Here is a 72089-nt window from a genome sequence, read left to right as displayed (position 1 = left end):
CATACACGCAAGTCATAACACATAATACGAAACTGCTCGAGACCCTAAGCCGCCGAACGAGACGTTAATTCTCAAAACGACCGGCTGGGTTGTTTCAATATTTTTCGATAGTACGATTCCTATGTTAGTTATTTTCACAACATGATGTCATTCTTATTTTACTTCTCAGCAACTACTTTATGTTGTCTAGTGTGTTCAAAGGAGCTCCTGCAAAACAGTGACTGCAGCTTTGTGCATAGCTCTTCATTGTGAAATCATAAGAGAGAGAATAGAATATCATCATTCAACGAAAAGGAAATAGGAGTGTCTGGAATGAAGACTGATCCAAGATCCTTCCATTTTCTTTCGGTGTCTTTTTTCTTCCTCCTTTTTCTGTTTCTTTTTTCTTCTATTATGTGTTGATTCAATAATATTTTGTAATTTTCCTTTTGTTTTTGTTCTTCAACATATTTTCTACTTTACATATCTGTTCTGTATTTTCGAAGTTGGTTTTGGTTAAAAGTGATCAAATTTAATTTCTAAGACATTATGGAGTGATTTCGGACCAGGCTTCATTCCTTACACCCATTTCCTATAGCTCCTGAAGCTCAATTTGCCTCCGATCCTTGAAGAAAATAGTGAAGTGGTGTGTAGTTCCAGTGATCAAGTAAGTATCAGTTCTTTTACTTCTACTTTTATTTTATATTTTATATTTCTAATTTCTAATTTTAAAGTTTCTTAATTAAGTAGATCGTAAAGGATCGGTCTAACTAGATTACCTTTTTTGTTTTGGATTCATGTTTATCTTTTTTAGGATCTTATATTCTTTGATGTATATTTCAGAAACATGCTTTCATCTAAAATTTTATATTCTTTAAGTTTGCTTTTAGGGTTCCATTTTAGCCGTTTTTAGGGGTTCAAGGTAGTAGTATTCTTCATATTCAAGGATATTTCTTAAGCGAAATTCAAAATCTTGAAATTGATAAGGGAAAAAAATAAAAAGGTTGAAGATGCTTCTTTCTTTTTCCTTTTTTCCTTTAAGTAAAATAATACTAACAAACATAAACGTATACTCCATGTATACATAATAATATTCGTTTGTATTCTCCTCATTTATATTAAACCCAATTCATTGTACTTTTTTCCCTTCTGGATTTAGCGACAGGGATCTATTAAGGTATCATTCGAAATTAATGGTCCAATGTTTTCGGACTTCTTTATTGCAGAACCATCCAGGTTAGGCAAATATCAGATTCAAAGATTTGTAAAAAAGAGCCATTGAAAGTTAAGGTTAAATCACGGAATAAGGAAATGACTTGGCTCTAAATCCATAAAATTCTCATTATATTGACATGATTAATGTAACGATCCGACCGGTCGTTTTGAGCTCTAGCGCGTTGCCCGACAGTTTGATGCCTTGAATAGCTTCACTTTATGCATTATGACTTGTACGTGTGGTCGGAATTGAATTTTTGGGAAGTTCGGAGTTGTTTCGGAAGGAAAATTCTCAATTCGGAAGATTTAAGTGGAAGAGTTGACTAAGGTTTGACTCTTAAGTAAACGACCTCGGAATCGGAATTTGAAGGTTCCAATATATTTGTATGGTGATTTCAGACTTGTACATATGTTTGGGTTGAGTATTGGGTGGTCCGGGAGCATTTCGTCGCCTATTATGGAAAGTTGGCATTTTGAAGGTTTTAGAATTTTCTATGTTTGGTTTGAAATAGAGTTTGGTGTTATCAATATCTATTTGGGGTTCCGAGCCTTGGAATAGATTCGTATCGTGATTTGTGATGTGTGCGTAAAGTTTGGCGTCATTCCGGGATGTTTAAGTATGAATCAGACGCGTTCGTCGAAGTTTGAATATTTGAAAGTTTGGAATTTTTCCTAAGTTTGACCATGGTTTGACTTTAAGGTTATCGAGTTCAGATTTTGGGTTCGTGACTTGGAATAGGTCTGTTTTGTCATTTGAAACTTGCCTGCAAAATTTGGTATCATTCGGAGTTGATTTGATATGGTTCGGACGACTGGTTGCAATTCTAGAAGTTCATTGTGATTTTTATGCGTTTTGGCGTCCGATTCGTGATTCTAGAGGTTATTTTGGTGTTTTGATTTGTAACGATCCGACCGGTCGTTTTGAGTATTTGCATTCCGTTCAGCTGCTTGAGGTCTTGAGTAGTTTCATATGACGTATTATGACCTGTTTGAATCGTTGGTTTTGGTTTTCAGATGATTCGGGATCGATTCGGAAGATGGATTCTTATGTTAGAAGCTTTGAGTTATAAGAGTTGATCGAGTTTTTCTTTTTTGCATATTTGACCTTGGATCGGAGTTTTGATGGTTCTGTTAGGTCCGGATGGTGATTTTAGACTTAGGCGTGTGCCCGAATTTGGATTTGGATAATTCTAGAAGGTTTCGGCACGAATTGACGAACATTGAAAATTTGAAGGCTTGGAATATTCATAAGTTTGACCAAGAGTTGACTTTGATGATGTCGGGTTCGGATTGTGGTTCCGGGAATTGGAATAGCTTCGTTATGTCATTTGGGACTTGTGTGCAAAATTTGAGTTCATTCCGAGTTGAATTGATATAGTTCGGCATGTGTTTTGGAAGTTGAAAGTTCAAAAGTTTATTAAGTTCGATTCGAGGTGCAATTTGTAGTTTTGATGTTGTTATGTGTGATTTGAGGTCTCGAGTAGGTCTGTGTTATGTTATAGAACTTGTTGGCATGTTCGAAGGGGGTCCCAAGGAGTTCGGGTGTGTTTCTGATTGACTTCGGACCATTTCGGAGTTGTATGAGACTGCTGGTTTTCTGGTGTTTCCATTGTGCTTCGCGATCGCAAGAGACGGAACGCGATCGCAATGGGTATTTTTGTTAGTAGAGCTGTTTGTTCTTCGCATTCGCACTTCAGAGATTGCGTTCGCACTTGGTTGAAGTTTTTAGTCTTCGCGTTCGCGTCCATGGCTATGCGTTCACGTAGTGTTGAGCGGGGCTGGTCAGTCTTGATGGGTTCTTCATCGCGTTCGCGATGGTTTCTCTGTGATCGCGGAGGTCTGGCAGTGTGTTTCATCGCATTCACGAGGTTGTTGCCGCAAACGCATAGAGTAAAGTGTGGCATTATGAGTTTGTGCTTCACGAACGAGAGGTTGCTACCGCGTTCGCGAAGGGTATTGATGGAGCAGTGATATAAAGTACTCTATTTCGAAGGTTTCAGACATTTGAGCATATTTTGAGCTATGGAGCTCGGATTTTGGAGGCTATTTTCATCACATGGATTGGAGTAAGTGTCTTCTACTCAGTTCTAATTATATTCCGTGATTTCATCTTCATTTTTGGCATTTGATTCATGATTTCTAAAGGAGAAATTGAGGGGTTTTGTCTAAACGTTCCTAAAGTGAATTTTTGAGTTTTGAACATCGATTTAGAGTCGTAATTGAGTGAAATTAGTATGGTTGGACTGGTAAATGAATGAGTTGTCGGATTTGTGAGTGTTGTCGGGTTCCGAGGTGCGGGCCCGAGTTTGACTTTTTGGTTGACCTTGAGTAAATGCTTAAAGATTAGACTTTTATCGATCGGATTTACTTCCTATGGCATTATTTGATGATTTTGAATTGCTTTTGGCAAGTTTCGAGCCGTTCGGATGATGATTTGAGCGGGATGGCACTTCTAGTGTATCGATTTGGCTTGTTCGAGGTAAGTGTCTTGCCTAACTTTGTTGGAAGAATATTTCCTACTAATTGCTATTGTTTGATACATGCAGGGGTGATGCATATATGAGGTTACGAGCGTGTATGCATGTGCTAGGGTTAATTATGCTCGGGGGTAAATTATACGATTAATTGTGCGTATTAGAAATTACGTGACCTTCTTGTTTCATGTTTTACTTGACTTCTAGATGATTAAGAATATGAAATTAAATGCTAGAAACCACGATTTAGGTTATTATAACTTGATTAAAATTTGACGGATTTTTGTGAAACTATTGATGTGTTTAATTCGGTCACACTATGCTTAATCACCAATACATCGTTACGACCGTTATTCTTGAGATATTGGATTTTATACTTGAGTTGAAGATCATTTTGAGACTTTTTGAAATATTTGAACAATAAAGTAATTGAGGTTTATTGAATTGTTATTGGCTTGAAAGCTGTGATTGATGTTCATTTGGAATATTCGCTTAAACACTCTCCTTGATGTTATTCATGCTTCCTACCTTGCTTGTCATGATATACATATGTTTGGTGAGGAAGAGTGTAAAACACGAAGGGTGATGTCGTGCCATTGTATATACATTATCATGTGAGGAAGAGTGTAAAGCACGAAGGGTGATGCTGTGCCATTTTATTTACATTATCATGTGGGGATGAAAGTAAAAGCACAAAGGGTGATGTCGTGCCATTTTATTTACATTATCGTGTTCTCACTTACATTATCATGTGAGGAGGAGTGTAAAAGTACGAAGGGTGATGCCGTGCCATTTCATTTATATTATTATGCGTTCATGGCACGAAGGGTGTTTCCGTGCAGGCGAGGACGAGGGACATGCATTATGTTGTGATATATTTTCCTTGTGTATACATTCATGCCTTTACCTTGAATTGTTAATGTTGCCCCTATGCTTTCTATGTGAATTGTCGTTGTTGTTCTGTCTTTGTCCTCTATCTCAATTGTTGTGTTATCCGTGCCTGCTAGCTGTTTAACTTGCAAATATCATATTTTTCCTTCTTGTTGTTGTATCTACATCCATGTCGTTCCTCATTTATTGCACTATCGTATAAGCCTTCTACCATGTTAGTTATTCATGCCTTCTATTAGCTCATGAAGATCATGCTTTCTCTCTTATTTGTTATATCTACATCCAGGCCTTCTACCATGCTAGTTGGTGAAATTTTTATTCTTCTTTCCTAATAGCTGTCATTACTTTTATGCCTTTTACCTAGTCTGTTACCATTGTCCATACGTACTGCCTTGTTCGTTATAGCTACCTGTGTACTTCCCACTTTGTCATTACTATTACTAGCATTCTTTCATCTCGTTGGTATTGTTATTGTCACGACCTAATTTCACCTATAGGTTATGATGGTGCCCAACATCACCGCTAGGCAAGCCAACTAGTGAATTAGACAAATTATTCCTCTTTTGATAAGTTTTCGAGCAATTAAACTTTCCTTATTTGCAAGATTCAAGAAAATAAAAGGGTCAGTGGGCCTTGAAAGGATTTTTTATACAATTGGCCTCCCTTGAAGCTATATTGCACTACTTTGGCGTGTAACTGATAAGTAGGAATTTTGACTACTTATTTGCACTCTTTTACTTTTGTTCTAGCTCAAAATTGCTTAAAGTTATTCCCGAAAACTGACGAAATGTGCTTTCTTGCAGGAGTGTTAAAATATGAGTCGAAGAGATGAAAATCAACTCAAGAAGGAGTAATTTTGGACAAGGACCAAAACAAAGCTAAAGGGGCAAAATGCGGACCGCACAATATTGAGTGCGGCCACAGAACATGAGGAAGCCTCTAACAAAATTTCAATGCAAAGTGCGGACCACACAATTATTGTACGGCCGCAGAAGATGAGGTTCAGAGAGATGGATTCTGGGGTCATGAAGAAATGCGGACCGCACCATTATTGTGCGGCCGCAGAATCAAAAGTGCGGCCGCACTCAAAAATGTGCGGTCCGCAGAAGTCTTGCATGTCCAAGCTAAAACTCGATAGTGCGTCCGCATTCAGAAATGTGAGGACCACGAAATTTGAAGAAGTGTGGCCGCAACCCAGAATTGTGCGGCCATAGAAGTCCATCCTGCCAGCTAGTGTCAAAATGCGAACCGCACACATAATTGTGCGGCCGCAGAATCTCCGTAGGAGAAATTTTGTCCGATAAGTTTAGCTGGGTAAAAATATATATTTTTGTCATTTTTAGGTTAAGTTTGAACTCCAGAAAATAGATAGCCATTTTTCTTTACTGTTTTGGGCAACTTTGTAATAGTTTATCATTTTAACATTAGATTTTATTCCCTTAATCATCTATTATGAGTTTTATCTTAGTTTCTTCTTTAATTTCTTCATTTTCTATGAGTAGCTAAACCCTTAGCTAGGGTTGTGACCCAACCCTAGTATGGGTACTTAATGGGTGATTGAATTAGGGATTATTTATGATTGGGTATATGATATTTATCCTAATTCTTGCTTGAATTTGAGAATTTATGGTTGCAAACATTGATTCATGCCTAATTGACTTAGTCTCTACTTGAGAAAGAGAGACTAATTCTAGTAAAACTTGGCTAACAAGAAATTGGAGTGAACCCCGAAAATTGTCCTTAGATCTTGAGAACCGAAGACTCCTCCAACAAAGCCCTCAATCGAGGAGCCTCCCACTTTGGAGTTAAAGCCATTGCCTTCACATCTCAGGTATGAGTTTCTTGGCCCATGTTCTACTTTACCTGTTATTCTTTCCTCTTGCTTGACTAACGTGCAAGTAGATTCTACTTAGGCGGTGCTTCAAAAGAGAAAGAAAGCTATCGGATGGACACTGGCGGATATTCGGGGTATAAGCCTCGCCTTTTGCATGCACAAGATTATTTTGGAGGAGGATGCCAAACCCTCCATTGAACATCAAAGAAGATTAAATAAAGCAATGCAAGAGGTGGTGAAGAAGGAGATCATAAAGTGGTTGGATGTCGGGGTAGTTTACCCCATTTCCGATAGCTCGTGGACCTCTCCGGTGCAATGTGTCCCAAAGAAAGGGGGCATGACTGTGGTCATCAATGATAAGAATGAATTGATTCCTACAAGAACGGTGACCGGGTGGAGAGTGTGCATGGACTATCGAAAGCTCAACAAAGCCACTCGGAAAGATCATTTTCCGCTTCTATTTCTTGATCAAATGCTTGATAGGTTAGCCGGGCGAGCTTTTTATTGTTTCCTTGATGGATATTCCGGCTACAATCAAATTCTCATTACTCCTGAGGACCAAGAGAGGACTACTTTCACTTGTCCCTATGGTACTTTTGAATTCTCGCGGATGCCATTTGGGTTATGCAATGCACCGACGACTTTTCAACGGCGTATGATGGCCATCTTCACCAACATGGTGGAGGATTTTCTTGAGGTCTTTATGGATGATTTCTCTGTGGTTGGGAATTCCTTCAATGATTGCTTGAACAACTTGGATAAGGTCTTGGCAAGATGTGAGGAGACAAACTTGGTTTTGAATTGGGAGAAACGTCACTTCATGGTCGAAGAAGGCATAGTCCTCGGCCACAAAATTTCAAAGCATGGTATTGAGGTTGACAAGGCCAAAATTGAGGTGATCTCCAAACTCCCTCCCCCTACATTCGTGAAGGGAGTGAGGAGATTCTTGGGTCATGCGGGGTTCTATCGCCGATTCATCAAGGACTTTTCTAAGGTGGTGAACCCCTGATGTAAACTTTTGGAGAAGGATGCCAAGTTCCATTTCAACGAGGATTGTATGAAGACATTCAAATTGCTCCAATTCAAGTTGACTACTACTCCTATTATCACCGCACCGGATTGGAGCTTGCCTTTTAAGCTCATGTGTGACTCAAGTGATGTGGCGGTCGGAGCAGTTTTGGGCAACGTATCAACAAAATCTTTCATCCGGTCTATTATGCTAGTAGGACCATGAATGATGCCCAAGTCAACTACACAGTGACCGAAAAAGATCTCCTGGCTATTGTCTTTGCTATGGAGAAGTTCCGCCCATACTTGATGGGTACCAAGGTGATTGTACACACCGACCATGCGGTGCTTCGATATTTGATGAGCAAGAAAGATTATAAAGCAAGATTAATACGGTGGGTGCTTCTATTGCAAGAGTTTGATCTAGAGATTCAAGACCGCAAGGGTAGTGAAAACCAAGTGGCGGACCACTTATCTAGTTTGGAGGAGGAGGAGAGGCCACATGATGGCCTTGAGATAAATGATTCCTTCCCCGGCGAGCAGCTTCTAGCCATTTCAATGACCGGGATGCCATGGTTCGCCGATTTAGCCAATTATCTTGTGAGTGGTATTGTACCGAATGAGTTCTCTTCAAACCAAAAGAAGAAGCTCAAACGGGATTGCCTTGACTATTATTGGGATGAGCCATATCTCTTCTGGATTTGTACCAATGGTGTGATTCGACGATGTGTGACGGGGGAGGAACAAAGGGAAATTCTTGAGGCTTGCCACTCTTCACCATATGGTGGTCACCATGGTGGAGCTAGAATGGCAACATAAGTGTAGAGTTGTGGATTCTCTTGGCCTACTCTTTACAAGGACGCTAGCGATCTCGTCAAGCTTTGTGATGAATGTCAAAAGGCCAGTGGGATTTCTAAGAAGAATGAGATGCCCCTCACCACCATCTTGGAGATTGACATTTTTGATGTGTGGGGCATTGATTTCATGGGTCCGTTCGTAAGCTCTTGTGGGAACACTTACATATTGGTAGCTGTGGATTATGTGTCAAAATGGGTTGAATCCGTGGCTTTACCCAACAATGAAGCTTGAAGTGTGGCGTCCTTTTTGAAAAAGAACATCTTCACGAGATTTGGTACTCCAAAGGCCATTATTAGTGATAGGGGTTCGCACTTTTGTAACAAAGCTTTTGATACCTTACTCACAAAGTATAGTGTCACTCACAAAGTGTCGACTCCCTATCATCCTTAAGCAAGTGGGCAAGTCGAAGTCTCCAACCGGGAGATCAAGAGTATTTTGTCGAAGACTGTGAATGCCAACTGGACGGATTGGTCAAAGAAACTTGATGATGCTCTTTGGGCTTATAGGACGGATTACAAAACACCGATTGGTATGTCTCTATATCGGTTAGTGTTCAGGAAAGCTTGTCACCTACCGGTAGAACTTGAGCACAAGGCTATGTGGGCATTGAAGAAGCTTAATCTTGAATGGGATGTCGCCGCCAACTTAAGGGTGGCACAATTGAATGAGCTTGATGAATTCTAGTACTATGCATATTCAAGTTCATCCTTATACAAGTACAAGATGAAGTACTTCCATGACAAGTACATCCGAAATAAGGAGTTCAAAGAAGGTGATATTGTGTTATTATTCAATTCTCGGTTGCGGATGTTTCCGGGAAAGTTGAAGTCCAAGTGGAGTGGTCCATTTGAGGTTGTGCATGTGATACCCTTTGGTGCATTAGACTTGAAGGAATAAAAATGATGAAATGTTTAGAGTCAATGGTCATCGGGTGAAACATTATCTTGGAAAAGTTGATGATGGCCATGTTGTGGCGTTAATTCATTTCAAGTGATTGATGGTAACCTCGCGACGTTAAATCAGGTGCTTCTTAGGAGGCAACCCATGTGTCTTTTTCTTTTTTATTAGATAGGCTTTGTTTTATGCTAACTAGTTTTGAAGTATATGCAGGAATGGATGTGCATTGCAGGGACTGTGTCATAAAAAAATAACAAAAAATTGGCTAAGTGTTGAAAATGTGTGGACCGCACATTAATTGTGCGAACCGCACAATTCTGAAGGTAGCAGTATAAATCACTCTGTGGCCACACAATTCTATGTGCAGTCGCACAACTGGAAGACCAAAATTGCAAGTTCTCTGAAGTTGGCCTGTCAAAATTCATAGCCAATCAGCGGCCGCACAAATTCTGCGGCCGCACGCACTTTTGTGCGGACCGTAGAGTTGCATCAAGGTCCAGGTAAAGAGTGCGGTTCGCACTCAAAATTGTGTGGCCGCACTCAACTTAGGTTTGGGGTGACTTGGTCAACCTATAAATAAACCCTCAATGCACTATTCACAACTTTACCACTCTGAGTTCTTGAACCCTAAGCAAACACAGTGCACGTTCAATTAGTTCACAATCTTCCTTCATTTCATCAGTGTAGATTCTTACATGCATCCTTCATAACTGGTATGTTCATTACATCTTTAGATTTTGCAATTTCTTTTAGTTTTTGTTCTTTTGTGGTAGAGTTATTGTTAGACCTAAAATGTCAATTGTTAGTCATGTGTGCTTAAAACCATGTGGGTAATATCATATATATTCATTGGGGCCTGGGTAGATCATTAATACTGTTTAATTGCAAATACCATGTCTAAATTGTGCAAAACTTGCAAAACACAGAGTCAGTGCTGCGTAATCTCAAATTGTGCGGCTGCACACAAATTTGTGTGGTCCACAGATCTTAAACTTAGGGCTAAAATGTTGCATGACAAGTGCGGACCGCACTCAAAATTGTGCGGTCCGCAAAAACATTGTGCGGTCCACAGAAAAATGTGTGCGACCGCACATTGGAACTTCAAAGAACCATGTTCTGGAATTAGGATTGTGTGGTCCGCATTTCAAGATGTGCGACCGCACTTCAAAATTGTGCGGTCCGCACATGGCAGTCTACGGCCGCACTAAAAATTGTGCGGTCCGCACTGCCTCTTGTTTGTTTTCCTGCAACTATTATACATCTGTGTACACTACTTTGAGCTCTAACTGAATTATGTGCCGCATATTGCAGACAATGGTTCGTTCATGAGGTAGAGGAAATATATCTAAAGGGAGAGGTAAACCCTCCCGAGGCCGGGGAAAAGGCACTCAACCTTTGGGGGTGCAAACTAAAACTTTGAAAAAAAAGTAAACCCCGGGGAGAGGCAGAGCCACAAAACATTCTGAAGTAAGCTCATATGTCTCATCTAGGGAAGTCTCCGAAGGTCACTCAATGGGAGAACAGCCTGAGGCCCAATCCCAACCATCACACTTTCTAGGGAGATACCAACTCCGTAACGTACCCTCTACCTCAGCAAGTTCTTCTGAGGGTTCAGATGCCGACAGCCAGGGTTTAGAGCCCTCCTCTACACACACTCCTCCTGCACCAATTGATATAGATGATGATGATGATGGTAGAGGAGGTGGCACTCGAGTGGGCGGCCTAGAGAGGTCGAAGAAGAAGGAAGCATGGGAGGATCAGTTTGTGAGTTTGACAGCCTTCAATAGGTTCAGAGAGTGGTGGCTCCAGAGATCGCTCACACTTGAGCGGCAAATCTTACTGAAGGATTTGGATAAATACAATCCAAATATCCTTAGGTAGTTCAGGGAGTGCCAGGGGTGGATGTGGTTCACCCAGAGTGTCAAGGATGCCAAGGAGCACTTGGTACGAGAATTCTATGCCAGTGTGGCACGCATCAAGAAAGGTACCAAAGTTACCAAAGTGCGGAATTTAAAAGTTAGATTCGATCAGGGCACTCTAAACCAGTACTTGGGATTCGAGGAGTTAGAACCAGTCCAGTACTTGGAAAAGCTATCTAAGGGTGATGCAATTCGCCCTTGGCTAGCAGAGATATTGGCAGCCCCAGGACCACCACCACCGTGGGTCACAGTAGGGGTTCTCATTGATCGGGCCACCCTCAATTTTGAAGCAAAAGGGTGGAAAACCTTTGTGTGCAGCCGCTTAGACCCAAGCAGGAATGAAAACAATATTCCCCTCCCCCGGGCAGTTTTGGTAGCATCCATAATGGCCGGGTACCCAATAAATATGGGTGCCATCATGTCAGCCAATATGTCGTTGGTGGTCTAAAGAGGTGAAAGTTCCTATCCATATCCCAACACACTCACATCATACCTCACAGATGCAAATGTGGAGCCGAGTAGTTTTGATCAAAAGGTGCGGGCTAAACATCCCTTCTCATGGTACTCTTTACAAGGTCCAGGAAACCCAAAGTTCATGGGTAAAGCAACTACCGCCGGTGGCCAGTCTGATGAGCCAACGGTGGTGGTTATAGATTCAGATGCTGAGCCTTCTACAGTTGCCATGCCTTCCACGGCAGCCATCCCTTCCATCGAGACAGCTGACATGCCACCACCTCTACCTTCTAGACCATCTACATCAGTGCCAGTGCCTGTCTCTTCCACATATCCACTCACTGCGCTGCGAGTCTCCCAGACATTGGCGAGTCTCAACAACTGGATGCAGACAGCTACTTCAAAGCTGTCTAATATATCCAGTGTTGTTGCAGCATAGTCCTCTACCCCAGCAGCACCTCAGGTATCTCCGTCAATGGAGGAAACTTTGAAGAAGATCATGGAAAATTAGAAGACTATCATGGGTATAGTGGTGGCTCACGGGAGAGCTATTGAGGAGTTGGGCAAACAGGTGAAGAAGATGCAGAAATCTCAGGCATCAAAGAAATCAGTGGAAAGATTACGCACTGAGGTGGCCAAGCTTACATCAGCTGGGGATATTCCCTTTGACCTTCTAATGGAGACAGCACCAGCAGCACCAGTAGTTCCACCAGTACCTGAGGCATCAGAGACAGCAGATGGCCAGTCTGAGGAGCCGGACCTTGCTGCCCACACCGCTGAGGAGATGCTCCAGATGTTCAGCCACCACATTATTCCCCGACCGGAGGACTTTAAAATCCAGTTGGAGGATCCAGAGGTTTCTGATGATGCCATGAACACTGAGACCACATAGGGAGTTCTCTTCACTCTCTATCCTTATTTTTGTTAAGCATTGAGGACAATGCTTTTTTTCAGGGGGGTGGTCTATTTTGGATAGTTTATTATGACATTGACATTGGCCTGTAATAACTTTAATACTCTTTTTCATTTATCTTTATTCTCTCTTTCGTTATGTATATATTCCTCCCTTTCCCTTGATGTATATATTCATTTCCCCTCGGTTTGTATATTTATTTGTCTTACTTTCAGTAGTTTATTTTATAGCTTCTGTAGTTTATTTTTCTTAGTAGTATAACTTCTTAGTAGTTTGTTTTTCAATAGCTTAGTAGTTGATTTGGTAGCTTCTTGTTATGTTTAAGTGAGCAATAAGCCTTTGGTTTTCTTAATGCCACGGTTCTTTCCAAAGGTAGGTTTTGTGTGAACCGGGTGGCTCTTCCCAATGATGGATGGCGTGACAACCTTCTTAAGGGATTGAGTCCATTTTTATGATTATATAAAAACAGTAGTAATGAATAAAAGGGTCTCAAGCATGATTCACTTGGTACCAACACATTTACCTATGGCCTTATGGTTAAAAATAAGTTTTTGGCAGAAAATAGCTCTAGTTGTGACCTTTTGACTCTTGTGTTGACTTAAGCATTCATCGAGTGGTTCAGTCGAGCCATTTGTGATTTTGAATCTTAAATAGGGTTGTTGTGGGCCCTCGATTCTGTTTCCCTTAGCAATCCAGCAGCGTGAGAGGTGAGATATTTAGTTGCAAGTTCAAGTAATCGTGCTAATAGTCTAGAACTTGCCCCGAATGTTTTGCTAGGCAAAATTCAAAGTTTGGCTTGGCTTGAGAAATGATTGTAGGCTCTCTTTGATCCAATTTGAAATTTTTCATAGCCCACCAATGTGATATCCCTAGTCAACCCATTTGATCCTAAGCCCTTTTTCATTTAATAACCACGTTACAAGCCTGTACTCGTCTGTAATGACCCTCTCTTGGAACCCGATCTTTCCTTGGCATTCTTGAGAAACAATTGGCTAAAACATAAGTTTGGGGGAGAGACGAGGAGTTTGAAAGTGATATAAAGGTACAAAGAAGAGTACAGAAATGAAGAAAAGGGAAGGCAAAGAAAAGAAAGAAAGAACAAAAAGAAAAATGCCAAAAAACGTGAATAAAGTAAAGAGTTGAAAGGATTCAAAGAAAAACAAGGATGAAAGGCATGGAATAAACAAAGAAGGAGAAAATGAATATCATGACCAAGAAAGAGTGACGTTAAGTCTCTCTAGTTCCCCCGAGGAAAAAGAACATGACTCAAAGAGTCGACAAAGTATGAGCCAAAAAGAGAAAATGGAGTGCTTAAGGAAAGATGATATTCCAACAAACCCTACCTTAGTCCAAAAGCCTTCATTACATCCCGAAAAAGCCCTACATGATTTCAAGTCGAGTGAGCTTGCATTAGTGGTGATTTACATGAAGGGCAAGCATATGGTACTTCGAGCCGTACTTGCGACATTCTTTTGAGAAAGATGAGCGAACTTTTCACAATCCTTGTATTGAGTGTTACATTCTAAAGTGAGATATGCTAACGGAGAGTAGATGATGATGAGTTTGGGATTCACAATGACCTACATGAAAGAGCGAGCTTCCTTGATGAATAAAGTCAACTCTTGATGCTCTAGTGTCACATTAGAACTATTGTACTTAAAACGTCAAATCACTGCATTGTTGATAATTCATAAGTATTGTGGGTTATTGTTGGTCCCAATTGATGTGTGTTTGATTCACCTTAGGCCAGCTGAAATAGCTCTTTTCTTGTGGAGTTAGGAATTACCTTATTTGCTTGAGGACAAGTAAAAGCTTAAGTTTGGGGGAGTTGATAAGTAGGGATTTTGACTACTTATTTGCACTTTTTCACTTTCGTTCTAGCTCAAAATTGCTTAAAGGTATTCCCTATAACTGACGAAATGTGCTTTCTTGCAGGAGTGTTGGAATATGAGTCAAAGAGATAAAAATCAACTCAAGAAGGAGTAATTTTGGACAAGGACCAAAACAAAGCTAAAAAGGCAAAATGTGGACCGCACAATATTGAGTGTGGCCACAGAACATGAGGAAGCCTCTAACAAAATTTCCATGCAAAGTGCGGACCGCACAATTATTGTGCGGCCGCAGAAGATGAGGTTCAGAGAGATGGATTCTGGGGTCATAAAGAAGTGCGGACCGCACCATTATTGTGCGACCGCCAAATCAAAAGTGCGGCCGCACTCAGTAATGTGCAGTCCGCAGAAGTCTTGCATGTCCAAGCTAAAACTCGAGAGTGCGGCCGCACTCAGAAATATGCGGACTGCGGAATTTGAAGAAGTGCGACCGCAACCCAGAATTGTGTGGCCGCAGAAGTCCATCCTGTCAAGCTAGTGTCAAAGTGCGGACCACACACATAATTGTGAGGCCGCAGAATCTCCGCAGGGGCAATTTGTCCGATAATTTTAGCTGGGTATAAATATATCTTTTTGTCATTTTTAGGTTAAGTTTGAACTCCAGAAAATAGATAGCCGTTTTTCTTTACTGTTTTGGGAAACTTTGTAATAGTTTATCATTTTAACGGTAGATTTTCTTCCCTTAATCATCTATTATGAGTTTTATCTTAGTTTCTTCTTTAATGTTTTCATTTTCTATGAGTAGCTAAACCCTTATCTAGGGTTCTGACCCAACCTTAGTATGGATACTTAATGGGTGATTGAATTAGGGCTTATTTATGATTGGGTATATGATATTTAGCATAGTTCTTGCTTGAATTTGAGAATTGATGGTTGCAAACATTGATTCATGCCTAATTGAGTTAGTCTCTACTTGAGAAAGAGAGACTAAGTCTAGGAAAACTTGGCTAACAGGAAATTAGGGTGAACTCGAGAAATTGATAGCCCTAATTAAAGGGTCGAATCTAGAGATAGTAAGACCCGACTTGAGCACCTATCACTTGTTTCGTGAGATACCCATTTGGACTTAAGAAAGTCAAATTGGGCAAAATCACTCAAACTACCGAGAGGTATAGAGTGAGTAATCGCGTGTGATTGCTATATTGTATCCCGACCAACCAAACATGCCCTAAAGCTCTCAATCCGTTAGGTAACCAACAAGGAGGAAGTTACAAACCTAGATCTTTTATAACCTTAAAAATAAAAATACCAAAAATATCATCCTTTAGCTTTACAATTACAACATTAGCATAAGATTTAGAAGTAGAAAAGAAACAACCGAATATGTGGAAGTGTAATCTTGGGCACATCATATAATTAGACTGGGTATATACCTAATCCAGCATAAAGCTCTTTGTGGAATCGACCCTGACTCGTGTTGGGTATTTATAATTGCATCGACCGCCTCACAATCCCAATTAGTGGTATGAGTTTGGGCAACATCAGCAACGCCCGGGATATTTTAGGGTCTTCAGGTAGCTTCCCATTTTCGAGATAATCGATAATTTCATTCCTCCAGTCCCAGACCAGATTAGTTGAATTTACATCGTAGTAACCATCTGTATCCAGGACTGAGTTCATCGGTTGTACTACCGTCCTGGACTCCGATCCTTTTATTTCTGTTGATGATCCTAGGTTTGCCAATGCGTATGCTTCTACGTTTTCTTCCCTTGGGATATGAGTAATTGACCACTCTCGGAATCGTGCCAACAGAGCCTGAACCTTTTACCACGTATTGTTGTATGCGCTCCTCTTTGGTCTCGAAGATCCCATAAACCTGATTTACCACCAGCTGTGAGCCGCATTTGATTTCGATGACCTCGGAGTCAAGTCCTTAAGCTAATTCGAGCCCTGCATTCAAAGCTTCATACTCTTCTTCATTGTTAGTTAAATGGACTGTCCTGATGGCTTGCCTTAGGGTTTCCCCCGAAGGCGTGATTAAGAGTATACTGAGCCCGGACCCTTTTATGTTGGAATTTCAGTCCGTAAATAAGGTCCAAACCCCTGATGTCGATTCCGACACCATTACTGCTTCCTTGGTTGCTAGAGGCAATAATCCCGGACTGAAATTAGCCAGGAAGTCAACCAAGATTTGTGACTTAATTGCAGTCCTTGGTTTATACTCTATGTCAAATTCACTCATTTCGACGGCCCATTTGGCCAATCAACCCTAGAGATCGGGTTTATGGAGGATATTTTGCAAAGGGAAAGTAGACACCACGGCTATCAGGTGGCATTGAAAATGGGGCCTCATCTTCCAAGCGGCGACTACAAGAGCTAAGGCCAGTTTTTCCAAATGTGGGTAACGAGTTTCTACTCCCGTTAAAATTTTACTAACATAATAAATGGAAGATTTCATACCTTCATCCTCTCGGACTAAAACCGCACTTATCGTAACTTCCGAGACCGTGAGATAAACCAGCAACATTTCACCTTCTTTTGGTTTTGAAAGCAATGGAAGGCTTGACAAGTACTTCTTTAAATCCCTCAAAGCGTGCTGGCACTTCGGGGTCCATTCGAAATTATTTTTCTTTTTGAGCAGTGTGAAGGAACGATGACACTTTTCTGATGATCGGGAAATGAACATGCTCAAAGCTGCCAATCTCCCCGTAAGCCTTTGGACTTCCTTCACATTTGATAGTTGGTCCGGGATAACTTCTATGGCCTTGATCTTATCGGTGTTTACCTCAATTCCCCTCTGTGATACCAGAAATCCTAAAAACTTACCAGAGCTAACCCCGAACATGCATTTCTCGGGATTAAGTTTCATATTGAGCTTCCTTAGGATGTCGAAAGTTTCTTGCATATGTTTAAGATGATCACCTCTTCTTTGACGAATTTATTCCTGGCTTCGGCTATCGGGCGCTTCTTTTGTCTTACTGAAGGTATGTTGGGATCCAAGCTTAATTTGTATACGGCTACCTCTACCGGGATGCCTGTCATATCTTTATACGACCATGCAAAACAATTGGCGTTAGATTTTAGTAATGTAATGAAGTCGGACCTGAGTTCTGGGTAAAGTCTTGTCCCCAAGTGGAATTTCCTTTCTAGGAATTCTTCGAACAATGCCACTTGCTCCAGCTCTTCCGCTGTGGACTTTGTTGCATCGGTCTCTTTTGGAACTTGGAAATATCTCGGCACCTGATAATATTCCAACGCCTGGCTAACTTCATCTAGTTCAGGAGTAGGTGTCGGTCCCTATAATTGCTATGCCACGAGTTCCTTTCCTTTGCTACTAGAGACCGAAATTATATTCATCTCCCTTGCCACAGGTTGGTCACCCCTGCTTAATTCCTTCGGGCGTTGGAAACTTCAGCAATTAATGATATGTTGATGGTACAGATTTAATCTCGTGCAACCATGGCCTTCCCAGAGTGATGTCGTATCCCATATCACCATTTACCACTTCGAAAAGAGTTGTTTTCATTACTCCTTCAGCGTTCATGAGTAATAAAATTTTTCCCCGAGTTGTCACACTTGCGAGGTTGAATTCGGCGAGGAGCTTTGTGGCCGGAATAATGCTTCCGGTGAGTTTAGCTTGCTCCAATACACTCTATTGTATGATATTAGCCGAACTCCCTGGATCCACTAGAACACGTTTAATCTTAAAATCTAGCACATTTAAAGAAACTACCAGTGCATCTTGTGTGGTATCAGCAATCCATCTGCGTCCTCCTCTGTAAAAATGAAATCGTTGTCCCGAAGACTTTTGCTATGCGTTATTGATAATTTCCTTTTCTTTGCTGATGAAAAGGTGACCCCATTAATCTCATTCCCTTTGAAGATCATGTTGATTGTTTGACGTGGGGGATCTTCTCCTGCTTTCGAGGGTTCCGCGTTGTCTCGGTTACGACCATAATTGTTCTTAGCTCAGTCACTCAAGAATTCTCTGATCATTCTTCAATATTGCCACTTCTTCTTGGAGGTGTCGACAATCCCCTATCCGGTGGCCATTCATCTTGTGGTATTCACACCACAAGTTGGGATCCCTCTGGCTGGAATCAGATATTATCGGTTTTGGGAACCGTGATTCTTTGATGTTTCTCATGGCCGATACCAACTCCACTATACTGACGTTGAAGTTATATTCTGATAACTTGGGGTAAGTAGGATCCCGCAATCCTGACACTTCTTTATCTTGCAGTGATCGATTATTCTGACCGCGGTCAGTCCTCCTATTAACGGCGAACCTGTCCGTTGTCTGAAAACCTCTACTGCGGCCTTCGGTCCGTTCATAGGGCAAAAACCGGCCCCTTGAAATCCGTCTATCCGCGTCATAATAATCCTTTGATTTTTCCCTATTATTTTCTCGTCCTTTGATCGACGATGGAAAACTAACCCGATCATCCTCGATCCTTATTTTTGATTCGTACCGGTTGTGGACATCTGAAAAACGATTAGGCTTTCCTTCAATTTTTGGGAATTGCCTGAACTCCTCGGATTCAATCCCTTGGTGAACACTTCAGCTGCCCATTCATCCGGGACAGCCGGGAGCAACATTCTCTCCTTATGAAATCGGGTAACGAACTCTCGTAGTAGCTCGGACTCTCCTTGCACAATCCAGAATATGTGGGCCTTTCGGGTCTGTACTTTTCTAGCCTCGGCATGAGCCTTGGCGAAAGAATACGCAAGCATTTCAAAGGAGTCTATGGAATGCTAGGGTAACAACGAGTACCACGTCAAGGCTCCCCTCGTGAGGGTTTCTCCAAATTTCATCAGCAGCACAGATTCAATTTCTTGAGGAGCTAAATCATTTCCCTTTATCACCGTTGTGTAGGTGGTACTATGCTCCTTAGGGTCTAAAGTTCCGTCATACTTTGTCACTTCAAGCATTTTGAACCGCTTCGGGATTAACTCCGGACCTTTCAGCACTGGTGGCGCGCTCGGGATCTGGTCCATGCGGGCGTTCACTTCCCTAATGAACCATAAAAGTTCATTCTTGAAAGGATCATTCTCGTTGTTGAGGCCGGATCTGTTCCCCCCGCCTCATCGGAGCCAATTTCATCCCTGGGAGTGTTGTTGTCGACCCTCCGTGTCATTTGATTCGTGGGAACCCTGGGAGGAATCGGATCTCGTCTGTTTGCATTATTTAAAGCTCCCGGCAGTGCCTACTTCAACTTTGTCATAACTTTATCCTGTCACATGAGGTGGCCTATAATGATCACTTGTTGCTCTTGCAAGTACCGCGTCAACGACATGTTCCTCATTAGAGTCATCGGGAGTGGTCTCACGAACATGTCGAGGATATTGCATGTCACGCACCGGTGTAGCATCATTCCCCTCATTATGGGTGTTACTGATTGAGTCCTCGGAATGAGGCTGATCGCCTCGAATCTCAGGGTTGTACATGTCATTAACAGTGTTATCTGTCATTTCTTATGATCTTTTCTAAGACAAAATAATCAAAACACGTTAGTAAAAAAGGCAAGGATCAATTTAATTACATGGCTATCTAGGCCCCACGGTGGGCGCCAAACTGTTTACCTGTAAAATGGTACAGTTGAATTTATACATGGTTTCTAGACAAGTGAATTAATTTGATCCTGAAATAATAAAATAATCAAAGAATTATGCAATACTTAGCCTTAGGATATAGACGAAATAGCAGAAGCAACAATTCTGGGAACAGGGTTTCCGAGCACAACAACAACGAAATCAAAAAGTAATAAGATAAGATTGTATTGAGTTTTGTATAGAATATAACGTAAGTTTGCCAGAAAATTCGTGTCCTTTACAATGACAACTGAGCTCACTATTTATAGCTATGAAGAAGGTCCTAAGATTATGCCCTTCTTTAATGTCAATTATGAGGGGTATTGATGAAGATATAACGGTGAACATAAATGCCAAATTCTCTTTAACGGGTAATTGCTCTTAATGCCATGGAATATTCTCTATTGAATGCTACCGGGCAAAGAGCATTTATCACATCTTTATGAGCGTTATTCTTTTCGATGACAAACAAAACAGTTACATTCGTTCTTTGGCCATCCCCCTGTCTTGGGTTCCACGTATCCCTTTTTGTACGGCCACGTGTCATAGCATATTTTACCCTATACAACTATAGGTGTTGTATTCTCTTCTTGAATCAACTTTTGGTGTTCAAGTTAGTGTGTAAACACTTGTAGTTCGCCTTGAAACTGTAATATATATGAATGAGGGACTGATTCTTACCTTAATCAACAAGAAAAACTCGAAACCTGGGGTTACTTCACTTTGAAAAATCCTCCAAAATAGCCACAAGATGAAGAACTACGATCTAGAAAGTACCACGGGATTTCTAGTATTGGATTCATGTTTTTATCTTTGGTATTCACTCTAGACCCATGGATATAGATGAAACAGCAGAAGCAACAATTCTGGGAATAGGATTTCCGGGCACAACAACAACGAAATCAAAAAGTAATAATATAAAATTGTATTGAATTTTGTATAGAATATAACATAAGTTTGTCAGAAAATTTGTGTCCTTTACAATAACAACTGAGCTCACTATTTATAGCTATGAAGAAGGTTCTAGGATCGTGCCCTTCTTTAATGTCAATTATGAGGGGCATTGATGAAGATATAACGGTGAACATAAATGCCAAATTCTCTTTAACGGGTAATTGCTTTTAATGCCATGGAATATTCTCTATTAAATGCTATCGGGCGAAGAGCATTTATCACATCTTTATGAGCATTATTCTTTTCGATGACAAACGAAACAGTTGCATTCGGTCATTGGTCATCCCTCTGTCTTGGGTTCCACGTATCCCTTTTTTGTACGGCCACGTGTCATAGCATATTTTACCCTATACAACTATAGGTGTTGTATTCTCTTCTTGAATCAACTTTTGGTGTTCAAGTTAGTGTGTAAACACTTGTAGTTCGCCTTGAAACTGTAATATATATGAATGAGGGACTGATTCGTACCTTAATCAACAAGAAAAACTCGAAACTTGGGGTTACTTCACTTTGAAAAATCCTCCAAAATAGCCACAAGATGAAGAACTACGATCTAGAAAGTACCACGGGATTTCTAGTATTGGATTCATGTTTTTATCTTTGGTATTCACTCTAGACCCATGGATATAGATGAAACAACAGAAGCAACAATTCTAGGAATAGGATTTCCGGGCACAACAACAACGAAATCAAAAAGTAATAATATAAGATTGTATTGAATTTTGTATAGAATATAACATAAGTTTGTCAGAAAATTTGTGTCCTTTACAATGACAACTGAGCTCACTATTTATAGCTATGAAGAAGGTTCTAGGATCGTGCCCTTCTTTAATGTCAATTATGAGGGGCAGTGATGAAGATATAACGGTGAACATAAATGCCAAATTCTCTTTAACGGGTAATTGCTCTTAATGCCATGGAAAATTCCCTATTAAATGCTATCGGGCGAAGAGCATTTATCACATCTTTATGAGCGTTATTCTTTCCGATGACAAAAGAAACAGTTGTATTCGGTCTTTGTCCATCCCCCTGTCTTGGGTTCCACGTATCCCTTTTTTGTACGGCCACGTGTCATAGCATATTTTACCCTATACAACTATAGGTGTTGTATTCTCTTCTTGAATCAACCTTTGGTGTTTAAGTTAGTATGTAAACACTTATAGTTCGCCTTGAAACACCAATATATATGAAGGAGGGACTGATTATTACCTTAATCAACAAGAAAAACTTGAAACCTGAGGTTACTTCACTTTAAAAAATCTTCCAAAATAGCCACATGATGAAGAACTACGATCTAGCAAGCACCACGGGATTTCTAGCATTGGATTCATGTTTTTATCTTTGGTATTCACTCTAGAACCATGGAGGAACTCTTGGAGAGCATCTAGGAGGGTTTAGGAACTATTTTTGGTCTAGAAAATTGAGTTAAAATTAGTTAAAATTGACTTATATAGGAGCTAGACTTTTCCACCGACTTTGTGGACTCCAAGGGAGCTACTTGCGCAGTCTCACGAAAATGAGAATATTTCTTTACTCTGATGTTGTATCGACAAACGGTTTAATGCGTTAGAAACTAGACTCGTATATCTTCAATTTGATAGGTGGATAATTCCATAATTCTAAGTACATTGGGAGAAAACTCAGATATATTTGACCTAATTTTCAGCGCATTTATGAATATAACTTGTGATGACCTTTGCTAACTTTTGTTCCACAACTCGCTTGACTTCAAAACATAACACAAGACTATCATATGACTAAAATAACTCATAACATAACCTCCTTATAATGTTTATCACCCTAGTCTCACCTCAAAAAATATATGTTATAATATTTCTAACTTGTCGACTTCCGACGAAATTTATTTTGTTCAATTCGTTTAGCTTCTAAGCCTTCCAACACCCTTGATACTTGCAGTTCATGATCTTATGTATTTATAACCTCCAAGTTAACATGATTAACTTACTTTATGTACTTTCAAAGATGATCTCATTTCTGAGCTTAAATCAATTGACTTGCAACATACTTTTACGTACGAAAATATGGGGCGTAATAACTCACTTCATGAGCTAGCTTTTATGGTTGTGTTAGGCCCAAAGTTCATTATTTAATTAGATGTAGGGTCCAACGGTTGGAAGAACACCGTACTTTTGGTGGTGTCTGGTGCGTGCCCGACAACCCTAGAAAATTCGAAGGACCGATTGTCATTCACGTCCGGTCGTACTCATAACTACATCAGGTCTCCAAGGTGAACGGCCGCTGGATGATGGAATAATGTAGGCAAGAGAAGTCACCAAAATAGATCCATAACTTTCGGAAAAGGATTGACTCTGAAGACTGGACACGAAGGTCCTAGTCCCCAATCCGTCAGTTGTCGGTAGATTGCTTGCGCTGCTCCCGAAGCGAGAGTGGGTCGCCACATGTCATCCGGGGGAGCCGACTAGGAACGGTTTCTTCAAGGATCTTTCCCAGGCAACGAACCGCCAATACAGAAGAAAAATCCGACTGTTTAATTAAAATAAAGCATTGCGATGGTTCCTGTGGATGTTTACTCAATGTTAATTATACTTAATGCTCTAATACCATTATAAACAAATAGATTTTGGGCCTAACTCAGCCCAAAAGCTAGCTCATGCGGTGAGGATTTTCCAAGATCATGTAAAGAGTTTAATTCTCATCCCCACAACCGATGTGGGAACTCAACATAATCAAAAATCAAAAAGTCAAAATGAGCCCCTTCATCACTAGCAACCATCATTTCCAATCACTTCCATCTCGTAACCACCATTTGTTGAACACCTCCACCGCGGCCATTACCATCGGTCACTACCTCCGCCACAAACTCATTATTACAAACCAACTTATGCAACAACCTCCAACAACTATATCAACAACTAACCCCACCATCAACCACATCTACTGCCAGCAACTACGGTATAACTATATCTCTGGTCATCACCGCACAATCACAATCATATAGTCCCTACACGATCACGACCTCAAAACCATCACTCACTCCCCTTACCACCACTGTCGGTTGCTATTGCCACTTGATTTTAGAGCTGATTAATCAAAGAATTCATTTGTACATCATAATGCAAATAAAGATTTTCTATAACATTTTATATACCATATTTAATTGTTAATATATATTTGTTAGTTTTAAAATAAAAAAAAGTTATACTCATTCTGTTGCTTTGGAAATAAATGGTTTTAGTTATTCAATCAACAAATTTAGAGATAATATCTTAATATTTGAATATTTAGTCGTCTTATTGTTTAATAAGAAAATAAGAGTTGGCACTTTCTAAGTTTGATAAGTACCATAAAATAATTAAGCTTTGATGGCCAAATATTCATAATTTTGAATGATAAAATTAACTTATCAGATAATTAATTTTGTATAGGAGTGAAGGTTTCAAAATTCTCCCAAGAGACCACGTCAAAATTCAATGGAAAGGTGTGTATCTTGAACAGGTCTTGACATGTTCTTTTAAAAATACCCAAAAGTCTCCATTATGACAAAATTATGATACAAAAATGATAATAACGAAGAAAAATGGAGTTGACTTTCTTGAGGCCCAAGTTCCTTCTTTATATTTAAGCGGTAGTATAATTAATTTTCTTCAAAGAACCATTCATCATTTTTCTCCACATAAACCTTCTTAATATTTTATCTACACCTTCAAGAAATTGGGTTTAGAATATTCAGAAAAAATCCATGGCATCAAGCAATGAAGCTTCCAGAACCCCTGAAATCAACTGGAGAATTGAAAGGGCTTTAAATTTGATACACAAGGAAAATCAAACTCGAGCTAAGATTTTTGAAAAGTTACAAGAGAGAAAGGTAACTAGACTTTTCATCCCCTGTTTTTATTTCTGTTTCATTTTTTCCACTTGTTTCTTGAATCTTGACTATGATAAGCTTAAATTTTACCACAGATTTCCAGATGTAAAACTTATCGTTACTTATAATATATACGTAATTATAACTTTACGAAGTTACAAGTATATCTTCAGAAGCCCCATTCACCTCTTTGTTATTTCACAAATAGTTGTTATTCCCAGAATCCGACGCGTTGGATGCAATTTAGACTTTACCATAACACATTGGGTGTGACATAATGGTTTATGGAGAAGATAAGAAACCTGAAGATAGAAACTTGAGGTCTTAGGTTCAAATTTCAGCGAGGCAAATAATATTAGGTAATTTTTCCACATCTATCTAAATCTTTGTGGATAGAGTTACATAATACCTGTTATTGGTGGGAAGTGGTAGGTATCTCACGAAACTAATTAAGGTGCGCAATCTAGGCCGGACACCACGGTTATAAAAATAATATCTTGGTAGTTTCTTATACATAAATTATTTAGAAAACTTATTAGTATCCCTTTTCTCGGAAAGTACCTTTATGAGCAAAATTGAAGAAAGTTAGTTGACCTTAAGGTAATAAAGAAAAATTGCGATTATGGGCAATTTCCTTTGGTGAAGCAAAGAACTTTGTATTTGACTTGTTGAATTTATTTTGAATAAATTACGCAGATCGTTATCCCATAAAACTAATCAAGGTACGCGCAATCTAGGCCGGACACCATGGTTATAAAAATAATAATATCTTGATAGTTTCTTATACATAAATTATTTATAAAACTTATTAGTATCCCTTTTCTCGAGTAAGTACTAAAGAAAAATTGTGATTAGGGGCAATTTCCATTGTGGTGAAGCAAAGAACATTTTATATGAATTGTTGAATTTATTTTGAATATATTACGCAGATCGTTATCCTTGCAATGTTGCATCACAATTTAACAAAAAAGAAAATTGTCGTTACTACTAGTTTTCATAGCTGCTAAGCCATACTATGAAAGTTTGGGAAAAGGTGGTTGAAGTGAGGGTGAGAAAAAGTGTGGCCATTTCTGATAACCAGTTCGGTTTCATGCCGAGGAGTTCGACTGTGGAAGTCATTCACATTATAAGGAGATTGGTGGAGCGGTATAGGGAGATGAAGAAGAACTTGCACATGGTGTTCATTGACCTAGAGAAAGTATATGACAAAGTCCCGAGAGAGGTGCTCTGGCGATGCTTGGAGGCTAAAGGGATCCCAGTAGCCTATATTAGGATGATTAAGGATATATATGATGAAGCTAAGACTCGGGTTAGGGCAACGGGAGGAGAATCGGAACACTTTCCGGTTAAGGAGTTGCACCAGGGATCAGTTCTTAGTCCATTCCTATTTTCTTTGGCGATGGACGCATTGACAAGACACATTCAAGGTGAGGTACCATAGTGTATGGTATTTGCTGATGATATTATTTTAATTGACGAGATACGGGGTGGTGTTAACGAGAGGCTGGAGGTTTGGAAGCAGACCCTAGAGTTTAAGGGTTTCAAGTTCATCAGGACCAAGACGGAATACATGGAGTGCAAGTTCAGCAACGATACCCAGGAAAGGGATATAGAGGTGAGGCTTGGTACGCAAGTCATCCCCAAGAGAGGTAGTTTTAAGTATCTTGGATTTATAATACAAGGTAACGGGGAGAATGATGAAGATGTCACGCATCGTATCGGAGCAAGATGGATAAAATGGAGGCTCGCTTCCGGTGTCTTGTGCGATAAGAATGTGCCGCTGAGACTTAAAAGGTAAGTTCTACAAGGTTGTAGTTAGACTGACTATGTTGTATGGAGCAGAGTATTGGCCGGTCAAGAACTCTCATGCCCAGAAGCTAAAAGTAGCTGAGATGAGGATGTTGAGGTGGATATGTGGGCATACCTGATTGGATAAGATTAGGAATGAAGTTATTCGGGAAAAGGTGGGAGTGACCCCTGTGGAGGATAAGATGTGGGAGGCGAGGTTGAGATGGTTCGGGCATGTTAAGAGGAGAAGTATAGAAGTCCCAATTAGAAGGTGTGAGCGATTAGCCTCAGTGGGCAGCAGGATGGGTAGAGGTAGGCCTAAGAAGTCTTTGGGAGAGGTTATTAGGCGAGACATGGCGCAATTGGAGCTGACTGAGGACATGGCCGTAGACAGGAGGGTGTGGAGGTCCAAGATTAGGGTAGAAGGTTAGTAGGTAGTTGAGCGTTTCTCTTTGTCTTACTCAGTTCGCTAGTATTAGTGTTATTATGTTATCTTTTATTCATAGATGGCTATTACTACCTAGAGTTTGACTGCATTCTTGGATTCGATCTTATTTTATCTTGCTGTTATTCCTACTTGTTGCAATTACCTTTTCTTTTTTAGTCGTTCTTTAGCCGAGGGTCTATTGAAAATAGCCTCTCTGCCTTTCCAGGGGTAGGGGTAAGGTTGTGTACATCTTACCCTCCCCATACCCCACTCGTGGGAAACTACTGAATTTGTTGTTGTTGTTGTTGTTGTTGTTGGGAGGTATGTTTAGGGAAATTGGACCTTGCGAGAATAGTGATATATCTCTTTCTTGTTTCTTAAAGGGTGAATGATATAATTACCCACAAAAATAAAACTATTTACCCCTACCTACCCATTTACTTTTATACCCATCAAACTAATTATATTTCCTACCCACGGTAGCTTTTGTAGATAATTTCCTCTTTTTTCTCCTTTCCTTTTTTATTTCTCTGCTTCTTTTCTTTTTTCTTTCTTTTCTCCTTTTCTTTTTTCTCGTTTTCTTCTTACTTTTTTTCTTTCTTCTTCTTTTTTGTTCATTTATTATTTGCCCAAATCATAATAATAATAATAATATTATTATTATTATTATTATTATTATTATTATTATTATTATTATTATTATTATTTAATTTCACACTCAATTTTAGCTCCTTCTTTATTTTTTATATTTAATTTTTTCTTTATTTGTTGTTCCTTTTCTAATTTCATTTAACTCATTTTTTCTTTTTTTTTTTCCTTTTCTCTCCATAATCTAATTTCATTGACTTTTTTTTTTGCTCTTTTTTTTATACAATAAGAAAAGATAACTGATAAAATAAATATTTTTTCACTTTTATTTTAATATAACTGGTATAATATCGATTTTGTGTTTTTTCTTATTTTCTTATTTTTAAATTCAATTATTAGAATAACTTATACATTATAACTATTTTCTCTTCTCTTTTTTGATTTTATTTTTTTTCTTTTTGAATTATTATTATCATTATATTAAGTCATTTTTTATTTCCTTTTTTTCATAATCTAATTTTGCACATATTTTTGGCTCCTTTATTTTTTTCTTTGTATTTATTTGTATTTTCTATATATTAATTATTAAAAAATAACTTACTTTAGCATATAGTATACCAAAAATAATATATTAGTTACAGTTGAAGTATATTATTGCAGTATACCGTGATACCCACATGATATATATCATATACTGACTGGGTATATGATATCGAGAACTCTGTTAGAAAATTGAATACAGACACATTGAATTTTTGTAAAAAAAAATACCAAATTTAACTTTATTGTTACTTTATATCACATACTATAATACAATTGCAATAAATTATACACTATTGAATTAAATATTATATACCAAAGTGGTATATAAAATAATATTTTGGTATATAGTACAAATTAGTCTTCTTCGCTAGTTCAACTCAATTTCAACCTAAATTTCAAAAATCTACTCTAGAATGTTTACCAAATTGACTCAAACTTTGACCACAACCTCCAATCAAATATTTCAAACTAAATATTTTGGTTTAAGAAAAAAAATTTAAAAAAACAAACATGAGAACTCCATTGAAAATTTGAAAAAGAACTCAATGAAAATTTTAAAAAATTCTAAAAGGACCAAATTTTAATAGTATACCGTTACATTATATAGTATACTGTAACAGTATACCGTTGGAATGCATTATATACCAAAATGGTATATGATATACCATTTTGGTATATAGTACAAATTCTTCTTTTCCAGTTCAACGCAGTAAAATATACACTAATGAAGTAAATATAATATACCAAAAAGGTATATAATATTTTATTTTTGTTTATATATTATAAATTAGTCTTTTTCGCTAGTTCAACTCAATTTCTAAAATCTACTCTAGAATTTTTACCAAATTAACTCAACCTGTAGCTAGAGCCTCCAATAAAATATTTCAAACTAAATATTTTAGTTTAAGAAAAAACAAAAAAAAACATGAGAACTCCGTTGAAAATGTTGAAAAAGAACTCAAAAGAAATTTCAAAAAATTCAAAAATGACCAAATTGTAATAGTATACTAGGTGTGTCAATGGTTCGATTCGGCCGGTTATTTTATAAAATTTATACCATACTAATTTTTTAGTTATTTTATTTTGTATAACCAAAATTAGAATTTTCAAAATCGTCTCAATCATGTCGGTTTCTCTTCGGTATCGGTACGGTTCGGTTAATTTTCAGTATTTTTTTAAAATGTCATGTAAAAGACACTAGTAGAAGTTGAATGCAATAACATACGTACTAGTAGAATATAAGAACAAGTGTGGTGAAATAATTACTCAAAAACCATCAAATGTCTACTAGCATAATTCCAAGACATGGTGTCACAAGTGTATGAGCTACTAGTAGAATATACAAAACACTAAACTACTGTCTGAAATATAGTAGACAGAAAGTAAATGCAAAAGAGAGACTCGGTTACTGCAGAACGAACTCGAAAAGCAGCTCACCAATAAGCCTCGGAGTATCAGGGGTGCGCGTCGGGATGACTGCCAGATGCACCTGCCTCAGATCCTGCACGATTAGTGCAGAAGTGTAGCGTGAGTACATAAACAACATTTACCCAGTGAGTATCCAGTCTAACCTCGAAGAAGTAGTGACGAGGGGTCGACATCGACACTTACTATGGGCCAACAACAAAATACAGAAATTCTAAACAGGTATGGGACATGGAAATAATAATAATAATAATAACATAATGTCAAGCAATGAAATATGACTCATTAACTGATAATAAATTCCAAAATTTCTAGCCAACATCTACTAACCCCAAATCAATTTCTGTCATTAAATAAATTATAACCTCTCGAGCCATAAAGTAATTCATTCCACGTGGAAAATCGTCTGATGAAGAGTTATCAAGTGTAATCAGGCTCCGAGTATTATCACGCACGATTTATGTCGAGGTCGTACGGCCCGATCCAAAAATATACTATGTGCACTACCGAGGGTCGAACGGTACGAACCATAGATGCATCTATTATATTGCTGAGGCGAACGGCACGCTCCCATGAGAATAGGAAAGTTTACCTCGCTCGCGAAAGTACTTGCAACGTGAGAGGGCATGGATTTCTCAGAGATATTAAATATTCATCAATGACCCCAAAATAAGAATTCTAAATTGGAAGTTTTCAACTTTAAAATCTCTAGTCTCAGCTCTATTCAAGATAATTAATATGCATAACAAATATGACAGTACAATTAAAGCATGATGTAAATCTAAGACTACCCGGACATCTCATGAAATATAGCTACGCACGAACTCTCGTCACCTAGTGCGTATGTAGCTTCCCACACAAATAACACATAACAAGATACACCTAAGGGGATGAGTTCCCTCTTACAAGGTTAGGCAAGAGACTTACCTCGTTCACAAGCTCACTTCCGGTCCACAAATACGATCTATAAATAAATCAATAAATACTCAAAAGTTCATAATTTAACTATTAGAGTAATTACCCAACCCAATTTGGAAGATTCCTAAAATTTACCCACGGGCCCGCGTGCCCGGATTTCGAAAATTTTTAAAGATAATTATTACCCATAACCTCACGAACTCAAATATATAATTTTTACCCAATTTCATAACTATTTTCGTGGTTAAATCCCATTTTTATCAAAACCTAGATTTTTCAACTAAACCTATAATTTTTACTATTTTAGATCTTAATCTATGTATTTAAGGAATTTATGTAAACCTATGTATTTTTCAACTAAACATAATCTATGTATTTAACTTACATTGGATAGGAATTACTTACCTTCAATAGCTAGGAAGAAATCCCTGTCTAAGAAGCTCCAAAAATCGCCCAAGAAGTAAAATAAATGAACCAAAATGGCCTAAGTCCCGTCTTAAATGGACCTCACTGCCTCCTAGCGGTTTCCGCTTCTGCGGAGATTTGGCCTCTTCTGCGGCTCCGCATCTGCGTAAATGCATCGCAGATGCGGCCCTCTCCCAGCTGGCCTACTTCCACTTCTGCGGACAAAGGCTCGCTTATGCGAGCCCGCTTCTGTAGCGTACGTGCCGCGCCAGCGACCTTGCCCGCTTCTGCGGTCATCTGCCTCGCACCTGCGCTTTCGCAAGTGCGCCTCTTTCCTCGCTTCTGCGACTACACACCCAGGCTACCCAAGCCTCTTCTGTGAGCTTCACCCTGCTTCTGCGAGGTCGCTTCTGCGACCAAACTTCCGCAGAAGCGGTCGCACCAGCAACAGAAAATTCCCAGCTCTTCAACATGGCCCAAATCGATCTGAACCCCGTCTGAAACTCGCCCGAGCCACTCGGGGACTTAACCAAATATACCAATAAGTTTGTAAACATAAGGCGGACTCGCTCAAACCCTCGGAACGTGTAAAACAACATCAAATTAAGAATCGCACTCCAAACTAAATCGAATCAACTTATGAACTTCAAGTTCTTCCAACTTGCTCCGAATGCGCCGAATCATACTTAAACTACTCGGAATGACACCAAATTTTGCGTGCAAGTATTAAATTATCATACAGAGCTATTCCCAGGCTCGGAATCCCAAACGGACCTCGATAACACCAAAACCTACTTCAACCCAAATTTAAAGCACTTTAAAACCTTCAATGTGCCAACTTTCAACTTTAGACGTTGAAACGCTCCTGGGTCATCCAAAACCGAATCCGAACACACGCCCAAGTTCAAAATCATCATACGAACCTATTGGGACCATCAAATCTCGGTTTCGGAGTCGTTTACTATAAATGTTGACCCAAGTCAAACTTAACCCCTTTTAAGCCAATAATAAGGAACTAAGTGTTCCGATTTCAACCCGAACCCTTCCAAACCCGAACTAACCATCCTCGCAAATCATAAAATAGTAAATGCACATACGGAGGTCTTATTTAGGGGAACGGGGATCTAGAAAGCAAAATGACCGGTAAGGTCGTTATATTCTCCACCTCTTAAACAAATATTCATCCTCGAACGGGTCTAGAATCGTACCTGGAGTGCCGAATTAGTGTGGATAGCTGCTCCGCAGGTCCTCGTCGGTCTCCCAAGTCGCCTCCTCGACTGGTTGACCCCTCCACTAAACTTTTACCGCAAAAATCTTCTTGGACCTTAACTGCAAACCTCCCTGTCAACAATGGCAACTGGCTCCTCCTCATAACCCAGGCTCTTATCTAACTGAACCGTGTTGTAGTCTAACACATGCGACCTGTCGGCATGATACTTCCGGAGCATAGACACGTGGAAGACTGGATGAACTCCCGATAGACTGGGAGGCAAAGAAAGCTCATTAGCAACCTCCCCAACTCGTCTCAACACCACAAATGGACCTATAAACCTTGGGCTCATCTTGCCCTTCTTCCAGAACCTCATGATTCCCTTCATCGGAGAGACCTTCAAGAGAACCTTCTCGCCCACCATAAATGATAAATCATGCGCCTTCTGATCCACGTAACTCTTTTGTTTGGACTGTGCTGTGCAAAGTTTCTCCTGAATCAACTTTACCTTTTCCAAGGCATCCTTCACCAAGTCAGTACCATATAACTTAGCCTCGCCGGGCTCAAACCATTCGATGGGCGAACGACATCGCCGACCATATAAAGCCTAAAATGGAGCCATCTCGATGTTGGATTGATAATTGTTGTTGTAAGCAAACTCGGCCAAAGGCAAGAATCGATCCCACTGCCCTCCGAAGTTAATCACACATGCTCTGAGCATATCCTCCAAGATCTGAACCGTCCGCTCCGACTGCCCGTCAGTCTGCGGATGAAAAGTTGTGCTGAGCTCTACCCGGGTCCCCAACTCACTCTGTACTACCCTCTAGAAATGTGAAGTAAACTGAGGGCCTCTATCTGATATGATGGAAACAGGCACACCATGCAACTGAATAATCTCCTGAATGTAAATCTAGGCCAATCTCTCTGAAGAATACGTGGTCACGACCGGAATGAAGTGTGTTGACTTAGTTAGCCTGTCAACAATGACCCAAACTGCACCAAACTTCTTCAAGGTCCGCGACAACCCAACTACGAAGTCCATAGTGATGCGCTTCCATTTCCACTCAGGTATAACCATCTGCTGGAGTAGGCCACCTGGCCTCTGATGCTCATATTTAATATGCTGGAAATTTAGTCACCTCGCTACATACTCGACTATGTCCTTCTTTATCCGCCGCCACCAATAATGCTACCTCAGGTCACGATACAACTTCGTATTACCTAGATGAATGGAATACCAAGAACTGTGTGCCTCCTCTAAAATATTCTCCCTCAATCCATCAACATTAGGGACATACAGATGACCCTGGAGTCGCAAAACACCATCTTCACTGATAATAACCTCCTTGGCACCTCTACGTAGTATCGTCTCTCTGAGAACCAATAAGTGCGGATCGTCGTACTAGCGAGCCTTGATCTGCTCGAATAGTGAAGACTGGGCGACAACACATGCAAGAACTCGGATGGGCTCTGAAATATCCAACCTCACAAGTCTGTTAGCCAAGGACTAAATGTCCAAAGCTAATGGCCTCTCCTCTGCTGAAATGAATGCCAAACTACCCATGCTCTCTGCCATTCTGCTCAAGGCATCCGCAACTACGTTTGCCTTACCCTGATGATAAAGGATGGTAATATCATAATCTTTTAGTAACTCAAGCCACATGCGCTGTCTCAAATTAAGATCTCTCTGCTTGAACAAATGCTGCAAGCTGTGATGATCGGTGTAAACCTCACAGGACACCCCATAAAGATAATGCCTTCAGATCTTAAGAGCATGAACTATCGCGGCCAACTCCAAATCGTGCACAGGTTAATTCTTCTCGTGGAGCTTCAACTGACGTGAAGCATATACAATAACTCGCCCCTCCTGCATCAATACACAACCCAGGCCAACGCGTGAAACGTCGCAATACACAGTATACATCCCTGAACTAGAAAGCAACACTAACACTGGTGCTGAAGTCAAGGTGATCTTGAGCTTATAAAAGTTCGCCTTGCAATCATCAGACCATCGGAACGGAGCACCCTTCTGGGTGCTTCTAGTCAAAGGTGCTGTAATAGATGAGAACCCATCCACAAACCGGCGATAATAACTTGCTAACCCCCAAGAAGCTCCTGATCTCGGTCGTTGTGGTAGGACGAGGCCACTTCTGAACTGCCTCGATCTTCTTGGGATCTACATTAATACTCTCTCCTAGTACAATATGCCCAAGAATGCCACAGAATCTAACCCAAACCCACCCTTAGAGAACTTAGCATATAACTTCTGTTCCTGCAAGGTCTGAAGCACCACTCTCAAATACTGCTCGTACTGCTCCATGTTATGCGAGTAGATCAAAATGTCATCAATGAAGACAATGACAACGAGTCAATATATGGCATGAACACTCGGTTCATCAAATCCATAAATACTGTCGGGGCGTTAGTCAAATCGAAGGACATCACTAGAAACTCATAGTGGCCATATCTAGTCTGAAAATCTGTCTACGGAACATTCGAGTCACGAATCTTCAACTGATGGTACCCCGATCTCAAGTCAATCTTAGAGAACACCTTGGCACCCTGCAACTGGTCAAATAAATCATCAATATGCAGCAACGGGTACTTGTTCTTAATGATAACTTTGTTCAACTGGCAGTAATCAATGCACATCCGTATAGTCCCATCTTTCTTCTTCACAAATAACACCGGTGCACCCAAGGCGACATACTCGGTCTGATGAACCCCTTTGCTAGTAACTCCTCAAGCTGTTCTTTCAACTTCTTCAACTCTTTCGGAGCCATGCGGTACAGAGGAATAGAGATAGGTTGGGTACCTGGAGACAAATCAATGCAGAAATCGATATCACGATCTGGCGGCATGCCTGGAAGATCAGAAGGAAACACATCGGAGAACTCCCGAACCACGGGCACTGAATCAATCGCCGGAGTCTCTACGGTAGTATCTCGAACATAAGCTAGATAATCCAAACAACCCTTCTCGACCATGTGTCGAGCCTTCAGGAAAGAGATAACTCGACTAAATGCACTGACAAACGAACCCTTCCACTCCCATCTAGGCAACTCTGGCATCACCAAGGTAACAGTCTTGGCATGGCAATCAAGGATGGCGTGATATGGAGATAACTAATCCATGCCCAGGATGACCTCAAAGTCGATCATATCAAGCAACAGAAGATCCGCTCTAGTCTCATAACCACAGAAAGTCACAATACAGGACCGGTAGATCCGATCCACCACAACAGAATCGCCCACTGGTGTGGACACATAAATAGGAGTACCCAAGGACTCGCGAGGAACACCCAGGAAATGAGCAAACAAAGATGAAACATGTGAATATGTAGACCCTGGATCAAATAGTACCGAAACATCACTACCGCAGACAGAAATAATACGTGTGATCACGGCATCTAAGGCTATTGCATCTGGTCTGGCCAGAAAAGCATAGAACCTAACTGGAGCACCACCTAACTGGCCTCCACCTCTAGGACGACCTCTACCTACCTGCCCTCCGCCTTTGGGCGGCCGGACGGCTGGTGCGGCAGCTGGTGCGGAAATCATAAGCTGATGACCCTGCTGTACTGCCTTGCCCCAAAATCTAGGACAAAACCTAATATGGCCAGGATCCCCGCACTCATAACAACCCCTCGGAGCGGTGGACTGCTGACTTGAAGTCTGACCCTGATGGCCTGAATACCCACTGGAGGAACCCTGAATTGTTGGTGGGCGGTAGGAGCTCTCTGGCATGGCGCTGAAATAGGGCCGCACTGGAGCACCTCGAGAAGGTGGTAGTGCTGGATATGTGGGCCTGCTAGGCTGGCCTCTCCTAAACTGACCTCTGCCCCTAGACGGAGCACCACTGAACCCTTCAAAATAACGAAACCACTTGTCTCGCGGCATCTGCTATCGGCTCCACTGACGAACACCCTCGATCCTCCGATCTATCTCCACAACTAGCTTGTAAGAAGTCCCCATCTCAACCTTCCGGGCCATGGTGGCCTGGATACCAGAGTGCAACCCTGCAACAAAGAATCTCAGAGAATCTCGCCTCATAGCCGGTCACAGACATTTGACCCTGATGGAGTTGCTCAAAATGAAATCGCAACTCGTCCCTCTGAGAGGGTAGAATATACTTATCTAGAAAGATACGTGTGAACTGGTCCCAAGTCAAGGGAGGAGAACCTGCTGGTCTACCGAGAAGATAGGATTGCCACCATCGACGGGCCCTACCCTCTAGCTGAAAGGTGGTAAAGTCCACCCCGTGGGACTCAAATATCCTCATGTTGCACAGTCTCTCCCTGCACTGATCAATAAAGTCCTGGGGGTCCTCATGTCTCTCACTTCCAAAGACAGGAGGATGTAGCCTGGTTCATCTATCCAATAGCTTCTGTGGCTCATCGGCCGCAACTGGCATGGGCTCAGGTATAGCTGCTGCAACTGGTTGAGCTTCACCCACGATTAGTGCGCCCGGGGCCTGATATACGACAGCTGCATGACCTAGAGCCTGAGCGGTAGGGGTCTGTGCTCCCCCTCCCACCTGAGATATGGTTGGGCCCGCTGGAAATAAACCAGTCTGAGTCATAGAATCCATGAACCGCAACATACAGCCCATGACCTCTTGGAATCCTGGTGCAGACATGAAATCTACTGGGGTCGGCTCTGCTGCAGGCACCTCATCCTGCTCCTTAATAATAGGGTCCTTTACTGGATCCATTGGTGGCACAACTAGAGCAACTCTAGGATGTCCCCGTCCTGTACCACGAGCTGGAGCCCTCCCTCGACCTCTAGCAACATGGGGAGCAGCTCCTCCATGATCAGGTACATTTTCCGTGCGCGTTCTCACCATCTGTGAGAGAATAAGAAAAAGATACTTAGCACAACATCAACTGCACGATATGAGATGAAGAAAGAGTAGTTTCCTAACTCCCTATAGCCTCTCAAAGATAAGTACGGATGTCTCCACACCGATCCGCAGGACTCTATTCGGCTGGCTCATAACTTATGGGACCTACGTGAACCTAGTGCTCTGATACCATGTTGTCACGACCCAATTTCACTTATAGGCCGTGATGGCGCCCAACGTCGCCGCTAGGCAAGCCAACGGTGAATTAGCCATGTATTTGTTCTGTTTAACAACTTCGAAATAGTTAGTTTTTATTTATTAAGTAAGTAAGAGGTGAAAATAATTTAATAAAATAAAGTTGAAACTAATATAAGAACAAGTGTGATGAAATAATTACTCAAAAGTCATCGAATGTCTACTAGCATAATTTCAAGACCTGGTGTCACAAGTGTATGAGCTACTAGTACAATATACAAAACACTAAACTATTGTCTGAAAATAGAGTAGACAGAAAGTAAATGCAAAAGAGAGACTCCGGTTGCTGCAGAAAGGACTCGGAAAGCAGCTCACCACTAAGTCTCGGAGTATCAGGGGTGCGCGTCGGGATGACTGCCAGATGCACCTGGCTCGGATCCTACATGATTAGTGCAGAAGTGTAGCGTGAGTACATAAACAACATGTGCCCAGTAAGTATCCAGTCTAACCTCGAACAAGTATGACGAGGGGTCGACATCGACACTTACTATAGGCCACCAATAAAATACAGAAATTCTAAACATGTATGGGACATGGAAATAATAATAATAATAATAATAATAATAATAATAATAATAATAATAATAATAATAATAATAACACAATGTCAAGTAGTCAATAAATGACTCATTAACTGATAATAAATTCCAAAATTTCTAGCCAACATCTACTAACCCCAAATCAATTTTTGTCATTAAATGAATTATAACCTCCCGAGCCAAAAAGTAATATCAAGTGTAAGGCTCCGAGTATTATCACGCACGATTTATGCCGTGGTCGTACGGCCCGATCCAAAAATATACAGTGTGCACTGCCGAGGGTCGAACGGCACAAACCATAGATGCATATATTATACTGCCGAGGCGAACGACCCGCTCCCATGAGAATAGAGAAGTTTACCTCGCTCGGGAAAGTACTTGCGACGCGAGAGGACATGCATTTTTAAGAGATATTAAATATTCATCAATTCTTCCCCGAAATAAGAATTCTAAATTGGAAGTTTTCAATTTTACAATCTCTAGTCTCAGCTCTATTCAAGATAATTAATATGCATAACAAATATGACAGTACAACTAAAGCATGATGTAAATTAGTATTGTGACACTTTCTTCATAATTAGTCATTATCATTACCGAGAGTTACCGTATCATTTTTTTTATTATTTGATTTTTTATTTTATTTGTATAGATGATGTTTTTCCATTTTCTAAGAAAAAATGGGTTTTTTCTATAATAAAGAATTTTCACTCTTCACATTTCTTTGTTCTTTATAGTTAAATCGGCGAATCCTAAAGTTTGATATACTACAATAATCATGGTATACCACTATGTAGTATACAAAAAATATAAGAATACTATGATTCAACTGTAATTATAGTATAACAATATGTAGTATACCAATAATATTAGGTATACCGTTTAACATACTCAAACAAAGTATACCATGATTCAATACTAAGTATGGTATACCAATGCATAGTATACCAAGAATATGAGAATATCATTATTCAATAGTAATTATGGTATATCAATGTATGGTATACCAAGAATATTAGGTATATCATTTAACATACTCAAACAAAGTATACCATTATTCAACAATAATCATGGTATACCGACATATAGTATACCAAGAATATTGGGTATACTAAATAACATACTCAAACAAAGTATACCATGATTCAACATTGATCATAGTATACCACTGTACAGTATATCAAGAATATTAGATATACCATTTAACATATTCAAATAGAGTATATCATGATTTAACACTAATTATGTTATATCAATGTGGAATATACCAAATAAACTATTTAATATACTCAAATAAAGTATACAATAATTAGTGTTGAATCATGGTATACTTTGTTTGAGTGTTGGCCAGTCAAGATCGCTCATGTCCAGAAGATGAAGGTAGCAGAGATGAGGATGTTGAGATGCATGTGCGGGCACACCAGGTTAGATAGGATCATAAATTAGGTTATTTGCGATATGGCCGTCCAACGGGACGGGACGACATTTAGCCGGGACGGTGGCGGGATAGGCCTAAACGGGACGGGATAAACGGGATGAAATGGTAGGCCCATCCCATCTCGCTAACAAACGGGATAGGACGGGACGGTTTCACGGGCCTTAAGTGGGCTGTTTTAAAAATAAAATTAATTATTTAAGCGTTAAGTTTGGCAAAAAGCTAGTTTTTTGACAATGACTAAGTTTTTAAAGTTTACAACGGCTAGTTTTTTGACTTATTTAATAAACTTAAAACTTAATAAGTTATAAAAAAATTTGGAAACTAAGTAAAGATTTATAAAATATTAAAACAAAAGACTTGTAATGACTTAAAAGATTTCCATACAAGTGATGTTTTGGGCTTTTGGCACGTTCACCCTTAGGCTTACCCATTATAGGAGGTACAGGGGGTATAGCTCCAGACCAAGATTGACTTTGAGTTGGAGCTTGTGTTGCGGGACTAGTGGGTGTTTCATCTAATTCTTCTTCCTCATTTTCTTCATCCTCATTTTCTTCGTCTTCAATAAAAATATCATTGCCAAATTGTCTTTGTAAAGTTTCATGATCTAGTTATTTTCCGAAATTAATATTATAACATGCGGGGGGTTGGAAAAATGAAGTTTCATCAATATGAGTCATTTCATCTATATGTTTTCTAATTCTAGGAGAAAGATTAGGATTAGAACTAGGATTAGGATTACTACTAATATCACCTTTACTACTTTTTTTACTACTTTTTTTAAATAGGCCAAATACATTTTTAGGTGCCATAATTTAAATACGAAATTAAATTAAAAAAGTTAATACAAAAATTAAACACACAAATAAAATACATAAATAGAACACGTAAAGTAAATAAAAAAATTAAGCACTAAAATGATACGCAAAAATTATATATTGAAATTAGGAGATGGAACGAGTGCACCGTGATTAAATATTAAAACTTGAAGAAATTTCCCAAATAATTACACCAAATACTTGACGAATTAATTTGAAGCTTGAAAGTTGCTCCAAAAATTTGCCCAAATACTTGAAACTTAGTTGATCACTTGATTTAAAACTTAATTAAAAAAATACGCGGGAAGACGGGACAAACGGGATGGGATAAACGAGACGAAATGGGTATCTCATCCCATCCCGTGTACCGTTTAACATGGGCCCATCCTGTTTAGATTTAAGTGGGCTGGGACGGGACGGGACCGGGACGGGACGGGATGGCCCGTCCCATTGGACATCCTTAATTTGCGACAAGGTGGGTGTGACCCATATTGAGGACAAGATGCGGGAAGCACAACTTAGGTGGTTTGGTCATGTGAGGAGGAGGAGCACAGATGCTCCGGTGGAGGTATGAGAGGTTGACAATGGAGGGCATACAGAGAGGTAGAGGTAGGCCAAAGAAGAGGTGGGGAGAGGTGATTAGGCAAGACATGACGCAACTTCAGCTGACCGAGGACATGACCCTTGATAGGAAGGTATGAAAGCCGAGGATTAGGGTAGTAGAGTAGATAGTTTAGAGTGTTCATAACAGTAGTATTGGCACGTAGTCTCGCTTTCTGTTCATAGTAGGTTTTTATGACTAACCGTTATTTTCTTTCATTGTTGATCACCTTACTATTTTGTTGTTTTTATTCTGTTTTTATATGATTTTTTGGTACTATCCCTCCTTGTCTATATTTTCATTAATGTGGTGCTTATGCTTTCCTGAGCCGAGGGTCTATTGAAAATAACCTCTCTATCCTCACAAGGTAGGGGTAAGGTCTGCGTACACACTACCCTCCCCAGACTTCACAGTGTGAAATAAGACTGGGTATGTTGTTGTATTGTTGTTGTAAATAAAATATACCATAATTCAACATTAATCGTGGTATACTTTATAGTATACCAAGAATATTGGGCATATCATTTAACATACTCAAAGAAATTATACTAACCTATTCCAACTTTCGAAACCTAAATCCAAATCTGATATCGATAAAGTCAACTCTCAGTCAAACCTCTCAACTTTCCAAACCTCCAGCTTTCTAAGTTTAGCCAAAAAGTATCAAACTAACCTATAGACCTCCAAATCCAAATCCGGGCATACGCCTAATTCCAAAATCACAATACAAAACTATCAGAATCATCAAAATTTTATTTCGGAGTCATTTACACAAAAGTCAAATTCCGGTCAACTCTTCCAACTTAACTTCTAACCTTGGAAATAATTGTCCCAATTCGCTCCGAAACATCCCCAAAACCAAACCAACCACCCCGGCAAGTCACAAACCACAAATGAACATAGAAGAGGTGATAAATAGGGGAATGTGACTACAATACACAAAACGACCGATCGAGTCATTACACTATTAAATCAAATGAAAAAGAAGAAAGAAAAAACAAAATATAAGAATCAAGCAAAAAAAAACGAAAGGGAAATGGAGCATAATGTGATGACGGTGACAACTCGGCTCGTAGGAATGTCTACTTTTTTACTTTCAACTGATGTGCATTGAAAACTGTGCATCATCCTTTTTATCTTTTTAGATATTTCTTTTATGTTTCTTAGTTTTTAGGAGTAATCCGGGGAAATAGGCAATTAGGGGTAGGCCTGAGTCATTATTTTGTTCTACTAGAGCATTTTTGTCCTTTGCTCTTCTCTTTTGTTGTCTAACTTATACATATTGATGATTCACTTATGAGAAATAGATTTTGGTCCTAATTAACTCTTAGCTAGCGTTTGGCCATAGATTCTCAAATTTGTTTTAAAATTTTTGATTTGGGTGAAGTTTGATTTGAAGATGAAAATGTGTTAGGACATGATTTTTCAAAACATATTTCACTTTTTATTTGAAAAAATATGAAACATGACTTATACCCACAAGTTTCAAAAACTATCACAAATTCCCAATAGTACCAAACAAACAAACTTGCTATCTTGTATATACATAACCTTCATTACTCAGATTACACATAGGAAGTCATTACTCATATTACACATAGGAAGTCATTACTCAGATTACAATCATGCCTACACCACGACGTACAACTAAAATAATTAGTATCAGCATTTCATGCATTAGAGTACAATATAACAAAATGAAAATAACAGTTAGCTCAATTTTTCTTTAAGTCGTTAAACTATTCGACTTGATTTTTTTCGGTCATATGAACGAATATCTTGCGAAAGCTGGGGTTAAGCAAGAAAGGCACTGCTGGTGAAAATTTTTCGTCAGCTAAACCATGTTTTTGCAAGACAAATTGCAAGTGGGTAGTCACAGCTTCCTCAGAGTAGATATCAATCTCAGTTTCTTTCGAGAGCAGATACAAAGAAAGAAGCAGGAACAAGAGCAGAAATTGAGGTGATTATTTAAATGTGGGCTCTTTTACAAACTATAAAAGTTTGGGATAATATTTAAAAATTTTAAAAAATGTAATGGTCATGTTTTGGCCCAAAATCAGCAATTGAGGTGATTTTGGGATTTGGGATCTTGCCAAAATGTAGGCAAAATCTATGGCCAAATATGTGTTTGCCAAATAAATTCCAAATTTATTTTGGCAAAACTCATGACCAAACGGGTCCTTAGAGTTAGCTCACGATGTAAGGATTGTTTGAAATCATATAAGAAGATTAAATTCTTATCCCGCAATTGATATGGGATAAACTCAATACCTCCTTCACCCCCCAAACACACACACAGGCATGCTAACTAGAGCGTGAATAATATAACATGGAAGCTTAATATTGAATAAATCAAGAATTGAAATGAGTCTGACTCTGATACTATATCAAATACGAGAAAAACTCAAAGAAAATAAAGCATTTTTAGGTTTAACAAAAAAAAAAGGATAAAAAAAAAGATCTGATTTTTTTATTAAAATGAATTGGTTGCTTAAAATGTACAAGTGTTCCCCCTTTTATACTTATGGGAAATAAATCAATGAAAATTGAAAAAGTGCAAATTACAAAATTGGGCTACATCTACTAATTAGCTAACTACACTACGTTGAGGGAAAAATCGAAAATAACCTGATTTATAATTGATAATTAAAAATTAGCTACAGTTTCAAAAGTAATTCAAATTTATCCCTTTTTTCATGTAAAGATAAAAATCTGAACAAAAACGCCATTAAAAATTCGGAAAAATTCCAGCATATATGTTGGAATTTGAATTTCTTACATATGAGACTCCAATATAAGGTGCTGGAATTTCATAATGTGTTGGAGTTCTAGCATAATATATGCTGGAAGTTTATACGCAAGAGCTTCAAAATCCAGCATATTATGCTGGAACTTTCCGTGTTTTAGCTAAAATAGTGGCTATTTTTCAATAACTTTACAAACACTGGCTATTTTTTTATTACCGATCTGAAAAACTGGCTAGCCCATGCTTTTTTCACCTACGTTGAGCATTCATAGTGTATTGGGCTTATATCTAGAATTGGGCCTTGGTCTTTAATAATAAATTAATAATAATAATATAAAATAAAGTCTAAATAATTTTAGAAAAATAAAATAAAATAATAATAATATAAAAGAAAGTCTAAATTATTTTAGAAAAAAAAAATAAAATAATATAATATAAAGTCTGAAATAAAGTTTAAATAATTTTAGTACTAAAATTATATTCTTCTTAAATGATATGATAATAATAATCTTATTAAATAAAGTTGTTTTTTTTTATGTAAATCGAAGCAATTTTTTTTAATTTTTTTTCTAGGTAAATAAAATGTACTGCTAAGTCTATTATTGAATAAAATCCTGTATCTTTATTGAATTTAAATTCTTCTAGATCTATACTCAAACTTTGAGCAAATATTTCTGAATTGTTGTTCGAGAGATTAATTGACATATATTATCGGTAAATAGTGAGTTTTTTAATATATTGTAAAATTCTACTCGGTACTCCCTCTCTCCTTCATGTTCTTAACTTTGTGGTTCATATTTAGCAAATTTAAACTATATCATGTTCTATGATTCAAGATGTTTTCCCTATACACGAGATTTTAAACTTATTTACCCGATTTTGTCTAAGTTTTCATATTTACAGAAAATAACTAAAGTGTTTTACAAAATATATACATATTCGATCAAAATCTACGATTTATCTACAACTTAAATACACATTGTTTTGTACAGAATCCGTTCATAAACAATAATTTACATACAATTTATATACAAGTTGTATACAATTATATAATTATAGATATTTTGTATACTCGGCATACAAAATCTATACAATTTGTTTATGTTTTCTTTTTCGAGTTTTAATATGAAATTTCAACCAAAACCACCTCGAATCTTCACCATATTCTCTCAAAATTAAGATATAAACTCCAAATGATATTCTCAATCATTTGCAACAACACCCAATCCAAACAAAAAATAATTTTGTAAATTTTGATTTTCGAATTCAAAGCTTTTAAGCTTTCTAATAGATTAACATAGTTTTCAATTCAATCTACTCGCTTATAATTAATACTATTTTGTTTATTGATTCCAAAAAGCTAAAAGAATTTAACGATCTTCCCTCGTTCAAAAGTGATAATTCGTTTATTGTTTAACATAGCAAAAACAAAATAGAAAATAAAAAGAAAGAGAAAACATAATAGAATTGTTTGATACCAAATCTCTTTGTTCACGTAAAGGTATAGCTGAAGTTGACAAGAAAGAGGACAAACATTCTTCTATTAATTTATAAGTTTAGTTTTGGGGTGGAAGAGGGAGAGAAAATATGGAATATTAGAGTCTAATACATTATTTTGTATAAAATTGATAATTTGTATATTGACTTATAATTAAGTTAAAACCTCAATAGTGAAGGTAAATAAATTTCAAAATTAGTATAGATAAGTAAAAATCTCTAACCATAATCAATACTATTGGAGCTATTTCCATAAAAAATATTATTATTATTATTCATTTTTGTTACTATAACTTGCGTTATTCTACATTGTTTTGACCGACTTTTTTGCATTTTGGTATGGTCTTCACTCTATATGCAGCTTGACAGAGACAAATTATCTGAAAACATAAGAAGCCTACTACCGTACGCATATTCTTATGAGTCAAGACGACGAAAATTTGAATATACAGAACAGACTTTCTTAGGTGTCTACAGTACATGTGAAGCAAAGCTTAATGAGCCTCTATCGGTAAGACACTTTCCCAAGATTAATCTCCTTTTGCTTCTTATGGCAAGGACTTGGGTGAGAGGTGCCCGAAACGCATCCGTGTTTGTATTAGGAACGCTAAGTTGTCCAAATTAAACTACCGACGTCCTAAATCTGCAGATTATTATGTTGAGACTAACCATTTACCTTTTGTAATTACAGATTAAAACTTTGTGTTGCAAGATAAGACACGGGTGTAACTCTTTAGCTGATGAGAAGAAGATTTTTCGGGAGATAACTGCAGCAATAGATACAAGAGCAGACGTTGAAAGTGCTAAAGAGACCAAATTGGTTCACAATAAGGTACGGGAAACTTTACAAATACATATAATTGGGAACAGCGTGAAAATTATCAAATTTAAATATGCATTTGTCTTCTGCATGTCCATGGAATTTTGAAATTTTATTTTTGCATGCGTTTTTTCTCAAGCCATCTCGCTATATATTTTCGAAGAGGAATATAGTCTGGCTCTGCCCCAACCCAACAAAGCTTTTAAATTAAATTCGTATTGTGCCCCATATCCGAGTTGAACAAATAGTACTTTACTCTAATTAATTGATCCCTAATTTGTAATGTGTGTTAATATCTAATTTATTAAGTTCCCAGCATATACATCTCTTTGTGGATAGAGATTTACGTTTTTGACGTTGTAGCAAAGGCATCATTAATTGAAAGAGAGGAACGAAAATTCAAAAAGCATGAACATCTCAGGAAAATAACGAATAACTAACGAAAGATGTCTTACTATTAGTTTAGCTAATTGACTTTAATATCTTGGCTTCCGTGATCTTTTGCAGGTTCTCTTCAATCAAACACATCCCATCAAAATGACCTCCAATGCCAATGTGGAGAGGCTTAAACAGAAAATGCAAGTCATTACAAAAGACATTAGATCTATCGAGAAGCGTTTAAATAGAATAAACCAAAAGAAAGACCAAATTTATGCACAAATTCTTACACTCCAGAAAGCAACATGATTTTTGTGATTGCTTTACCGACTACTTAATATTTTTTACATCAGAAATCACTCACTTTATTACAAATTTTGACCTGCGGTAATCCAAGACATCAACAGGTTCCCGCAGGATTTCTTTAGCAGAAATTCCATAAACTAAAGATAGTGAGTGTCATGACTATAATAGTGGTCATATTGGAGTGACTACAGCTTCCAGGAGTTCAATGAAGTCTTGAGTAATTAGGACTCCTAATAGATTCCCTCTGCATCTATCTCTTAAAGTTATTCTATATCTAGAATACTCAAATGCTAATGTACTGTAAACGGGGCGGAGCTAGAGTATTAAGTGTGGAACGAACGAATTCAATCGCTTTGCTTAGATCCTGAATTTGTATTAAGAAACGCATTACATATGTATAAATGCATAATTTTAAACCAATTAATTAAGACGAGCTAAGAGTTCGGTGACAAGTTCAGAAGGGTGATTGACAGGAATGACCCTATAACGAGCCGGTCTTTAAATATTGTTCTCCTTTTTGAATGTATTTAAAAATGACCTCCGAACCGTACAACTCTTCAGGGATTTCTCTACCGGATTGGTAGAGTATATGCTATATTTACTCTATCTATATTGTTAATTATTTAAAAACTCTACCCTGTTGGAATGATTTTGTGTTCAATTGTTCACCAAACTCTACCAAATTGGTGTAACTTTGTGTTTTATGCAATTGACGTATTTGTTAAAATGTTCATCAAGTCTATCCGATTGATATAGTTTTTTTGTTGTTCAGCAAAATGTTCTTCGCATTTGCAATTTCAATTTCGATCAAATCTGCTCCAGATCTCAAATTTAAAATAAAGCCTCAAAATATCAATATTGACGATTTTCAATCACCAATTTAGTAAAATAATACGAAATCAAGAAGAGCCATTTTGATTTCTTCAACAATTTCTAAAGATCAATATTGGAAGTTTTGAGACTTTTAATTAAAGTAAATAGCTAAATCAATGTTTAAACTAAAAGTTTTGAGTATAAATAATTAATACTCAAACGATTTTAACAGTAATTAACTATTAACTTCGAATTTTCAATCCCAAGTAAGAATTTAATCTTCCAAAATTAAAGAATTATGGTGTTCTTGGTGAAGAAAAAGAGATGGAGAAGGAGGAGTTGAAGGGGCAAAAAAAAGCGGAGTCCATTTATTAAATATCGCCAATTACGAGGACATTCAGCTAAGACCAGTCTCATTAGGGGACACGTCACGTAATTTTCTCAATTCAAAACCCATAAACTTCAAATCATAGCTCTGTGTATTGAATCATGACTATATCCCATTCAAATATTTAAATTTGTAGAGACTGAAAGTTGAACATGAGCAGTTTTTAAAATTTCATTTTCTTCGACTCCAACTCTAGCTATAACTACATGGAGTAACATTGAATGTAAATGAACAAAAAGATTCCTATTATCTATTCTTTAAGCGTGTGATTTACAATAATATGTCATTAGAGTCAATGTCAACCTCTTCTTCTGCCACAGCCCTTCCAATTCTTCAACTCTTCGTCTGCCACATCCCTTCCAAGTCTTCAAAACTTCAGCCATGTCCCTAAGGCCTTCTTCCTCTTTGAATTCTCTTAGCCATGCTTGTCATTTAATCTCTATTATATTAAACATACTTTCACATATTGTTAAAATGTATGAAAGTGTGCATATATTGTATTAAGAATAATTGTGTGTTGGTTATTATCGTTTTAAGGTTGGCCCAAATTAAAGTGATCTACTAAAGCTTAAAGTTAAATGAATACCTCATAAAGTATAGGGTCTTATATGTAGATATCCGGATGTAATTTCTAATTTAATAATAAACTAATTAAAAATACATAAATTATGTTGAACTATAATTAGGGTTACGATCCACAAACCAAGTTATTTTCTGATATCCCATCACATGAAAAGTGAGAGTTGCTTCTCTGCAATTCTTACGCAGGGGCGGCCCAATCCTAAAGCAAGTGAAACACTTGCTTTAGGCCCCAAAAATTTAAGGGCCCCAAAATTACTAGTATTCTCTATATATAGTAGTATATTATTTATATAATTATCTTTTATTATTGATAAATTTATTTCTTTATTGTCATATTAATTTTTAATAACTCGATTTTTTCTCTAATTAATATAACTAAAATAGTTTTCTGTCAATCTTATTTTACTTTTTTCCTTAATTATATTTCTCTATTCATTAGTTGGTCACGTAACTATATCTAATAATCTAACTTATTATTTATTTTTCTTACATAAATTATACTCTCTCCGTCCCAATTTATATGAAAGTGTTTGACTGGACATGAATTTTATGAATTAAAGGAAGGCTTTTGAAACTTGTAATCTTAAATAAATCATAGAAGTTTTTGGGCTAGAAATCATCTCATTAATGGTAAAAAAAAAAAAATCTAAAGTTGAATTGTTACCAAATATAGAAAGGGATTTACTAAAAAAAAGGAGTCACTTATTTTTCTGGGTTCTCCCATTTCAGTTGTGATGCAATCAACGTTAAATTCATTTAATTTTCTGTATTTTATAAAACTAAGTTCTCATTTTTTTAATTTTACATCCTCACTTGTTTAATATATATATATATATATATATATATATATATATATATTAAGGCCTCTTATTAAGATTTTGTTTTAAGCCTCCGATGAGGTTGGGCCGCCCCTGTTCTTACGTCTTCTTTTCGAAGACTAATAACCCCAAGATGATGAGTTTTATCCATTCTTATGAATTAAGGTATGTTTTATCATCTTGTTTTAATTTTTGATGATTTGACATGATAGATCTAATAAAAAAAAGGTCTTCATCTTTAAATTTTGAATTCTAACAATTGATATCATGAGCCTATATCGTGTTAAATCATTGAAATTCTTTAAATTAATATGTTAATGTTAAGAAACTTAGCTCAAAGCAACAATATAAAACAAGAAAATAGACAAGAATGTAGAGAGAAAGAGAGGATAAATTCTTATTTCTTCCATGTATTCAAGTGTGTACAATGTGATGATCAAACCCTCTATTTATAGGATGATATTTAGGTAATACAAAGGGATGCCATGAACATGGTATTAACTATCGAGATCATAGGGGAAGATCATGGAGGTGTTGGAGTTACAATCATAATGGTAAGAAGTAGTGGGAGGTTAATGAAGAAGAGTAGTAGGTGTTACTCCCTTAGGAGTTATGGACATCCACCATAATCAAGTATTTCATAACACTCCCCCTTGGATGTCCAAAGATAATGTGCCTCGTTAAAACCTTACTAGGAAAAAATCCCGTGGGAAAAAATCCTAGTGAAGAAAAAAGAGTACGCATATCATGTAATACGCATTGTATGCTGCCTCGTTAAAAACCTTGCCAGGAAAACCCATTGGGACAAAACCTGTGCTAAGGGAATAAGAGTACAACGCGTATTTGCCCCCCCTGATGAAAACATCACTTTATTTCTTGAAGACAATGCATTTCAATCTTGTATTTCAACTTCTCAAACATTGAGATTGGCAATGCCGTAGTTAACAGATCAGTGAAATTATCACATGAATGAATTTGTTGAATATCTATTTTACCATTCTGTTGAAGATCATGCGTTAGAAAAAGAATTGTGGTGAAATTTGCTATATTATGTCTCCTTCGATATATCCTTCTTTCAATTGAGCTATGCAAACAACATCATCTTCAATATTATTGGAATCTTCTCTTCAAAGAAAAGTCACACGCCTGTTGTGTATTGAGTCACTTGCTTTATCAGTTGCTTATCTTGGCATGACTTGAATAGGTATCAATAATTAACTGCCTTGTAGAATAATAATATGGCAACTCTCACTTGGTATAAGAGATATTGACTTCTGTATTGATTTAGCTCGGGCACTCAGCCCATTTCTATCCCACCATACCGTATGGCCCCGCCGGAGTTGAAAGAAATGAAGGAGCAGTTACAAGACTTGCTTGATCAGGGATTCATTAGACCTAGTGTCTCGCCCTGGGGTGCACCAGTATTATTTGTAAAGAAGAAAGATGGTTCTATACGGATGTGTATAGATTATCGACATTTGAATAAGGCCACTATCAAAAACATATATTCGTTGCCAAGAATTGATGACTTATTCGATCAGCTTCAGGGTGCCAAGGTATTTTCGAAGATCGATTTGAGGTCTGGTTACCATCAGTTGAAGATTAGGGCATCCGATATCCCTAAGACAACTTTTCGGACTCGGTATGGGCATATACGAATTCCTAGTGATGTCATTTGGGCTGACAAATGCCCCAACAGCATTTATGGATTTGATGAATCGGGTGTTCAAGCCTTATTTGGATTCCTTTGTGGTTGTGTTCATTGATGATATCTTGATTTACTCCAGCAGTCGAGAGGAGCATGAGCAGCATCTTCGGAGTGTGCTTCAGACTTTGAAAAATAATCAATTATACGCCAAATTTTCAAAATGTGAATTTTGATTAGACTCAGTTGCCTTTTTGGGCCATGTTGTATCGGCAGAAGGTATAAATGTGGGTCCTAAGAAGATTGAGACTGTTCAGAATTGGCCTAGACCTACTTCAGTTACAGAGATTCGGAGTTTCCTGGGTTTGGCATGTTATTATTGTCGGTTCGTGGAGGGGTTTTCATCTATAGCAAGCCCATTGACCAGACTGACCCAGAAAGGTATCCCATTCAGATGGTCAGACGAGTGTGAGTTGAGCTTTCAGAAGCTCAAGACCGCTTTGACTACGGCGCCCGTGTTAGTATTACCCACAGGTTCAGGATCTTATACGGTGTATTGTGATGCATCTCACGTTGGGCTTGGTGCAATATTAATGTAAGATGGCATGGTGATTGCATATGCGTCACGACATTTAAAGGTTCACGAGAGAAATTATCATGTTCATGACTTAGAATTGGCAGCCATTGTTCATGCACTGAAGATTTGGAGGCATTACCTCTATGGTGTCTCGTGTGAGGTATTTACTGATCATCGTAGCCTTCAATATCTGTTCAAACAAAAAGATCTTAATTTGAGGCAGAGAAGATGGTTGGAGTTATTGAAAGACTATGATATCACCATTTTGTATCACACCGGAAAGGCTAATGTGGTGGCCTATGCTTTGAGTAGAAAGGCTGTGAGTATGGGCAGCCTTGCTTATATTCCGGTTGGTGAGAGACCGTTAGCTGCAGATGTCCAGACTTTGGCTAATCAGTTCGTGAGGTTAGATGTTTCAGAGCCTAGTAGGGTTCTAGCTTGCAGAGTTACTAGGTCTTCTTTATATGAGCGCATCAGAGAGCGACAGTATGATGATCCTCATTCACTTATCCTTAAGGACACGGTGCAGCATGGTGATGCCAAACAGGTCACTGTGTGGGAAGATGCAGTTATACGAATGCATGGTCATATTTGTGTGCCTAATATGGATGGGCTTCGTGAATTAATTCTGGAAGAGGCCCACAATTTCAGTTATTCTATTCATCCAGGTGCCGCCAAAATGTATCAAGATTTGCGGCAACATTATTGATGTAGGAGAATGAAGAAGGATATAGTTGCATATGTAGCTCGGTGTCTGAATTGTCAGCAAGTTAAGTACGAGCATCAGAGACCTGGTGGTTTGCTTCAGAAGTTAGAAATTCCTGAGTGGAAGTGGGAGCGTATCATTATGGATTTTGTTGTTGGGCTCCCACGGACTCAGAGAAAATTTGACACAGTTTGGGTCATTGTGGATAGGTTGACCAAGTCAATACATTTCATTCCAGTGGCAGTTACCTATTCTTCAGAGCGATTAGCTGAAATTTACATTCGTGAGATTGTCCGCCTTCACGGTGTGTCTGTGTCTATTATTTCAGATCGAGGTACGCAGTTTACCTCACACTTCTGGAGGGATGTACAGTGTGAGTTAGGCAGCGAGTTGAGTTGAGTACAACATTTCATCCACAGACAGACGGATAGTCAGAGCGCACTATTCAGATATTGGAAGATATGCTTCACGCTTGTGTTGTAGACTTTGGAGGTTCTTGGGATTAGTTCTTGCCACTTGCAGAGTTTGCCTATAATAATAGCTACCAGTCAAGCATTCAGATGGCTCCATATGAAGCATTGTACGGGAGGCGATGTCGTTCGCCAGTTGGCTGATTTGAACCGGGAGAGGCTCAATTGTTGGGTACTGATTTGGTAGAGGATACCTTGAATAAGGTCAAGGTTATTCAGGATCGACTTCGCACAGCTCAGTTTAGGCAAAAGAGTTATGCCGACCGTAAAGTTCGTGATATTGCATTCATGGTTAGAGAAAGAGTATTGCTTTGGGTTTCACCTATGAAAGGTGTAATGAGGTTCGGAAAGAAGGGCAAGTTGGGCCCTAGGTATGTTGGACCATTTGAAATTCTTGAAAGGGTGGGTGAAGTAGCCTACAGGCTTGCACTACCACCTAGTTTATCAGCAGTTCATCCGGTGTTCCATGTGTCTATACTCCAGAAATATCATGGTGATCCGTCCCATGTATTAGATTTCAGCTCAGTCTAATTGGACGAAGATTTGACTTATAAAGAGGAGTCGGCAGCTATTCTAGCCCGGAAGGTCCGACAGTTAAGTTTTAAAAGTTATCTTCAGTTCGGGTGCAATGGAGAGGTCAACCAGTAGAAGCATCTACCTGGGAGTCCAAGTCGGACATGCAGAGTAAATATCCACACCTCTTCACCAGTTTAGGTACTTTTCTAATTCTGTTCGAGGACGAACGTTTGTTTTAGAGGTAGATAATGTGATGATCCAAACATCTTTAAATTTATTAATTATTTCTGTATTATGAAACCTTAAATAGCACTATTCATCAGTCCTCAACTTGCGTGCACAGTCCGTAAATTTTTTTGGAAAGTTTTTATGTAAAACATTGATTAAAATATGAAATAGAGCTTTAAAACTCAAGTGGGTTGACTTTGGTTAACATTTCAAGAAAACGGGATCGGATCAGTGTTTTGACAGTTCCGATAGGTCCGTATCATGATTTGGGACTTGGGCATATACCCGGACTTGTGCGTATACCCGGAATCAGAGGTCCCTAGCTCGAATTATTGCATGTTGTCGAAATTTTGAAGTTTAAAGGCTTAATGACTTTAAAGAATTGGCCAATATTTGACTTTGTAGATACCAGGTCCGTATTTTAGTTCCGAAATCCGGTATAGCTCCATTACTATATTTATGACTTGTCTACCAAATTTGGTGAGAAACGGAGTTGGTTTGACGTGATTTGGACGTCCGGTTGTTAAAATAGAAATTCTAAAGTTTTCTTAAAAATTTCATTTGATTTGGAGTCCGATTCATAGTTCTAGGTTTTATTTTGGTGTTTTGATCATGCGGGTAAGTTCGTATGATATTTTTGGACTTGTGTACATATTTGGTTTGGAGCCCTGAGGGCTCGGGTGAATTTCGGATAGGCTACGGGTGGTTTGGAACTTAGAAAATCTGGTTTTTACTTAGCTTCAGCTGTCATCTAGTTTCCTTCTTCGCGTTCGCGAAGGCACAACTGCGAACGCGAAGATTGAACGGGCTGGGTGGGATTTTACCCTACGCGAACACGAAGGGCTGTATGCAAACGCGAAGGGCTGTACGCGAACGCGAAGTGGAAGGGGCTGCCCTTTGCGAACGTGACAGTGTATCGCGAACGCGTAGCTTATGGGACCTGGGGGAGAGGAACTAAGTAATACTCTTCACGAATGTGGCACAGGGCTCGCGAACGCATAGGCTGGTGGGTGAAAGCCTTTGCGAACGCGAATGGTATCTCGTGAACGCGAAGGCCACTTGGGCTGCTACACATCGCGAACACGGAGAAGGCCTGAAGCCCAGTAATTAAAACAGACACAAACGAGATTTTTTTCATTTTTCACAAACCCTCAATTAGAACTCGGTTTAGGGGCGATTTCAAAGGAGTTTTTCATGATTTTGAACTGGGTAAGTGTTCTTTATCATATAGTGATTATATTTCATAAATCTAAGTCTATATTCATCATTTATTTCGGATTTAGATGGAAGAAATTGAAATTTTTGTAAAACTTCCCAAAAACAAAAATTTAAGATTTGAAGGTCCATTTGACATTAGAATTTGATAATTTTTGTATGGTTGGACTCCTCTCAGAACGGGTGTTCGGATTTCGTAAATTTTTCCGAGATTCGAGATGTGGGCCCCACTGATGATTTTTGAGGTGAATTTCGGATTTTAATCCGAAAAATTAGTAAATTCATATGGAATTAATTCCTACGATTTGTATTGAGTATATTGAATTGTTTATGACTAGATTTGAGGATTTCGGACACGAATATGCGAGGCAAAGGTTTATTGGATTCTTGAATTTGGTTGCAAAGCGAGGTAAGTGTCGTGGTTAACCTTGATTTGAGGGAGTAAGACTTATTTATCTATTTTCTACGTGATTTAATGTGCGGGTACAATGTATATATGAGGTGACGAGTACTTATGCGTTGTGGTTGAGCAGTTATGCGTTATGCGCCTTCCTGAAGTTCCTTGGAAGGGCGACGTAAGGCTAAGCAACCGATGTTAGTGCGGTTGCTATGCGCCAACTGAGGTCCTCGCCGTACGCTAGACTAGATTGTCAGTGTCGTACGGGAAAACCAATGTCGTGAGCAATTGAGCAGCAGAAAATGAGCAATTGATGATGAAAGCTGATGATTGTATTGATGATGATGAAAGCTATTACAAGATGCAATGCGGTGTCGGGGGGGGGCAGGGGGAGACACCAGTACAGAGAATTGTTTGAATGCTTGAATGTTTGAATGCTTTGGTCCCCCTTAATAATGCTTAAAAAAAATAAACCAAAGTTATGAGTTGACCTAAGAAAGCTGTAGAAGCACACTGAAAATGAATGAAGTAAAACTACTCTATAATTACAATGAAAATGACTTAGTCTTCTATGGAAGCAAGTCCGATGGCAGCAACTTTGTCTTGAGCATCAGGGTCTGCACGCGCATTACTGTTGGCGCGCGCGACACTATTTGGATCTGCCAGCGGCGGGGCGCTGGTTCTTGGCATTGGGTCTGCGCGCGGGGCACTGTCTGTGCATTCGACGTTATTGGCAACATGATGGTTTGTGCGCGCGGCATTGTCGGTGCGCGCGGCATTGATGGCATTCGCCAGCCGCTGGGCACTGGCACTGATTATCGGTGGGGCGACAGAGGCGCATGCGCGCTTGTCACTTGGCGCTGCCGAGACCACGGGGCCGACCGTGGCGCTAGGCATTGGGAGGCTTGCCAGGACGCCACGGGGCACGTCCAAGGGTTCATGGGTCGATGATGGAAAGCAGCCCATGACATTCTCCCCCACCTGAGTTGGCGATGTCCTCGGAGCCTTACCTGCCGGATGATGATGATTGGTCAGGCTCTTGTTGGCTGGGAGGTCTATTCCACTCGGTGTTGTGAGATTTCTTTCTTAATGATCTTCCATGCATTTCTAAAACGGCATGAGGTGGCTGATATGGAAGACTGGATGGATTTTCCACCAGGCTGGTGTGTTCAGCTGGTATGTGGATTTCCCGATGCGCCTTTCAATGGAAAAAGGCCCGATGTAGCTTTGCAATAGGAGAGGATCTTGGGTCCTCTTTGCAAATAAGTTTCGCCTCGGGGTTCTTACCATCACTTTGTCCCCTGCTTGATGTTGGTCAAAGCAAAGGTTTTGTTCAGCATACCTCGTTGCCCTCTCTTGGGCTTTGACAAGATAGCTCCGCACTATCTTCAAAGTTTGCTCCCATTCTGTCGAGAAACTGGCAGCTCGATGAGATGATGGCATGTTTGGTGCATTCACATTTTGTGGGAGTAGCGGTTGCTGTCCGGTAACAATTTCAAAAGCGCTTTTGTTTGTATGGGCGCACTTTTGTGAATTGAAACACAGCTGAGCAGCATCCAGAAGCTTCACCCAATGTGTTTGTGATCCAGTTGCAAATTGGCGGGGATATTCCTCCAGCATGTCATTGAACTGGGTCTGTTTGATCATATGTTTGTTGCTGATGATGGCTTGAGTTGTAACTCAATTTGGATCCGAGGCAACTGAAGAGTTGGGTCCAAATTTGCTAGTGAAGCGTGGGTCACAGTCACTAATGATGTTGCTGGGCATACCCTAATGTTTGACAACATGAGAGAAAAAGAGTCGAGCTGTATCTTCTGCCGATATGTTTTGTGGGGATGCGATGAAGGTAGCATACTTGGAAAATTGGTCTACTACCACCATGATGGTTGCATGATTTTCGACCTTGGGTAATCCTGTGATGAAATTCAGGGAAATGCTTTCCCAAGGTCTCTGTGGGACATGTAGCAGCTCCAAGAATCCCCCTTGTGCTGAGTGATCCGACTTGTCCTTTGGGAATGCTTGACAAGTCTTTACACAATGAGGGGCGACATGAGCTGTTGGACCCCGATGATGTGATGTCTGTTTGATGATGTTGAGGGCAGCCGGAACCGTAGGTTCAGGTTTGTTGGTTCCCTTCTTTAACTGTATGTCTGTGATGTTTCTAGTGGCCATCTTGATGGGTATGCACGGTATGGTGCAGGGTTTGCCCCCGTTGTCTCCCATCATTAGGATCATGTTGGCATATGGTACCGGGATTGTGTTGGTCTGCCTGAGGAATTCCAATCCTACTATCAGTTCGAAGTCATCGATGATAGCTATGCGTAGGTCGAATATTCCCTTGTATGGGTCAAGCTTCATTGGAACTTCTTTAACTATTCCACTCATTGGCTGAGATGGAGAATTGATAGCCTTGACACGACCCTTGCATTTTTGCACTGCTAGACCGAGGCATTGCACCTGAGTTGAGGCCAGGTAGTTGTGTCTAGCACCCGTGCCTATCAATGCCCGAATAGGTTTGCCGTTTACTTTCATGTCAACGAACATTAAGGTCCTCTTTTGTGATGTGGGAGGCCTCTCGTCGGCCTTTCCTTTCCTTTTCTTGTCGATTGGGAATGCGATTTTCTTGGGGTTGCCAGCACTGGTTCCCACCAAGGTATCATGAATGGAGCCAACAAATGCGTTGAAGGCCCCTACCTATTCTTCGCCGACTGAGTCGTCCTGATCTGACTCATCATTGTTAACAGTTTATTGAGCATTGATTTGTGTATTGAGGCATTGATTGTTCCAATGATCCCCGCCGCAATGACGACATTCTGATGAGAGCTTTCTCCCCTGATTGTTGTTGACTGATGCAACACTGTTGCTGCTTGAGGAAGGAGTCTTAGATTTGGATGCACCTCGATCTCCTCCGTTTCTGTTGGGGCCACCGTTGCTAGGTTGGCTCCCGTTGTATCCCCCTCGGACAGGCGGCTGGGGCCTATCCTTCTGAGTTTCCAACTGATAATCCCCAAGGCACTCTGCAGCTTGAATGGCCTTGGGCAGGGTATCTACCCGTTGTCTTTGCAGCTCCATACGAGCATGAGATTTCAAACCTTCTATGAATGCGAACAGTTTGTCTTTGTCCCCCATATCCCGTATGTTTAGCATGAGTGCGGAGAATTCACGCACATAGTCCCGCACTGACCTGGTGTGGCGGAGTTCACGCAACTTTCTCCGTGCATTGTATTCCATGTTTTCGGGGAAGAACTGCAGGCGTATGGCGGCCTTCAGTTCTGCCCATGTCTGGAGAGTATCTTCACCGGCTCTGATGGCTTCGTGTTTGACTCGCCATCAGAGTTTTGCATCACCCTGAAGATACATGGCAGCAGTTGCTACCTTTTTGGATTCTTCCAACTGTCCCACGACATCAAAGTATAGTTCGATGTCGAAGATGAAGTTTTCCACTTCTTTAGCATCCCGGGCTCCGTTGTATGGCTTGGGCTTCGGAATTTTCAGCTTTTGTGGCATGGGGGCAATGTTCATGGCACCCCTGATGTGGTTTTTGCCTCCTTTGAGCAGGCTTTGAAGGGCAGCGTTGACAACATTGAGCTGGCCTGTCAAGTTGTCTATGGTTTGCTGCATGACGGTCAGTCTGTCTGCCTCTAGTTCCCGATGGGCTAAATCCTCGGCACGCTCCTGTTGGAGGTCCTCAAATTTGCCATGAATTTTGGTTGCCTCGACGACAGCCGTTTTCCGGTCTTCCTCAGAGTCATGACTGATGTTTGCTATGTCAATTTCTGCCTGCCCCATTCTGCGGTCCAGGTCATCCAACCTTTGCACAAGGTTGGCTTTTAGATCAGGCAACGTATCCACGATGGGCCGTAATGCGTCAACTGTCTATTCTAGGGTCGTGATGCGATCCCCGTAATTCACCATGGTCAGAAATGGTGATGATGATGGCAATGAGTTCCCTCATCCGATGTCGAGTCTAGGCTCTGATTCCAACTGTTATGCAGCGCCTTCCTAAAGTTCCTTGGAAGGGCGACGTAAGGCTAAGCAACCGATGTCAGTGCGGTTGCTATGCGCCAACTGAGGTCCTCGCCGTACGCTAGACTAGATTATCAGTGCCGTACGGAAAAACCAATGTCGTGAGCAATTGAGCAGCGAAAAATGAGCAATTGATGATGAAAGCTGATGATTGTATTGATGAGAAAGCTATTACAAGATGCAATGCGGTGTCGGGGGGGAGAGACACCAGTACAGAGAATTGTTTGAATGCTTGAATGTTTGAATGCTTTGGTCCCCCTTAATAATGCTTAAAAAAAATAAACCAAAGTTACATGAGTTGACCTAAGAAAGTTGTAGAAGCACACTGAAAATGAATGAAGTAAAACTACTCTATAATTACAATGAAAAGGACTTAGTCTTCTATGGAAGCAAGTCCGATGGCAGCAACTTTGTCTTGAGCATCAGGATCTGCGCGCACATTGCTGTTGGCGCGCGCGGCACTATTTGGATTTGCCAGCAGCGGGGCGCTGGTGCTTGGAATTGGGTCTACGCGCGGGGCACTGTCTGTGCGTTCGGCGTTGTTGGCAACATGATGGTTTGTGCGCGCGGCACTGATGGCATTCGCCAACCGCTGGGCGCTGGCACTAATTATCGGTGGGGCGACAGAGGCGCATGCGCGCTTGTCACTTGGCGCTGCCGAGACCACGGGGCCGACCGTGGCGCTAGGCATTGGGAGGCTTGCTGGGATGCCATGGGGCGCGTCCAAGGGGTCATGGGTCGATGATGGAAAGCAGCCCATGACAGACTGTACGCGAACGCAAAGGGCTGTACGCGAACGCGAAGTGGAAGGGGCTGCCCTTCGCGAACGCGTAGCTTATGGGACCTGGTGGAGAGGAACTGAGTAATACTCTTCAAGAATGCGGCACAGGGCTCGCGAACGCATAGGCTGGTGGGTGAAAGCCTTTGCGAACGCGAATGGTATTTCGTGAACGCGAAGGCCACTTGGGCTGCTGCACATCGCGAACACGAAGAAGGCCTAAAGCCCAGTAATTAAAACAGACACAAACGAGATTTTTCCCATTTTTCACAAACCCTCAATTAGAACTCGGTTTAGGGGCGATTTCAAAGGAGTTTTTCACGATTTCGAACTGGGTAAGTATTCTTTATCATATAGTGATTATATTTCATAAATCTAAGTCTATATTCATCATTTATTTCAGATTTATATGGAAGAAATTGAAATTTTTGTAAAACTTTCCAAAAATAAAAATTTAAGATTTGAAGGTCCATTTGACATCGGAATTTGATAATTTTTGTATGGTTGGACTCCTCTCGGAACGGGTGTTCGGATTTCGTAAGTTTTTCTGAGATTCGAGATGTGGGCCCCACTGATGATTTTTGAGATGAATTTCGGATTTTAATCCGGAAAATTAGTAAATTCATATGGAATTAATTCCTACTATTTGTATTGAGTATATTGAATTGTTTATGACTAGATTTGAGGATTTCGGACACGAATATGCGAGGCAAAGATTTATTGGATTCTTGAATTTGGTTGCAAAGCAAGGTAAGTGTCGTGGTTAACCTTGACTTGAGGGAGTAGGACTTATTTGTCTATTTGCTACGTGATTTAATGTGCGGGTACAACGTATATGTGAGGTGACGAGTACTTATGCATTGTGGTTGAGTCAAAGCATGCAAATGGAATTTGTTTATTGTGAATAATTGCCTATTTAATTAAGATATTCCTGCTTAAGTTTTTATTGATTATTTGATCATTATTCTTGAAATTATTATTTATTTAATTATTGTTGAATATTTTGGAAGGTGAAGTTGATATTCTGGTATTGAATTGATTGATAAGTGTATATCCCCGCATTTAAATACTCTTCCGAATCTGTATTATTATTTTCATGGTAAGGAAGAGTGCAAAATCACGAAGGGTGATGCCGTACCATTTTTATTATTTATAATATCATTGTCATGGTAAGGAAGAGTATAAAAGCACGAAGGGTGTTATCATACCAATTGTGAGTATAAAAGCACGAAGAGTGATGCCGTGTCATTTTCAGAGAGTATAAAAGCACGAAGGGTGATGCTGTGCCAAAAGAGAGTTAAAGCACGAAGGGTGATGTCGTGCCAATTATTATTATTTATTTATCAGTTTATGAGAGGAATGATAGTAAAAGCACGAAGGGCGGTGCCGTGCCATTTTTATATTATCAGTTGCTAATTTAATTGTTGAGGAATTAATTGGCTGCTAAGTGATAATTCTCCTGCAAAAAAAATTATTACATCAACCGCATGTTATCTCCTAAGTTTATAAAGTGTTATTTATTGTTTTATTGTTGCTTCGTATTTGTATATACTTGTACAAGTTGGTTACGTACGTGTCCTGTCATAGCCTCGTCACTACTTCATCGAGGTTAGGCTCGACACTTACGGACTACATGGGGTCAGTTGTACTCATACTACACTTTGCACTTTTTGTGCAGATTTTGGAGTTGGTCCCAGTAGTGTACCCTAGACTTGCTCGGATTCAGCTACTCAGAGGAGACTTGAGGTATAACTGAACAACATTCGCAGTTCTGAAGTCCCCTTCTATCTTATCTCAGTTGTGTATTATCTTTCAAGCAGCTTGAATTTTATTCAGACCTTTATTTATATTATTCTAATAGCTCGTGCACTTGTGACACCAGATTCGGGGATGTATTTTGATAATTCGGTATTTATTGTCTTCCGCACTTTATTTCTGTAATTGACTTCTATTTAATTAAATTTGCTTAAAAATAGTTAAGATTATTTTAACGTTGGCTTTCCTAGCAAGTGAAATGTTAGGCGCCATCACGGTCCCGAAGGTGGGAATTTCGGGTCGTGACAAGATCTCAAATCAATCTTCGTAAACACTTTGGCACCCTGAAGATGATCAAATAAGTCATCAATCCTCGGCAAGAGATACTTGTTATTGATAGTGGCTTTGTTCAACTGCTGATAGTCTGTACACATCCTCATCGAACCATCCTTCTTCTTCACGAACAACATGGGCGCACCCCAAGGTGAGACACTAGGTCTAATGAATCCCTTATCAAGCAAATCCTGCAACTGCTCCTTCAGTTCCTTCAACTCGGGTGGTGCCATACGGGGGGGAGGGGGCATACGGTATGGTGGAATAGAAATGGGCTGAATGCCCAGCGCCAAGTCAATATCTCTGTGGGGTGGCATCCCTAGCAGATCGGCGGGAAACACCTCTGGAAACTCACGCACAACTGGTACTGAATCCATAGAAGGAACCTTTGCACTAGAATCGCGAATATAAGCTAAATAAGCTAGACATACCTTCTCGACCATACACCGAGGCTTCACATAAGAATTAACCATGGTGGTAGAATGTCCAGGAGTCCCCCTCCACTCTAAATGAGGCAACCATCTTGGCGTGATAGTCCAATATAGCATGATAAGGTAACAACCAATCCATGTCCAAAATAACATCAAAGTCTACCATATCAAGAAGTAGGAGGTCTACACTAGTCTCAAGACTCCCAATAGTAATCACACACGAGCAATAAACACGGTCTACAACAATAGTATCTCCCACAGGTGTGGACACATATACATGAGCACTCAAAGAATCACGAGGCACAACCATATATGAAGCAAAATAGGATGACACATAGGAATAAGTACAGCTCTGATCAAATAGAACTAAAGCATCTCTATGGAAAACTGAAACAATACCTGTGATAACGGCGGCAGATGACTCGGCCTCAGGTCTAGCTGGGAATGCATAAAAACGGGACTGGTCCCCACCACACTGACCTTTGCCTCTCAAACGGCCTCAAGCTAGCTGGCCTCCACCTCTAACAGCCTGACCTCCACCTCGAATGGCCTGACCTCCACCTATGGCAGCCTGACCCTTGTCTCTAGCTGGCTGAGTGGGCGGTGAAGCAACCGGTGCCAGAACCATGACTTGAGAACCCTACTGTGGCATGCCGCCCTGTGACCTCGTGCAAAATCTAGAGAGGTGCCTCGGATCTCCACAAGTATAACAAGCCCTCGACTGTTGTGACTGCTAACCCTTGAACTAGCCTATCGACTCGAATAACCACTCTGATAACTCTAGATCAGAGGTAAACTAATAGGAGCTAATGGTGCACTGTAAGCTAGTTGCTCAGGATAAGATACATAAGGGCCATGACTACCTGAAGAACCGTGGGATGCCTGAAGCGCTGACTGAAATGGCCTAGGAGGATGGCCTCTACCAAAAGTACCCTTGCCTCCAGATGAGGCACCACTGAAACCACCGAAATGATGAGGCCTCTTATCAGACACCGGCCCCCTCTCCTGACCACGAACCATCTTGATCCATCTAGAAATCTACAACCCTCTGGAAAGAAATATCATCTCAGGTCTCCTTGGCCATCTGTAGCCTGATACTGAAAGTGAGTCCATCAATGAATATCCTCACACTCTCCCTCTCAGTAGGGTGTAAGATAACTGCATGGTGATCTAGGTCCACAAATCGGGTCTCATACTGGGTAGCAATCATGCTACCCTGTTGAAGGCGCTTGAACTGCCTGCGATACTCCTCTCTCGGAGTGAAAGGAATAAATTTCTAGATATAGCTGTGAAACCTGATCCCAGGTAAGTGTAGGTGAACCAGATGGTCTGGTGAATACATAATCTCTCCACCATCTCTTGGCAAAACCGGTCATCTGGAACATTGAAAAGTCGACCCCATTGGTCTCAACAATACCCATGTTGCGCAACACCTTGTGGCAACGATCCAAATAATCATGTAGGTCCTCAGAAGGTGCACCACTAAAGTGAATAGGTAAGAGTTTTGTGAAATTTTCCAATCTCATCAATTCCTCAGTAGACATCGCGAGCCTCTCCCCGGTCTGTGCAACAACAATCGGCTGAACTACCTTAACTGGCTAGACCGCTAGAGTCTAATATATGGGAGCCATCTGCTCCGAAGTATTAGTAGCGGGAGTCTGTGCTCCTCCCCCAACCTAAGAGATGGCGGGTGCCACCGGAAATGCACCGGTCTGGGCCACACTCTCCATAAGGTCCACCAAGCGGACTAGAATATCCTAAAGCACTAGAGTGGCTATAAATCCCTCCGGGATCTAAGCTGGTCCCACTAGTACGGTCTAAGCTGGGATCTCCTCCTCCTGATCAATCTGATGCTCCACTGTGGGTGCTGATGCTCGGGCTCTAGGTTGAGCACTGCCCTTGCCTCGGGCTCGGCCTCTACCCCTGGTAGTAGCTGCAACAGGGGGCTCCGACTCCTGTCCGATCGTAGATGTTGTGCGTGTTCTCACCATCAATGAGAGAACAAGAGTGGAATGAATCAAACTATAATGATAGAATAAAATCGCACAATAGGGAAAGAATGAAGTGAAAATTTCCTAAAACTATATAGCCTCTAAAAGATAAGTACAGATGTTTCCGTACCGATCCTCCAGACTCTACTAAGCTTGCTCATGACTCGTGAGACCTAAGCAACCTAGTGCTCTGATACCAACTTGTCATGACCCGAAATCCCAACCTCGGGGGTCATGATGGCGCCTAACATCTACTTGCTAGGAAATCTGATGTGAAACAGATAATTTAACTGATTTTAACAGTTGAAAACAAAATATTAATAATGATAACGATAAAAGTCTGAAGTAGAGTAATATAACACTGAACAACGAAATCTAAACATATCCCAGAACCTGGAGTCACGAATACATGAGCATATAGAGTGCTAAAAATAAGGTCTGAACAAAGTACAACTATTTCGAAATTAAATAAAATAGTAAAGATAGAAGGGAAGGGACTTCAGGGCTGCGAACGTCTTGCAGCTATACCTCAAGTCTCCAACTGCAACTAAATCCGAGCAAAAAGCTACCAAGAGCCGCTAGGATCAATACAAGTGTCTGCACAAGAAGTGCAGAAGTGTAGTATGAGTACAACCGATCCAATGTACTCCGTAAGTGTCAAGCCTAACCTCGACAAGGTAGTGACGAGGTTATGATAAGACATCTACCTAAATAAATGTGTACATGTGTATATAAAGCAGTAACAATAACAGAGAGTGATAACATACTAACTGGGAGAAGACACGCAAAAAGGGGAAGACATAACAAATACGAAAAGTATGAAATCACGAAATAACCAAGTAAATCACCAAAACCGGAAATCAGTGAATCAATGATATAAAAATTGCATGGCATCACCCTTGATGCTTTTACTCTCGTCCTCACCATGCAATAATATAATTATAATGGCACGGCATCACCCTTCGTGTTTTTACTCTCGCCCTCACCATGTAATAATAATATGAATGTAATGGCATGGCATCACCCTTCGTGCTTTTACTCTCTTCCTCACCATGTAATAATGATAATATAGATGAAATGACACGGCATCACCCTTCGTGATTTTACTCCCATCCTCACCATGTAATAATAACAATATGAATGAAATGACACCGCATCATCCTTTGTGCTTTTACTCTCATCCTTACCATGTAATAATAATAATATAAATTCGAATAATGAAGATTGCAGAGAATTATTTAACTTCAAATATGGTGCCATGATATCAAACTTCAACTTTCGAAAATATTCAACAACTTGGAAATAAGCAATAAATACAAAAATGAATAATCAAAGAAGTAATAATCTATCCTAAGCATGGGTATCATAATTAAAGAAATAATAAAATACAAAGAAAGAAGTTTCACCCGCATGTTTAAACCCAATGACAATGCATAAGTACTCGTCACCTCATATATACGTTGTCCCCACACATAACACACGTAGCAAATAGACCAACAAGTCCAAATCTCTCAAGTCAAGGTTAACAACGATACATACCTAACTCCGCAACCAAATCAATGCTCAACTGCGACTTTTCCTCTAGAATTAGCCTCCAAACCAATCAAATCTAACCAAATGTAGTTTAAATAATGCAAAACAAGCTTTAGAAACTACCAACGAGTAAAAAATATTCAATCTTCAATACTTTTAGTAAAAGTAAACAAAAGTCAACTCTGGGGCCACTTGGTCAAAACCCGAGATTCAGACCAAAACCCGATTACCCATTCACCGCCCAGCCGGGTTATGTGATTAGTTTCAAAATCCGATCTTAATTTCTCAAAATTCCCAATTTCTACCTAAATTCCTAATTTCTACAATTGAAAAAGCATAGATTAAAGGTTAAAATCAATAGGTGTCTATGAAGATGTAAGGAAACAAGTTAAAATCTACTAACCTATGAAGTTAGGATGAAAAACCTCTTCAAAATCGCCTCTAGGCCGAGCTCAAACTTGAAAATGGTAAAAAATGGGATGATTCTCGATTCTTAGAAGTTTTAAAGACTGGGTGTCATGTGTTCACCGTGTTCGCGAGACACCCGATGTGATCGCGAAGCATTACGGCCTACTGGCCTTCGCGTTCGCGAGAGGTTGCACGCGTTCGCGATGGCCTGTCCCCCCGGCCTTCGCGTTCGTGAGCCTGGGCTCGCGTTCGCGTAGAGCGACCCCTGCCTCCCCCAGAATCTCACTTAACCCATCGCGTTCGCGAGTGAACGATCGTGTTCGCAAAGAGTAATCCCTCTGATGCTTCGCGTTCGCGACCGCTTCTCTGCGTTCGCGTAGAAGAAAACCACCCCAGCCCCAAGTTCCCCTTCGCGATCGCGAGAATGACTTCACGATCATGAAGTACACTGCACCAGACACTAGCAGAATGACTGAAACATGAAATTCTAAGTCCAAAATAACCCTTAGCCTATCCGAAACTCACCCGAGCCCCTCGGGCTCCAAATTAAACATGCACACAAGTGTAATAATATCATACGAACTCGCTCGCGTGATCAAAATACCAAAATAATACCTAGAACTACGAATCAGACATCAAAATGCATGAAATTTTTAAAAAAACTCAAGAACTTTCAAATTCACAACCGAGCGTCCGAATCATATCAAATCAACTCCGTTTTGCACCAAATTTTGTAGACAAGTCTTAAATAGTAAAATGAACCTATACCAAGTTCTGGAACCGAAATCTGAATCTGGTAACTATAAAGTCAACTTATGGTCAAACTTCGGAATTCTTTAAACCTTTTAACTACTAGTTTTCAATAATTCACGTCAAAATAAGTTAGGGACTTCCGAATTCAATTTCGGGCATACACCCAAGTCTAAAATTACGATACGGACCCACCAGGATCATCCTTTTACACAAAATATTGACCGTAGTCAACTCAAATTATTTTTAAGACTAAAATTCATATTTTCTTCAATTATTCACATAATATTTTTCGGAATAAGACACGGGCTGTGCATGCAAATCGAGACTTAAGGGAGTTAATCGAGGTCTCGAAACACGAAAATAAAGGCTAAAGTTCAAAATAAACTATCGGGTCATCACAATCACAATAAGGGGTTTCCATCATATAAATTTGGTGAATTAATTACTGGTTGAATAAGAAAATTGTGGAAAGGGGTTGCTGGATGGCGGAAGCCGCAAAAGCAACGTGGCGTATTGGTTTAAGGTTATGGAGTTTTTTTGACCTCCTGTATGAATAGGCTGCCAGAAATTTTGTGAAGCATTTAAGTTCATATATTCATTTGTATGTTTTAAGCTTTGTTGATTCAAATGGACAACAAAAGGATATTGAAGGATAAATATTTTGGATGCAGCGTGAATTTGGTTAATTAGAATGGGAGGTTTCTGCTCCTTATGTTTGCTGCCAGAAAAGTATATTCAGTAGTTTGATTTATTCTTTTGTAGTTTTCACTTTTCAATAAATAAATAAAATATTGAATTCCCTAATTAGAATGTAATATACATACTGGCAGCTTTTAGATAAGCTTCAGGCCCACTATTGATTTATTTTGACTTAGAAATATATATATTTCGGTTTGGAGAATTTAAATTTGAATATATATATATATATATATATATATATGTAACACCCCGAAAAAATTTTAAAATACTTAAGCGCTATTAATAAAGTTGATGTGCGCTAATTATATTGTTTTGGGTGCAGACAAAAAATATTATATGAATGATATCAATTGATCATGATAATATATGTACGAGGTGCATTAAGAATGGTTTATGGTCTAAGGAGAGCCCTAAGTCCAAGTCAAGTTGAAAATTTCATAATAGACTAAAGTTTCAAGTAAGTTCGCATAAGATCTAATTTCAAATGAGCATAACTCTCATTATACAAAGTGTTATATGGTGTATTACCTGTCAAATTAAAGATCTTTGAGTCTGATTTCTAACGCTTCAAACCGTTCGTCATTTGGACACTCCTACAAGAAGTTATGACCAAATTACCAAAGACTAGAAAAATAGAATTCTGCGACCTGATTTCGGAGGGTTAATTTTTCTATTTTCATAACCCGACCCAATTTTAATAAATAGCCTTTGGGACTTATTTTGGGGTACTTTTCTGAGGGTTTTAGAGAGAGGTAAGAGAATTTTAGAGAGAGAAGGAGGGAACCTAACATTCTAATCATCCAATCTTCAAGAATCAAGGAAGCTGATCACAAGATATTCATCTAAGAAGTAAGATTCAACCCCTAGTCTTCAATTTCGAGTTTGGGGTAAAAGATTGGTGATTGGGAGTATGATTCTTGGGTGTAAGAGTATTATGTATATATGCTTGTACCAAATTTGCACGCCTAGTGTTTGATAAAATGCTCAAATGAGGAGAAACCATGAATATCTTCCTAATTATGGTTCACTTTTGTTATGTTTCTAGATAGATTGAAGTTTCTAGGATTTCCGGAACCTCGTAGTAATGTAAGGAAGGCTCAAGAGAGATTGGAGCCGTCCGAAGGTCAATTCACGTGAGAAAGCTATTTTGTAATATCTGCCTAACTTCAAAAAGGTAAGTATCTTGCCAAACCTTGAATCGGGGAATTATCCATTAGGCATTGAGTTTTATGTGAAAATTGTATAATTGAAAACCATGTATGTGAGGTGACGAGTACGTACTTGGTTTATATGTGCAAATTATATCGGTTGAAATTCGTAGACGCCCTTAAGTATTAAATTGGATAATTGTTGGCATTTATTAAATCATCTATTTGCCATGCCTCAATTCGCGTTTGTTGAATTTATTTTTATATGACAATTTATTGTGATTATTATTGTATATTTATGTGAATTCCGTGAGTTTGGTGATTTGATACTTCCTGGTAATAATTATATTATGGATTTTCCATCTGCACATAATTAATGAAATAAGTTTAAACCGAGGCGTTATATAATTATCAAGAATTTGAATTTATGAAGGCGTTGCCCTATACTGAGTATTTTCCATCTCTGTTGTTGTTTTGAGATTTTATACACATTGTGTGGAGCCTTGGGCTATTTGTTGTAAAATTAATTAATTTTGTTATATCTTTGAATTGGCTGTGGCCATTGGGCAAACTGTGATATGAATTGATTTTGTTATATTGCCGTGATACTATTCCGTGTAAAGTGTTGTGTTATTTGAGTTATTATTTTGAGAATATAAGGGTGACATTTCACTGTTGATATTATGTGGGTATAAGGGTGGCATTCCACTGTTGTTATGTGTGTTGGGATATTGTCTAGGCGGAGCGATAAGGGTGGCTATAAGAGCGATAAGGGTGGTTATTGATATTATTAGGGCGGAGGGATAAGGGAGGCTATTATAGGAGTGATAATGGTGGCTATAGGAGAGATAAGGGTGACTATAAGAGCGATAAAGGTGGCTATTGATATTGTCAGGACGGAGGGATAAGGTAGGCTATTATAGGAGTGAAAAGGGTGGCTATTGTTAGGGATGATATGTGATGATGTGGAGTTATTGCGGTTGTAATTTTCATGTGATGTTGTGATTTTCCTTGTGTTTATTTTTATATCTTGTGCAACTTGTTTTGTTGTTTCGGTAAACTTGATAATAGTGTGATCTATGTTGGAAATTGGGAGCCTGTGGCTATTTCCAGGCGGATTATGTTATATGGGATCGGGTTGCACGCCACAACAAGTATGATTAATATTATATGGAATCGGGTTGCACGCCGCAACATATATGAAATGTGGGCACGAGATGCCGGGAAAAATATGATGATGATATTGGCACGTGAGTTGTCCGTGTGATTGTGATAGAGATATTGGTACGAGGTGTCGTGAAAATATGAAAATGAGCTGAGACCCGTATTTTATGATTATGAGATGAGGTGTCACAAGGTAACTTTTATTTGAAAGGATTATATTCAAAATATTATTTGAAAGAATTATATTTGAAGGATATTATTTGAAAGACTTTTATTCGAAAGACATTTATTTGAAGGAATTATATTTGAAAGATATTTATTTGAAATAATTATACTTAAAGAGATTTATTTAAAAAAATTATATTTAAAGGGAGTATATTCGAAATATATTTATTGAAAACTATTATATCCTAAAGATTTTTATTTGAAAAGTATATAAGTGAAAGATTTATATTTGAAGGACTTGATTAATTGGTTGTACTTGTATTCATTATTTGTCGAGCAATATTAATGGTGCTCTTGCTGCTTTGCTGTTATATCACTGGTTCATTTTGTTGTTATCATTGCTAGTTATTTTCTAGTACTATTGTATGCTGCTATTTTGCACAGGTGATTTGACTAGTGAGTGTCTTGACTGTACCTCGTCACTACTCCACCGAGGTTAGTCTTGATACTTACTGGGTACCGACTGTGGTGTACTCATACTACACTTCTGCATATTTTTGTGCAGAGCCAGTTATTGGAGATATCGGACTCCAGCAGAGTTAGTGTGTTGATCGCAAGAATTCAAGATAGAGCTGCTTGGTCGTCGCAGTCCCTTGGAGTCTTTCTATTTTATTGTACTATCAACTCTTATTCGAATAGTATTGTATATTCGATCCTTGAGATCATTACATGTATCCAGTTAGACTTCATGACTTAGTATTACCAGTCTTGGGAGGTTGTTATATTTATTTTCACTTTTGGTTTCGACACTTGTATTAAATTATATGTTTCAAAAAACAATGGCTTGAAATGAAATTGAAATCGGCTTACCTAGTCTTCGAGACTAGGTGCCATCACGACGCCTGAGGTGGGATTTTAGGTCGTGACAAGTTGGTATCAGAGCTCTAGGTTCATAGGTTCTACGAGTCCAAAACTTGTATATGATTAAAAGCTGAGATTTGTATGGGATGATGCTGGGACTTGCGGTATTCCCGAGTCCTTAATAATTCTATATTTCAGTATCAGCAGGGTCACGAAAACAATTTCAGAATACTCGGAGTGCTCCAGTAAGTTCTTTTAATGCACCACCAGCAGAGAGTACTTATAATGGTTTTTCCAGTTATCGGGCACAGTCTCAGTATGAGTAGCCGAACCCGCATAGGGGTTGTTCTCAGTGTGGTGATACCAGGCACATCATGAGAGATTGTCCTAGACTTGGGAGAGGTAGATTTCATTAGAATACTCAGGCTACATGCTCTATTCCAGTTACTACCCCACATGCACAGTCAGTTAGGGGTGGAGGACAGACGGGTAGAGGGCGCCCTAGAGGGGGAGGCCCGACCCGTTGATATAATTGGTATGGTATGGCCGAGGCCGCTACACCAGATGGTGTCATTACATGTACGATCCCGATTTGTTATAAAGGGATGTTTCCCTTAATTTGATTCGGTTCTGAATATTGAGGTGAGTCCTCCTATTATGCTCCGCTTATGGGTGAGCTTTGTAATTTTGTGACACACATATATGTTCATCCCTGTTGGAAATTTTGATGATGCTAGCCCGTGTCTATCATTTTTATTTTTGTACACGATCGAGGACTATAAGTCCAAAAGTGACTTTCTATTACTCACTACAGTGGGTTTTGATGTGATTTTGGAATAATTTATTTTAATTTTATGAATTATATGTCCTATTGGAATGGGGTTTCATTATGTGTTATGAAAATTATTTACGGAATTTATTAAAAGAAAGAAAGAAAGGAAATGGAAAAATTTCAGTTGGCACAATGTACAAAATACTTGTGATTCGGAGTTGAGGACGAGATCCTCGCTTTTTTATATGATGTGAAATATTTAAACTGGGCTACAAGCCGCGGTGGAAGTTATGTAAGGAAGAAGTCCTTGTGGTAAAAAATTTATGAGTGTAAATTCTCCATTTGTGAAATTTAAATTGCACTATAGTACTGATAGGGAGTCATGCATGTTAGGCTTATTTGATAATTATTTTATGTGTTTTGGTGCATACTTAGCCATAATTGGGTTATAAATATTGAAATTTTAGCCTATGAGATGAGTGCCCAGGTAGCGTTAAATGTGACTCGTTAATTCGGGTAAATAATTACGAGGTCTTCATGCCTCACGTGTTGCTGTCAGTGTTGTGAAAAATTTGAAACGAGATTTTAGTTAATATAAAATTAATTGAGGATGGTGGAATTAATTATGAACAGTTATTATGACCAGAAATATGATTATGAGCATACGTATAATGTGTGTGTAGGCGCTAAATTGCTACCGCCGGTATGGGTGATAA

The 72089-nt window shown here is 39.3% G+C and overlaps 1 protein-coding gene across 2 annotated transcripts; it reads left to right on the top strand.

Annotated features, from left to right (window-relative positions):
* Positions 1-24366: 24366 nt before the first annotated feature.
* On the top strand, positions 24367-46251 carry LOC104110839 (uncharacterized). 2 transcript variants are annotated; one of them, XM_009620401.4, is made up of 4 exons: positions 24367-24663; positions 45059-45208; positions 45389-45529; positions 46025-46251. In XM_009620401.4, exons 1-4 carry the CDS (start codon positions 24538-24540, stop codon positions 46202-46204), a joined length of 597 nt encoding a protein of 198 aa, XP_009618696.1. In that variant the 5' UTR covers positions 24367-24537; the 3' UTR covers positions 46205-46251. The 2 variants fall into 2 exon arrangements, 1 of the variants encoding a protein (XP_009618696.1); XR_689552.4 differs by lacking the exon at positions 24367-24663 and adding an exon at positions 39336-42414.
* Positions 46252-72089: the final 25838 nt, after the last annotated feature.

Source organism: Nicotiana tomentosiformis, chromosome 1 (assembly GCF_000390325.3).
Source record: "Nicotiana tomentosiformis chromosome 1, ASM39032v3, whole genome shotgun sequence".
In the NCBI taxonomy this organism is placed as follows: domain Eukaryota; kingdom Viridiplantae; phylum Streptophyta; class Magnoliopsida; order Solanales; family Solanaceae; genus Nicotiana; species Nicotiana tomentosiformis.
The sequence above is the reverse complement of the archived record's forward strand: the minus strand, read 5'-3'. Positions and strand labels throughout refer to the sequence as shown.

Coding starts and splice junctions, on each gene's coding strand:
- LOC104110839 (XM_009620401.4), top strand. CDS start 24,538: ATGGCATCAAGCAATGAAGCTTCCAGAACCCCTGAAATCAACTGGAGA. Junction 24,664..45,058: donor AAAAGTTACAAGAGAGAAAG/GTAACTAGACTT, acceptor CTCTATATGCAG/CTTGACAGAGACAAATTATC. Junction 45,530..46,024: donor CCAAATTGGTTCACAATAAG/GTACGGGAAACT, acceptor GATCTTTTGCAG/GTTCTCTTCAATCAAACACA.